The sequence below is a fragment of the Oncorhynchus gorbuscha genome, unplaced genomic scaffold (genome assembly GCF_021184085.1).
Source record: "Oncorhynchus gorbuscha isolate QuinsamMale2020 ecotype Even-year unplaced genomic scaffold, OgorEven_v1.0 Un_scaffold_2589, whole genome shotgun sequence".
NCBI lineage: Eukaryota > Metazoa > Chordata > Actinopteri > Salmoniformes > Salmonidae > Oncorhynchus > Oncorhynchus gorbuscha.
Window position 1 is genome coordinate 1 of NW_025747057.1, and position 60,000 is coordinate 60,000.

General features: G+C 44.9%; 1 protein-coding gene across 1 annotated transcript; it reads right to left on the bottom strand.

Moving 5' to 3' along the window:
• Nucleotides 1–7,182: 7,182 nt before the first annotated feature.
• On the bottom strand, nt 7,183–57,634 carry LOC124026095 (voltage-gated potassium channel subunit beta-1-like). Its single transcript, XM_046339266.1, has 12 exons — nt 57,316–57,634; nt 54,351–54,430; nt 53,145–53,189; nt 49,162–49,206; nt 41,366–41,409; nt 31,822–31,908; nt 13,797–13,882; nt 13,348–13,468; nt 12,954–13,048; nt 12,730–12,850; nt 11,517–11,605; nt 7,183–8,698 (listed from the first exon to the last, which is right to left on the bottom strand). Exons 1-12 carry the CDS (start codon nt 57,370–57,372, stop codon nt 8,603–8,605), a joined length of 966 nt encoding a protein of 321 aa, XP_046195222.1. The 5' UTR covers nt 57,373–57,634; the 3' UTR covers nt 7,183–8,602.
• Nucleotides 57,635–60,000: the final 2,366 nt, after the last annotated feature.

Here is a 60,000-nt window from a genome sequence, read left to right on the forward strand (position 1 = left end):
TGTCATGTTTGTCATTTATTATCATGTCTTGTCCCTGTGCTCCCCATTCTATTCGTTTCCCTCTGCTGGTCTTATTTGGTTCTTTCCCTCCTTCTATCCCTCTCTCTCCCCCTCCCTCTCTCACTCTCTCGCTCTCTCTTCTCTCTATCGTTCCGTTCCTGCTCCCAGCTGTTCCTATTCCCCTAATCATCATTTAGTCTTCCCACACCTGTTCCCGATCCTTTCCCCTGATTAGAGTCCCTATTTATTCCTTTGTGTTCCGTTCCTGTCCCGTCGGTTCCTTGTTTAGTATTCACCATGCTGTGATTGCGTTTCGCCCTGTCCTGTCGTGTTTTTGCTGTGATTGTGTATCGCCCTGTCCTGTCGTGTTTTTGCCTTCATCAGATGCTGCGTGTGAGCAGGTGTCTCTGTCAACTACGGCCTGCGCCTACCCGAAGCGACCTGCAGTCTGTGGCCGCTTCTCCAGTTATTCCCCTCTACAGACTAGAGGATTTCTGTTATTCCCTGTTTGGACTTAAATAAACTCTGTTTCTGTTAAGTCGCTTTTGGGTCCTCTTTCACCTGCATGACAGAAGGAACCGACCAAGGAATGGACCCAGCGACTTCAGACGCTCGTTACACTGCCGTCGAGATCCAAGGAGCCATGCTCGGCAGACACGAGCAGGAATTGTCTGCTGCTCGCCATGCCGTGGAGAACCTGGCCGCTCAGGTTTCCGACCTCTCTGGACAGTTCCAGAGTCTACGTCTCGTGCCACCTGTTACTTCCTGGCCTGCCGAGCCTCCAGAACCTAGGGTTAATAACCCACCTTGCTACTCCGGGCAGCCCACTGAGTGCCGCTCCTTTCTCACGCAGTGTGAGATTGTGTTCTCTCTCCAACCCAACACATACTCTAGAGAGAGAGCTCGGGTTGCTTACGTCATTTCACTCCTTACTGGCCGGGCTCGAGAATGGGGCACAGCTATCTGGGAGGCAAGGGCTGATTGCTCTAACAAGTTCCAGAACTTTAAAGAGGAGATGATTCGGGTTTTTGACCGTTCAGTTTTGCTCATGGAAGAGAGCTCGCATCAACGGTGTTTCCCTGCTCCGCATCGCAACCATCTCCCTCCTCTGGCTTTGAGACTGAGCCCATGCAGCTGGGAGGGATTCGCATCTCGACTAAGGAGAGGGAACGGAGGATCACCAACCGCCTGTGCCTCTATTGCGGAGTTGCTGGACATTTTGTTTATTCATGTCAAGTAAGAGGCCAGAGCCCATCAGTAAGCGGAGGGCTACTGGTGAGCGCTACTACTCAGGCCTCTTCATCTAGATCTTGTACTACTATGTCGGTCCATCTACGCTGGACCGGTTCGGGTGCTACATGCAGTGCCTTGATTGACTCTGGGGCTGAGGGTTGTTTCATGGACGAAGCATGGGTTCGGAAACATAACATTCCTTTCAGACCGTTAGACAAGCCTACGCCCATGTTTGCCTTAGATGGTAGTCATCTTCCCAGTATCAAATTTGAGACACTACCTTTAACTCTCACAGTATCTGGTAACCACAGTGAGACTATTTCTTTTTTGATTTTCCGTTCACCGTTTACACCTGTTGTTTTGGGTCATCCCTGGCTAGTATGTCATAATCCTTCTATTAATTGGTCTAGTAATTCTATCCTATCCTGGAACGTTTCTTGTCATGTGAAGTGTTTAATGTCTGCCATCCCTCCCGTTTCTTCTGTCCCTACTTCTCAGGAGGAACCTGGCGATTTGACAGGAGTGCCGGAGGAATATCATGATCTGCGCACGGTCTTCAGTCGGTCCCGAGCCAACTCCCTTCCTCCTCACCGGTCGTATGATTGTAGTATTGATCTCCTTCCGGGGACCACTCCTCCTCGAGGTAGACTATACTCTCTGTCGGCTCCCGAACGTAAGGCTCTCGAGGATTATTTGTCTGTGTCTCTTGACGCCGGTACCATAGTGCCTTCTTCCTCTCCGGACGGGCCGGGGTTCTTTTTTGTTAAGAAGAAGGACGGTACTCTGCGCCCCTGCGTGGATTATCGAGGGCTGAATGACATAACGGTTAAGAATCGTTATCCGCTTCCCCTTATGTCATCAGCCTTCGAGATTCTGCAGGGAGCCAGGTGCTTTACTAAGTTGGACCTTCATAACGCTTACCATCTCGTGCGCATCAGAGAGGGGGACGAGTGGAAAACGGCGTTTAACACTCCGTTAGGGCATTTTGAGTACCGGGTTCTGCCGTTCGGTCTCGCCAATGCGCCAGCTGTTTTTCAGGCATTAGTTAATGATGTTCTGAGAGACATGCTGAACATCTTTGTTTTTGTCTATCTTGACGATATCCTGATTTTTTCTCCGTCACTCGAGATTCATGTTCAGCACGTTCGACGTGTTCTACAGCGCCTTTTAGAGAATTGTCTCTACGTAAAGGCTGAGAAGTGCTCTTTTCATGTCTCCTCCGTTACTTTTCTCGGTTCCGTTATTTCCGCTGAAGGCATTCAGATGGATTCCGCTAAGGTCCAAGCTGTCAGTGATTGGCCCGTTCCAAGGTCACGTGCCGAGTTGCAGCGCTTTTTAGGTTTCGCTAATTTCTATCGGCGTTTCATTCGTAATTTCGGTCAAGTTGCTGCCCCTCTCACAGCTCTTACTTCTGTCAAGACGTGTTTTACGTGGTCCGGTTCCGCCCAGGGAGCTTTTGATCTTCTAAAAGAACGTTTTACGTCCGCTCCTATCCTCGTTACTCCTGACGTCACTAGACAATTCATTGTCGAGGTTGACGCTTCAGAGGTAGGCGTGGGAGCCATTCTATCCCAGCGCTTCCAGTCTGACGATAAGGTTCATCCTTGCGCTTATTTTCTCATCGCCTGTCGCCATCTGAGCGCAACTATGATGTGGGTAACCGTGAACTGCTCGCCATCCGCTTAGCCCTAGGCGAATGGCGACAGTGGTTGGAGGGCGACCGTTCCTTTGTCGTTTGGACAGACCATAAGAACCTTGAGTACATCCGTTCTGCCAAACGACTTAATGCCCGTCAAGCTCGTTGGGCGTTGTTTTTCGCTCGTTTCAAGTTTGTGATTTCTTACCGTCCGGGTAGCAAGAACACCAAGCCCGATGCCTTATCCCGTCTGTTTAGTTCTTCTGTGGCTTCTACTGATCCCGAGGGGATTCTTCCTTATGGGCGTGTTGTCGGGTTAACAGTCTGGGGAATTGAAGGACAGGTTAAGCAAGCACTCACGCACACTGCGTCGCCGCGCGCTTGTCCTAGTAACCTCCTTTTCGTTCCTGTTTCCACTCGTCTGGCTGTTCTTCAGTGGGCTCACTCTGCCAAGTTAGCTGGTCATCCCGGTGTTCGAGGCACTCTTGCGTCTATTCGCCAGCGCTTTTGGTGGCCGACTCAGGAGCGTGACACGCGCCGTTTCGTGGCTGCTTGTTCGGACTGCGCGCAGACTAAGTCGGGTAACTCTCCTCCTGCCGGTCGTCTCAGACCGCTCCCCATTCCTTCTCGACCATGGTCTCACATCGCCTTAGACTTCATTACCGGTCTGCCTTTGTCTGCGGGGAAGACTGTGAGAGCCGCCAATAAACGCAGGATTAAGAGTCCAAGGTATTGTTGCGGCCAGAGAGTGTGGCTTTCCACTCGCAACCTTCCTCTTACGACAGCTTCTCGTAAGTTGACTCCGCGGTTCATTGGTCCGTTCCGTGTCTCCCAGGTCGTCAATCCTGTCGCTGTGCGACTGCTTCTTCCGCGACATCTTCGTCGCGTCCATCCTGTCTTCCATGTCTCCTGTGTTAAGCCCTTTCTTCGCACCCCCGTTCGTCTTCCCTCCCCCCTCCCGTCCTTGTCGAGAGCGCACCTATTTACAAGGTACATAAGATCATGGACATGCGTTCTCGGGGACGGGGTCACCAATACTTAGTGGATTGGGAGGGTTACGGTCCTGAGGAGAGGAGTTGGGTTCCGTCTCGGGACGTGCTGGACCGTTCACTCATCGATGATTTCCTCCGTTGCCGCCAGGATTCCTCCTCGAGTGCGCCAGGAGGCGCTCGGTGAGTGGGGGGTACTGTCATGTTTGTCATTTATTATCATGTCTTGTCCCTGTGCTCCCCATTCTATTCGTTTCCCTCTGCTGGTCTTATTTGGTTCTTTCCCTCCTTCTATCCCTCTCTCTCCCCCTCCCTCTCTCACTCTCTCGCTCTCTCTTCTCTCTATCGTTCCGTTCCTGCTCCCAGCTGTTCCTATTCCCCTAATCATCATTTAGTCTTCCCACACCTGTTCCCGATCCTTTCCCCTGATTAGAGTCCCTATTTATTCCTTTGTGTTCCGTTCCTGTCCCGTCGGTTCCTTGTTTAGTATTCACCATGCTGTGATTGCGTTTCGCCCTGTCCTGTCGTGTTTTTGCTGTGATTGTGTATCGCCCTGTCCTGTCGTGTTTTTTGCCTTCATCAGATGCTGCGTGTGAGCAGGTGTCTCTGTCAACTACGGCCTGCGCCTACCCGAAGCGACCTGCAGTCTGTGGCCGCTTCTCCAGTTATTCCCCTCTACAGACTAGAGGATTTCTGTTATTCCCTGTTTGGACTTAAATAAACTCTGTTTCTGTTAAGTCGCTTTTGGGTCCTCTTTCACCTGCATGACAAACATGAAGGGTGTTCCTCTCTCACCACTTTAGCCCGGTCACGGACCAGTGCCCTGCGGCTCAGCATAATGGAATCCACCCAATGTTTTCTATTGACACAAGCGGAGGAGAGTGATGGGGTTTTGCCAGAGGTAACGGAGGGTGCATCCAAAGATGGGTCTACTTATACAGTGCCTTGCAAAAGTATTCATCACACTTGGCATTTTTCCTATTTTGTTGCATTACAACCTGTAATTTAAATGTATTTTTTATTTGGATTTCATGTAATGGACATACACAAAATAGTCAAATTGGTGAAGTGAAATGAAAAAAAATGACTTGCTTCAAAATGTTCTAAAAAGTTTTTTTTTAAATAAAAAAATGAGTGTGTGCATATGTATTCACCCCCCCCCCCCCCCCCCCGTTGTTATGAAGCCCCTAAATAAGATCTGGTGCAACCAATTAACTTCAGAAGTCACATAATTAGTTAAATAAAGTCCACCTGTGTGCAATCTAAGTGTCACATGATCTCAGTATGTATACACCTGTTCTGAAAGGCACCCGAGTGTGCAACACCACTAAGCAAGTGGCACCATGAAGACCAAGGAGCTCTCCAAACAGGTCGGGGACAAAGTTGTGGAGAAGTACAGATCAGGGTTGGGCTATAAAAAAATATCAGAAACTTTAAACATCCCACAGAGCACCATATAAATCCATTATTAAAAATGGAAAGAATATGGCACCACAACAAACCTGCCAAGAAAGGGCCTCCCACCAAAACCCACGGACCAGGCAAGGAGGGCATTAATCAGAGAGGCAACAAAGATACCAAAGATAACCCTGAAGGAACTGCAAAGCTCTACAGCAGAGATTGGAGTATCTGTCCATAGGACCACTTTAAGCCGTACACTCCACAGAGCTGGGCTTTACGGGGTGGCCAGAAAAAAGCTATTTCTTAAAGAAAAAAGTAAGCCAACACGTTTGGTGTTTGCCAAAAGGCATGTGGGAGACTCACCAAACATATGGTAGAAGGTACTCCGGTCAGAGTAGTTTTTTTGGGGGAATCAAGGAAAATGCTATGTCTGGCACAAACCCAACTCTGATCACCCCGAGAACATCATCCCCACAGTGAAGCATGGTGGTGGCAGTGTAACAGTATAACTTTAGACCGTCCCCTCGCCCATACCTGCACACATCAACAACAGTCACCCAAGAAGCATCATTACCCATTGCTCCACAAAAGCCGCGGGGGAACCACTACTTCAAGGTCTCAGAGCAAGTGACGTCACCGATTGAAGCGCGATTTAGCGCGCACCACCGCTAACTAGCTAGCTATTTACATCCGTTACACTCACCCCCCTTTTGACCTCCTCCTTTTCCGCAGCAACCAGTGATCCGGGTCAACAGCATCAATGTAACAGTATTATTTTATACCCATACCCGGGCGCGAACCATGGACCCTCTGCACACATCAACAACTGACACCCACGAAGCATCGTTACCCATCGCTCCACAAAAGCCGCGGCCCTTGCAGAGCAAGGGGAACCACTACTTCAAGCTCTCAGAGCAAGTGACGTCACCGATTGAAACGCTATTTAGCGCGCACCACCGCTAACTAGCTAGCTATTTCACATCTGTTACAGCAGCATCATGCTGTGGGGATGTTTTTCATTGGCAGCGACTGTGAAACTGGTCAGAATTGAAGGAATGATGGATAGTGCTAAATACAGGGAAATTCTTGAGGAAAAACTTTTTCAGTGTTCCAGAGATTTGAGACTGGGACAGAGGTTCACCTTCCAGCAGGAAAGTGACCCAAAGCATACTGCTAAAGCAACACTCTTGTGGTTTAAGGCGAAACATTTAAATGTCTTGGAATGGCTTAGTTAAAGCCCAGACCTCAATCCAATTGAGAATCTGTGGTATGACTTAAATATTGCTGTACACCAGCGGAACCCATCCAACTTGAAGGAGCTGGAGCAGTTTTGCCTTGAAGAGTGGGCAACAATCCCAGTGGCTAGATGTGCCAAGCTTATGGAGACATACCCCAAGAGACTTGCAACTTAAATTGCTGCGAAAGGTGGCTCTACAAAGTATTGACTTGGGGGAAGGGGGGGGGGTGTGAATAGTTTTGCACCCCCAAGTTCTGTTTTTTTTGTAATTTCTTGTTTGTTTCACAATAAAAATGATTTTGCACCTTCAAAGTGGTAGACATGTTGTGTAGATCAAATGATACAAACCCCCCCCAAAATCCATTTTAATTCCAGATTGTAAGGCAACAAAATAGGGAAAATGCCAATGGGGTTGAATACTTTTGCAAGCCACTGTACTTGGTTTTCAAATAGAGGAATCTAGAAATCTTTTTGTTGTCACGTTCTGCTGGTAAAAGCTACATAATGACATTGGTAGGCTACATCCACAACTTTAGAAGGACAGTTTTCCAATGACGTCATCAATTCTATTCTAACTTTTCGTTCACAAATGTTTGTTTCTTTGTATTGGAACCTTGTCTATGCCTTACCTTTTAAAAGGACATATTTTCAATACTTCTAGATATGAGGTGTTTCTGCACAGAGAATACAATCGTTCACACTGGATATTTATTTATACACAGTATGTACAAATTAACAACAACAACTACATCAATTAAGGAGTCTTTACTGAACTCTCAACCTCTGACATAATCTCATTATACCATTTTACATTTGAACAGACATTGTATTCAGTTTTAGCCCAGGTGCAATGACAAAGGGTAGAATATACATCATATACATCAGTTTAACTTGGATAAAACGAAAATATATCGGTATGTGCAATGAGGGCACTAGATAGCATCCAGTGGTACTGCTTACACCAACGGTAGACCTATGTACATGCCTGCAATATCTGTTTGCAGAAGAGTATGCATTGTTAGAGAGAAATGGGGAGATACTATGAAAGTACTATCATAATACTGTGTTCTTCTGCATTCATTGACAAAAATATATATAATCAGTTAACAGTCATTACACATGTCGTTTTGAAATATTCAATCCAACACAACCCTGTTGGTATTTTAACATCACAATGGGGGGAAAAAAGTTCAAAAACCACAAGATGTCAGCATGTATCGAAACAGTTAATTATCACGACAACAATTCAGGGTTAGGTAAGAACTTAGGTTGTAGGATAGGAGGGGCTCAGCCAGCACTGACCGTCATGGACAGATCATTAGTCCATGTCCATCACTTTGAGGACAGGAACACAGTCCTCTGTCTAAGAGTTTGTTCTCATGAATGTCCCGTTTAGCCTACAAAGGCTTCTACACAGAATGCGGGACAGCTGGCTGTGCCATAAGGGATTTGCACATCAGATTCAGTGGAGGTTGGTGAGGGGAGAACAGCTCATAATAACGGCTGGAATGGAGTAAATGGAATGGTATCAAAAACATGGTTTTCATGTGTTTGATACAATTCTATTCTATCCATTACAGTCTATTTCAGCCATTATTATGAGCCGTCCTTGCCTCAGCAGCCTCAACTGATTCAGGTGATCTTAGTCTGACTTAATTGCTATCTTGATAACGGCTAGTTAGTTCGGCAGGTTTGAGCTGCACTGAAGTGGAGTGGATGAGCTGTGTGGCATGCATGCTTTGTCAAGCAGAGCTCTCAGTTAACGACACTGACTACTGGTTGATCTTTATTCGGGTGTGGCAGGACGAGGAACTGCGTAGAACACACACACACACACACACACACACACACACACACACACACACACACACACACACACACACACACACACACACACACACACACACACACACACACACACACACACACACACACACACACACACACACACACACACACACACACACACACACACACACACACACACACACACACACACACACACAAACAGGGTTGGGCACACAATGACTGGAGGTGCCACTGACTGGAGGTGCCACTGATGAGAGCTGGTCCAGAATAGTCACAGTTCTGAAGAACGGCTCCATCCTAATGTGCTTGTTGGAAGTCCTTCTTCCTGTGGGGTTGGTTTCCCAAGACGTGGTCAATCTCTGTGGCAATGCCTGCTGTCATCTTTGGAATGACCTAGAATACATGAAGAAGAGAAACAATACCATTGATTCATTCAGTTGTTATGTTGGTAGTAGTAGTTAGTTGGTAACTACACCACAATAGGCATCCATAATTGTAAATAAACAGTGTAGGCATAGACTAGAGAAGGGGAGCTGTATGAGTGCTGAGAAATCGTTGTCAGTGTCCCAAATTGATGCCTAAACCGTGCACCTTTAGCCTCGCCAGCCAGCCGGATCTGTGAACAATCTATCATGGTCCAAACACGCCAAGACAGTTGTGAAGACCATCATTACATGTGAAGACTGTTCATTTATCAAATCAATTCTCTGTCATTTAATTACGTGATTAAACTAATCATGTAACTTTAATTAACTAGGAAGCCGGAGCACCACGGGAAAATGTTTAAAGAGTGTTTATTTCACGAATATAACTCTTCAGATATTTTCCCTCACTTATTAATGTATTATGATCTCATCAGGCATATTCTGAATGTCACAAACCCTTGGATATCTGCACGAACCTTAACATAGATCATGAATCAGCGATATACAAATTGGCTTAATTACTTATTTACTAAGTAACTAACTCACAGAATTACATAAACACACACACACACACACATTGGTTACTGACATGATAGAAAAGTCCCTAGTGGGCTAAACTGATATGACGGCTTGGTAGACAAAGGCAAGGGGGTGGGGACAGTTCGAGAGCGGGAAACAGTTGATAACTACACTTATGAAATGCTAATACTTTTAACATGAACAGCCCCTCATTCGAAAATAAATAGCAGTTTACATATTTACATCTGTATGCCTTTGTTGTCCCTCTCTGATCACCGGTCCGTCCGCTGGATAGTCAGACGACAGAAAGCCTCTGGTTTGTCCACCAGAGATCAAAGTCTGTTGTAGTTGTTATAATGGATACTTCAGAGTACCATTCAGAAATGTTCTTAAACGGATGCATTTACCAGACTAAAGTATTTAAACAGCTGCAGCCTGAATAATTGGTTTTTATTTTGTAGATTTTTTCACCATTTCAGCATGGGAATGACCTCCACGTTCTCTCGTCTTTTGCTTTGGTAGAGTTGTAGTTTGAACCACACACCAGCTTCACCTAGCATGTTTTTTCTATAGAGTGATAGCCATTCCAACGGGGGGACATCGGTCCCGGCCTTATCGACAATAGCAAGATGAGGGAGGCTCACAAGGCTACTGCATCTAAGATGATTTGATAGGTACAGTATAAGACATATGGTGTAACTTCCACTCAGCTTATCAGTGAGCAAGTGGAGCTACTACTATATTGCGTACACCTGTCAAATCCTCCCAGATCTCCACACGTAGTACATAGGGCACAGGCACAGGAGGCTGCTGAGGGGAGGACGGCTCATAATAATGTTTGCAATGGAAAAAAAATGGAATGGCATCAAACACCTGGAAACCACTAAGTTAAGGATCTTCAGACTAAACAGCTCCCTCTGAAACTGGATCCTGGACTTCCTGATGGCCGACCCCAGGTGGTAAGGGTAGGCAACAACACGTCTGCCACGCTGATCCTAAAAACTGTGGCCCCTCAGGGGTGTGTACTTAGTCCACACCTGTACTCCCCATTCACCCATGACTGCGTCAAATACGACTCCAACAACATCATTAAGTTTGCTGACAACACAACAATCACCGACAACGATGAGACAGCCTGTAGGGAGGAGGTCAGAGAACTGGAAGTGTGGTGCCAGGACAACAACCTCTCCCTCAATGTGAGTCAGACAAAGAAGCTGATCGTGGACTACAGGAAAAGGCGGGCTGAACAGGCCCCCATTAACATCAACGGGGCTGTAGTAGAGCGGGTCGAGAGTTTCAAGTTCCTTGGTGTCCACATCACCAACAATCTATCATGGTCCAAACACACCAAGACAGTTGTGAAGAGGGCATGACAAAACCTTTCCCCCCTCAGGAGACTGAAAAGATTTGGCATGGGTCCCCAGATCCTCAAAAGGTTCTACAGCTGCACCATCAAGAGCATCCTGACCGGTTGCATCACTGCCTGGTACGGCAACTGCTCGGCATCTGACCGTAAGGCGCTAAAGAGGGTTGTGCGTACGGCCCAGTACATCACTGGGGCCAAGCTTCCTGCCACCCATGACGTATATAATAGGCGGTGTCAGAGGAAAGCCCATAAAAAAAATTGTCGGACTCCTGTCACCGAAGTCATAGACTGTTTTCTCTGCTACCGCATAGCAAGCGGTACCAGAGCCCCAAGTCTAGGTCCAAAAGGCTCCTTAACAGCTTCTACCCCCAAGCCATGAGACTGCTGAACAATTAATCAAATGCCAGCCAGACTATTTACATTGACCCCCCCCCCCCCCCCACTGCTGTACACTGCTGTACACTCGCTGTTGTACACTGCTGCTACTCGCTGTGTATTATCTATACATAGTCACTTCACCCCTACCTACATGTACAAATTACCTCTAACATGTACCCCCGCACACTGACTCGGTACCGGTACCCCCTATATATAGCCTCGTTATTGTTATGCTATTGTGTTACTTTTTAGTATTTTTTTACTTTAGTTTATTTGGTAAATATTTTCTTAACTCTTCTTGAACTTTACTGTTGGTTAAGGCCTTGTAAAGTAAGCATTTCACTGTAAGGTCTACACTTGTTGTATTCGGCGCATGTGACAAATAAAGTTTGATTTGATTTGTTTGATGTTTTTGTGATCATTCCACCTACTCCGCTCCAGCCATTAACGTGAGCCCGTTCTCCCCAACAACCTCCTGTGGGCATCGAGTCTCAGGGTAAACTATATTAGAGAAGCTCCTTACCTCCATGGCCCTCAGATTCTCTGCAAGCTGGATGGGGTTGGATGTTCCCAGCAGCACTGAGCTCACTCCTTCATTTCTCAGACACCAGGCTGCAGACAGAGAGAAGGGGAGGTAACAGGGTTGAGTTCATCAGGGCATGCAATGGAAAACATTTTGCAATGGAAAAAGAAAATATACGTTTGTTATTGGACAAGTCCCTTATGGAGGTAGCCCCTCCATTACTCGTAAAGGGTTGTCTTCCACATCCAGCATGGTTATTTGTCTATTTTTTGGGGTACCTTTGTTTTACCAGGTTAGTCTCATTGAGATGAACAATCTCTTAAAATACCTGGCCAAAATAGCAGCACACAAAGTTGCAGACACATTTATAACATAAAACACAAAGCACTACAGTTTTAAAAATAGACATTTACACATTGAACAGCAGGATGGTTTGGGAAAGTGTGGTGCAACTAGGGTTCAAAACATTGACAGCCCCACCATTTCATTTGGCATCATAGTGTGTAACCCTTCTTTAAAACAAATTATAGGGACGAGCGCCTGTAATTTCAGCACCCTTTGAAGCTCGTTCCATGCGTGTGATTGGGCTCCCGAGTGGCGCAGTGGTCTAAGGCACTGCATCTCAGTGCTAGAGGTATTGCTACAGACCCTGGTTTGATTCCAGGCTGTATCACAACTGGCCATGATTGGGAGTCACATTGGGCGGTGCACAATTGGTCCAGCATTGTTTGGCTGGGATAGGCCGTCATTTTAAATAAGAATTTGATCCTAACTCCCTTGCTCAGTTAAATAGAATTAAAAAATGAAGTAAGGGGCAGAGAACTTGAAAGCTTTTTTTCTCTACAGGCCATAAGGCACAATCAAGTGAACGCAGGCGATAGTTTTAATTTGTCTGCTGGACAATGTAGTTACACAAGTTAAATGGGAGCCGTCTCAATATGGCCTTCTGAATAAAACCTACCAATGATTGAATCTCCGAAGAGCTAAGGAAGACGAGCCCACTCTCATGTCAAGGTTACAGTGATGTGTGAGGGCTTTGGTACACAATATATCACCAAAATCAATTACAGGCTTGAAAGTAGTGGAAACAAGCCACTTTCTCGCTTGGAAAAAAACCCAGGACTTGTTACTAAAATAAAAATGCTATTTGAGCCTAAGCTTTGTGAAAACCATCCACTTTGTCTTTTCAGCATTTGTGTTACTGATATCTTACCGATAGCTAATTGTGGCAGAGTGCAGCCCAGCTTTTCAGAGATGGTAGTGAGCTCCTTCAGCTTGGCCTGTTGTTTCCTCCCTTCTTCGCTCACTATCTTATCCTTTAACCAGGCGTATGGCTGGAAGAGAGGAAGAAGACCCGTCTTAGACACCACCTGAGGAACAAGCTGACATTCATAAATCCCCTCAGATGTTGTTGGGACAAGCCGATATGAGCAGTACCTTCATGGAGGCCCTGGAGCATTCTGGGATGCCATTCTCATACTTTCCAGTGATGATTCCACAGGCTAGAGGTGACCAGGAGACCACACCCACACCTGCAATGGCACATGGGAGTTAGGTCGGTCACATGACAGGCAGGGTAATTATCACATTATCATGGTACTGAAGGACAAAAGTATCAAGAGTTTACCTTTTGCAGTTTGGAATATTGATTCAGCTCGACATCAGACCACTTTTGACAAACTTTGAATTTTGGGGTGAACTACTACTGCACAGTCTGTTACCAATCTGATCCTGGTTGTGCATTTCAAGGGTGTTTATAGGACACTTGAATGCAGTCCCAAAGTGTGACAAATCTAAAAAGTTTGTGAGATGGTGTTACTATTACACCTGCCTATCTTATGGTAGAGCTCAGGTAGCTGTGTCTCCACCTTGTCCCTCTGGAAGAAGTGGTACTCAGCCTGCTCACACACCGGAGGGATCAGGTTAAACTGCCGTGCAACCGAGTACGCTTCCTGAAAAAAAATTGAGAGGAGAAGGGAAGAGGGGCAGAACCAAGGTGAGAACAATGCTGACTCTGTTCACCTTTTCATGTTAATGTCAGACCAAACTTCCATAACTTCAAAAGTATTGATATTCCCAGACAGCACCTGAACTTTTCAGACTTCATTCTCATTTTCAACCACCATAATGTCTGTTTACTCTCTAATGTCAGACTTCAAAAGCATTTATATCCTAAGCATGTTACAGGGAATTATGTGGACAGATCGTGCAGGTCTACACACTGCTGAAGAGAATATGATGTTGACGTATTGGGAGTTGAGAGAGAATTTGCCTACTTACCATAATCTCCATGGCAGACCATCGTGATGTCCCCCAGTACATGGACATGCCATTGTTGATCAAATGGGTCATCGCCCTCACAATCTCTGCAGAGACAAAAACATTAAAAACCTGCTAGCTACGGGAGGGTTACGGGAGGGATACAGGAGGGATATGGGAGGGACAGTAGGTGTAGGTTGCTGTTTCCCACATTCTGTAAGAAGGGAGTCAAGAGAGTTTAGCAAAAATAAGGGGAAATAATGTTCTAAAGAAACGTTCAACAACCTTATATGACTGGTCCATTCATCTGTACATGGAAGGTTGTGTTTTGAGTGGAACGTCCCTTCTCACAGATGAAACCTGATAGGATGAAGATACTCTAACTTGTAGGAGTAGTTCTGAGACATTAGAGGGCGCCTCAGCTCCTTCTTCTACAACCTCAGAAAGATCACTTCTCATTAGCTAGAATCCTTCATTGGTGAAACTGAAACTGACATGTCAGTTTGGGATATTAGAACAACAAAGAAGTTACCGCAAACAACAAACCCATTTATATTTCATTATTATTATATATTTTTTTATTAAACTTGGAAAGTCAGTTAATAACAAATTCTTATTTAAAATGACAGCCCACCCCCCAGGCCAAACCCTAACTGGGACGACACTGGACCAATTGTGCGCCACCCTATGGGACTCCCAATCACGGCCGGTTGTGATACAACCTGGAATCAAACCAGAGTCTGTAGTGATGCCTCTAGGATTGAGATGCTGCGCCACTTTAGTCATCTTTTCTTTTTTTTCACAGACATTTTGAATGAAGGGACCATTTCAATTCCATCTGCATGTCTGTATTGCCGCCGAGCTCCAATACCACAGCTGAGTGCATCAATTAATCCATTCAGTTCAGTCTCATTGAATAATAATCGCCAAACAACCTCTCAAAAGGCTCGAGTCAGAAGCCATTTGAAAGCAAGCCTGCAGCTAAAGGGGCGAGTTTAAAAAAACTATACAAACAAAAGGGAAACCGGTGAAAGGATTCGTACCACGAAACCCAGAATATATCCTCCATCCTTCTATGGCCAGTGCAGAGGAAGATTTCATATGAGATAATGTTTGCTGAGGTAATATTAATCCAAACGCCAAATGCCGCAGTGCCAGACTGAAAAGACCCAGTCAGCTGAGAGAGAGAGAGAGAGAGAGAGACAGAGAGAGAGAGAGAGACGGAGAGAGAGAGAGAGAGAGGGAGACACAGAGAGAGAGAGACGGAGAGAGAGAGAGAGAGAGAGAGAGAGAGAGAGAGAGAGAGAGAGAGAGAGAGAGAGAGAGAGAGAGAGAGAGAGAGAGAGAGAGAGAGACGGAGAGAGGGAGAGAGAGAGAGAGAGAGAGAGAGAGAGAGAGAGAGAGAGAGAGAGAGAGAGAGAGAGAGAGAGAGAGAGAGAGAGAGAGAGAGAGAGAGAGAGAGAGAGAGAGAGAGACGGAGAGAGGGAGAGAGAGAGAGAGAGAGACGGAGAGAGAGAGAGACGGAGAGAGAGGGAGAGAGACAGAGAGAGAGAGAGAGAGACAGAGAGACAGAGAGAGAGAGAGACAGAGAGAGACAGAGAGAGAGAGAGAGACAGAGAGAGAGAGAGAGACAGAGAGAGAGACGGAGAGAGAGAGAGAGAGAGAGAGAGAGAGAGAGAGAGAGAGAGAGAGACAGAGAGAGAGAGAGAGAGAGAGAGAGACAGAGAGAGACAGAGAGAGAGAGAGAGAGAGGAGAGACAGAGACAGAGACAGAGACAGAGACAGAGACAGAGACAGAGAGAGAGAGACAGAGACAGAGAGAGAGAGAGAGAGAGAGAGAGGAGAGAGAGAGAGAGCGAGACGGAGAGAGAGAGAGAGAGAGAGAGAGAGAGAGAGAGAGAGAGACGGAGAGAGAGACAGAGAGAGAGACAGAGAGAGAGAGAGAGAGAGAGAGAGAGAGAGAGAGAGAGAGAGAGAGAGAGAGAGAGAGAGAGAGAGAGAGAGAGAGAGAGAGAGAGAGAGAGAGACGGAGAGAGAGAGAGACAGAGAGAGAGAGAGAGAGAGAGACGGAGGGAGAGAGAGACGGAGAGAGAGTGAGAGAGACAGAGAGAGAGAGAGAGAGAGAGAGAGACAGAGAGAGAGAGAGACAGAGAGAGAGAGAGAGAGACAGAGAGAGAGAGAGACAGAGAGAGACAGAGAGAGACAGAGAGAGAGACTGAGAGAGACAGAGACAGAGAGAGAGAGAGAGATGACAGATGATGGAGCAGAAGTCTCTCGTAGTGGACCTTTGTCGGTTCTGTTTGGCCTCAGGGTATAGAGTGGTACTGCAGGGTCATGGTGGTGTGGAGATGCACCAGAAAGCTGATATTTATTAATGGGAGTAAGTAATGCAAGGATACAAGGTGTCTAACCAAGAGAGACCGGAATCTCTGGAACATGTGATTCAATACCATGTACTTAATATGTCCCGCAAGGGGCAATTATGCTTGGCAAGCAGTGCAATTTGGTAGCTATACAATAATGTACATCTCTCTCTTTCTTTCTCTTTTAATCCACCCTCTGCCCTTCTCTACCTCTCTCCTTTTATCTGTCTTTCTTTCTTTCTCTAAACAAAACAAGAATACATTGGCGTGACGATAACACAGTACAACTCAACAGGCCTATATTGAAGAAAAGGAAATCACACAGAGAGTTTAGATGATAAAATGATACCCTTACAGACCTGTGGTCTAATCAACAAATTCAATTGCAACAGGATGCTGAAGGATAAAATGTAAAACAGGGAGATTAATGAAGTTGAAAGCGAACCTAGATCAGAGTGGGATAAAAAAATAAAAAAAGAGTGATTCCCTTTCATGAGCAGCTCATTCTGCGAGCCTACATACAGCAGAGAGAGTCAGAGTGTGTGGGTGAAACAGGTGGGAGGTGGAGAGGAGAACATGTCAGGCGTGAACAACAATACATTTGTTCTGAGAGGGAAAGAGAGAGGGGGGGGAGAAAAACAGAGAAAGATAAAGACTGAAAGAGATGGAGAGATTGCTGGGGGCGTGTGTTGGTCATCAAATTCTATGAATTCTTAGCCAATGGTTCACCTGAGCTTCCAAGGTAATGGTAGATTACCAATGCCTATACCCATAGCAACAGAGTAGCCTGATGTACACTCACAAAACAACACTTCATATGCCCTCTTTCACAACAATGCCCTTTTCAGTGGCCTGCCCTAAGGCTCAAAAGTTCCAGCAAGTCATTACTTTCCAACCCCAGGCCTGGCTGGGGGGTATATCTCATGTTAACGGATTGCTTGCTGTGTACACTGTGGGCAGAGGTCAGACAAATATTGGTATTTAGCAAAAGCAGAAGGATGAGTGGGTTTGAGGTGTGTGTATTTAATTTGTTTGTTTGTCTCTGTGTGTGAATCTATGTGTGTTTGAGCATGTGTGTGTGTTTGCGTGTGTGTGTTTGCCTTTATGTGTGAGTTTGTCTGCTTGTTTGCTGTCTAACACCCCACTGATAAACACTGTGCTGTGTTTATGTCACGTTGTATAATGATTGGAAACAGGCGCAAGAATACGAAAATAGTTTTTTTTATGACACTACCCAAAATAGCGTACGCCATGAACATGACGGGGCCGAAGCTCCAAAACAAACACACAAAGAGCAATAAATACACGAGACCCATTACAACAATACACGGGACGAGACCCTTAATAACAATACACGGGACGAGACCCGTAACAACAATACACGGGACGAGACCCGTAACAACAATACACAGGACGAAACCCATAACAACATTACACGGGACGGGACCCGTATTAACAATACACAGGACGAAACCCATAACAACAATACACAGGACGAAACCCATAACAACAATACACGGGACGAGACCCGTATTAACAATACACAGGACGAAACCCATAACAACAATACACGGGACGAGACCCGTATTAACAATACACGGGACGAGACCCGTATTAACAATACACGGGACGAGACCCGTAATAACAATACACGGGACGAGACCCGTTACAACAATACACGGGACGAGACCCGTTTCAACAATACACGGGACGAGACCCGTAACAACAATACACGGGACGAGACCCGTTACAACAATACACGGGACGAGACCCGTAATAACAATACACGGGACGAGACCAATAATAACAATACACGGGACGAAACCCATAACAACAATACACGGGACGAGACCAATAATAACAATACACGGGACGAGACCAATAATAACAATACACGGGACGAAACCCATAACAACAATACACGGGACGAGACCCATATTAACAATACACGGGACGAGACCCATAACAACAATACACGGGACGAGACCCGTAATAACAATACACGGGACGAAACCCGTAACAACAATACACGGGACGAGACCCGTATTAACAATACACAGGACGAAACCCATAACAACAATACACAGGACGAAACCCATAACAACAATACACGGGACGAGACCCGTATTAACAATACACAGGACGAAACCCATAACAACAATACACGGGACGAGACCCGTAATAACAATACACGGGACGAGACCCTTAATAACAATACACGGGACGAGACCCGTAACAACAATACACGGGACGAGACCCGTAACAACAATACACAGGACGAAACCCATAACAACAATACACGGGACGGGACCCGTATTAACAATACACAGGACGAAACCCATAACAACAATACACAGGACGAAACCCATAACAACAATACACGGGACGAGACCCGTATTAACAATACACAGGACGAAACCCATAACAACAATACACGGGACGAGACCCGTATTAACAATACACGGGACGAGACCCGTAATAACAATACACGGGACGAGACCCGTAATAACAATACACGGGACGAGACCCGTAATAACAATACACGGGACGAGACCCGTAATAACAATACACGGGACGAGACCCGTTACAACAATACACGGGACGAGACCCGTTTCAACAATACACGGGACGAGACCCGTAACAACAATACACGGGACGAGACCCGTTACAACAATACACGGGACGAGACCCGTAATAACAATACACGGGACGAGACCAATAATAACAATACACGGGACGAAACCCATAACAACAATACACGGGACGAGACCAATAATAACAATACACGGGACGAGACCAATAATAACAATACACGGGACTAAAACCCATAACAACAATACACGGGACGAGACCCATATTAACAATACACGGGACGAGACCCATAACAACAATACACGGGACGAGACCCGTAATAACAATACACGGGACGAGACCCGTATTAACAATACACAGGACGAAACCCATAACAACAATACACAGGACGAAACCCATAACAACAATACACGGGACGAGACCCGTATTAACAATACACAGGACGAAACCCATAACAACAATACACGGGACGAGACCCGTATTAACAATACACGGAACGAGACCCGTAATAACAATACACGGGACGAGACCCGTAATAACAATACACGGGACGAGACCCGTAATAACAATACACGGGACGAGACCCGTAATAACAAGTACACACTAACACGGTAACACACAAGGCGATAGAACAGAGCACAGGTACTCACAAGACCAATGGACATGGAACAAAAATCAACAAGGACCAAGGAGAACAGAGGGCACATATCTACACATACTAATCAGGGGGAATGGGAACCAGGTGTGCGTAATGAGAGAAGACAGTCCGGGGTCGGTGGTAATGATCCAGTTCAGTGACGCCTAGAAGGGAATGAGCAGCAGTACCGGGGGAATCTGTGACAGTTTAAGCCTTATCCTTCCACGCAGGTGTTTGTGAACAGAGCGAGACGCCTGTCCTTGAGATTCCTACTGCAGTAAGCCATCACAATAAAGCTGGGGTGAGACAGGGACTGAGGCATCTATCCTGCCTGGCAGCTTCTGTGGCTTATAGGAGGACAAACCAAGGACAGACACCTCACTCCAGGCACTTGTGGACACATTTGTCTCTCTTTCTTTCTCTTGGAACCCACCCTCTACCCTTCTTTCTACCTCTTTCTATCTATCTCAACCTCTCTCCCTCTCATCTCTCTCTCTGAATGACTCCACCCTTCTTTCTATCTCAACCTCTCTCCCCCTCATCTCTCTCTCTGAATGACTCCACCCTCTACCCTTCTATCTATCTCAACCTCTCTCCCCCTCATCTCTCTCTCTGAATGACTCCACCCTCTACCCTTCTATCTATCTCAACCTCTCTCCCCCTCATCTCTCTCTCTGAATGACTCCACCCTCTACCCTTCTATCTATCTCAACCTCTCTCCCCCTCATCTCTCTCTCTGAATGACTCCACCCTCTACCCTTCTATCTCAACCTCTCTCCCCTCATCTCTCTCTCTGAATGACTCCACCCTCTACCCTTCTATCTATCTCAACCTCTCTCCCCCTCATCTCTCTCTCTGAATGACTCCACCCTCTACCCTTATATCTATCTCAACCTCTCTCCCCCTCATCTCTCTCTCTGAATGACTAAGCCAGGGCAGACAGATACAGGAATATAGATACAGAGGCTCCATACACAGTGTTGTGAATTAATTGGATATGTTTAGAGGACTGAAAATATGGTTTTATTTGTGCTGCTGAGGGAGGGAGGGATGGAGGGATGGAGGGTGGGTGGGTGGGTGGGTGGAAAAAGAGGGATAGATGGATGGATAAAAACCTTGTTTATGCTTCTTTTGATGAGTCAACCTGTCCGCCTGTAAACCTGTCTGCCTGTCAACCTGTTAACCTGTCTGCCTGTCAACCTGTCTGCCTGTCATCCTATCTGCCTGTCAGCCTGTCTGACAGTCAGCCTGTCTGCCTGTCAACTTGTTAACCTATCTGCCTGTCTGACAGTCAGCCTGTCAACCTGTCTGCCTGTCAACCTGTCTGACAGTCATCCTGTCTGCCTGTCAACTTGTTAACCTATCTGCCTGTCTGACAGTCAGCCTGTCAACCTGTCAACCTGTCTGCCTGTCAACCTGTCTGACAGTCAGCCTGTCTGCCTGTCAACTTGTCAACCTGTCAGCCTGTCTGACAGTCAGCCTGTCTGCCTGTCAACTTGTCAACCTGTCAGCCTGTCTGCCTGTCAACTTGTCAACTTGTCAACCTGTCAGCCTGTCTGCCTGTCAACTTGTCAACTTGTCAACCTGTCAGCCTGTCTGACTGTCTTTTCATCTTTATCTGTTTGTGTTTCCATTTGTGGCCCTGTTAATATTGTGTTAATACTGTCTTAAACTCATAGGTGCACGAGAAGAGAATTCTCTTCGATTATAATCACAGCCGTATATATTCCCCCCCAAGCAGACACATCGATGGCTCTGAACGAACTTTATTTGACTCTTTGCAAACTGGAAACCATACATCCTGAGGCTGCATTCATTGTAGCTGGGGATTTTAACAAGGCTAATCTGAAAACAAGACTCCCTAAATTGTATCAGCATATCGATTGCGCAACCAGGGCTGGAAAAACCTTGGATCATTGTTACTTTAACTTCCGCGACGCATATAAGGCCCTGCCCCGCCCTCCTTTCAGGAAAAGCTGACCACGACTCCATTTTGTTGATCCCTGCCTACAGACAGAAACTAAAACAAGTAGCTCCCACGCTGATGTCTGTCCAACGCTGGTCCGACCAAGCTGATTCCACACTCCAAGACTGCTTCCATCACGTGGACTGGGATATGTTTCGTATTGCGTCAGATAACAACATTGACGAATACGCTGATTCGGTGTGCGAGTTCATTAGAACGTGCGTTGAAGATGTCGTTCCCATAGCAATGATTAAAACATTCCCTAACCAGAAACCGTGGATTGATGGCAGCATTCACGTGAAACTGAAAGCGCGAACCACTGCTTTTAATCAGGGCAAGGTGTCTGGCAACATGACCGAATACAAACAGTGCAGCTATTCCTCCGCAAGGCTATCAAACAAGCTAAGCGTCAGTACAGAGACAAAGTAGAATCTCAATTCAACGGCTCAGACACAAGAGGCATGTGGCAGGGTCTACAGTCAATCATGGACTACAAGATGAAATCCAGCCCAGTCACGGACCAGGATGTCTTGCTCCCAGGCAGACTAAATCACTTTTTTGCCCGCTTTGAGGACAATACAGTGCCACTGACACGGCCTGCAACGAAAACATGCGGTCTCTCCTTCACTGCAGCCGAGGTGAGTAAGACATTTAAACGTGTTAACCCTCGCAAGGCTGCAGGCCCAGACGGCATCCCCAGCCGCGCCCTCAGAGCATGCGCAGACCAGCTGGCCGGTGTGTTTACGGACATATTCAATCAATCCCTATACCAGTCTGCTGTTCCCACATGCTTCGAGAGGGCCACCATTGATCCTTTTCCCAAGAAAGCTAAGGTAACTGAGCTAAACGACTACCGCCCCGTAGCACTCACTTCCGTCATCATGAAGTGCTTTGAGAGACTAGTCAAGGACCATATCACCTCCACCCTACCTGACACCCTAGACCCACTCCAATTTGCTTACCGCCCAAATAGGTCCACAGACGATGCAATCTCAACCACACTGCACACTGCCCTAACCCATCTGGACAAGAGGAATACCTATGTGAGAATGCTGTACATCGACTACAGCTCGGCATTCAACACCATAGTACCTGGGTCTCGACCCCGCCCTGTGCAACTGGGTACTGGACTTCCTGACGGGCCGCCCCCAGGTGGTGAGGGTAGGCAACAACATCTCCACCCCGCTGATCCTCAACACTGGGGCCCCACAAGGGTGCGTTCTGAGCCCTCTCCTGTACTCCCTGTTCACCCACGACTGCGTGGCCACGCACGCCTCCAACTCAATCATCAAGTTTGCGGACAACACAACAGTGGTAGGCTTGATTACCAACAACGACGAGACGGCCTACAGGGAGGAGGTGAGGGCCCTCGGAGTGTGGTGTCAGGAAAATAACCTCACACTCAACGTCAACAAAACTAAGGAGATGATTGTGGACTTCAGGAAACAGCAGAGGGAACACCCCCCTATCCACATCGATGGAACAGTAGTGGAGAGGGTAGTAAGTTTTAAGTTCCTCGGCATACACATCACAGACAAACTGAATTGGTCCACTCACACAGACAGCATCGTGAAGAAGGCTCAGGAGGCTGAAGAAATTTGGTTTGTCACCAAAGGCATTCACAAATTTCTGCAGATGCACAATCGAGAGCATCCTGGCGGGCTGTATCACCGCCTGGTATGGCAACTGCTCTCCAGAGGGTAGTGAGGTCTGCACAATGCATCACCGGGGGCAAACTACCTGCCCTCCAGGACACCTACACCACCCAATGTTACAGGAAGGCCATAAAGATCATCAAGGACAACAACCACCCTCCCACTGCCTGTTCACCCTGCTATCATCCAGAAGGCGAGGTCAGTACAGGTGCATCAAAGCTGGGACCGAGAGACTGAAAAACAGCTTCTATCTCAAGGCCATCAGACTGTTAAACAGCCACCACTAACATTGAGTGGCTGCTGCCAACACACTGACACTGACTCAACTCCAGCCACTTTAATAATGGGAATTGATGGGAAATGATGTAAAATATATCACTAGCCACTTTAAACAATGCTACCTAATATAATGTTACATACCCTACATTATTCATCTCATATGCATACGTATATACTGTACTCTATATCATCTACTGCATCCTTATGTAATACATGTATCACTAGCCACTTTAACTATGCCACTTTGTTTACATACTCATCTCATATGTATATACTGTACTCGATACCATCTACTGTATCTTGCCTATGCTGCTCTGTACCATCACTCATTCATATATCTTTATGTACATATTCTTTATCCCCTTACACTGTGTATAAGACAGTAGTTTTGGAATTGTTAGTTAGATTACTTGTTGGTTATTACTGCATTGTCGGAACTAGAAGCACAAGCATTTCGCTACACTCGCATTAACATCTGCTAACCATGTGTATGTGACAAATAAACTTTGATTTGATTTGAAGAGCGATCCGTGTAAACACATATAGTTGATCTCTTACTAGACTACCAGTTCCATAGTGATACATACTACAGGAGTAGCGTACTGTGCAGGAGGCTGTTGGTATCCTCATGATGAAGGCTGTGATGCTGAAACACACGGGTTTTAAATAACAACAAAGCATTTTCTATTGGTCTTCCAACAGTAGCTGAAAATGTCTCCCACGTCTGATCTATCACTGCAGAATTCTTTGTCCAGTCCAGTTCTTCATCATTCACAATGTATCACTCGGACCATGCTATTGGCAGTATATGACGTGTGTTGCCCTTTGACTCCGCTCTGCCTACTGTAGATGGAAATATCTATATATATGTAGATGTACAGTGGGCCAAAAAGTATTTAGTCAGCCACCAATTGCGCAAGTTCTCCCACTTAAAAAGATGAGAGAGGCCTGTAATTTTCATCATAGGTACACTTCAACTAATGACAGACAATATGAGAAAAAAAATTGTAGGATTTTTTATGAATGTATTTGCAAATTGTGGTGGAAAATAAATATTTGGTCAATAACAAAAGTTTATCTCAATACTTTGTTATACACCCTTTGTTGGCAATGACAGAGGTCAAACGTTTTCACAAGTCTTCACAAGGTTTTCACACACTGTTGCTGGTATTTTGGCCCATTTCTCCATGCAGATCTCCTCTAGAGCAGTGCATTTTTGGGGCTGTTGCTAGGCAACACTGACTTTCAACTCCCTCCAAAGATTTTCTATGGGGTTGAGATCTGGAGACTGGCTAGGCCACTCCAGGACCTTGAAATGCTTCTTACGAAGCCACTCCTTCATTGCCCGGGCGGAGTGTTTGGGATCATTGTCATGCTGAAAGACCCAGCCACGTTTCATCTTCAATGCCCTTGCTGATAGAAGGAGGTTTTCACTCAAAATCTCACGATACATGGCCCCATTCATTCTTTCCTTTACACGGATCGTCCTGGTCGTCCTGGTCCCTTTGCAGAAAAACAGCCCCAAAGCATGATGTTTCCACTCCCATGCTTCACAGTAGGTATGGTGTTCTTTGGATGCAACTCAACATTCTTTGTCCTCCAAACACGACGAGACGAGTTGACATTCTCCCAATCTTCTTCTGGATCTTCCAAATGCTCTCTAGCAAACTTCAGACGGGCATGGACATGTACTGGCTTAAGCAGGGGGACACGTCTGGCACTGCAGGATTTGAGTCCCTGGCGGCGTAGTATGTTACTGATGGTAGGCTTTGTTACTTTGGTCCCAGCTCTCTGCAGATCATTCACTAGGTCCCCTCGTGTGGTTCTGGGATTTCTGCTCACCGTTCTTGTGATCATTTTGACCCCACGGGGTGAGATCTTGCGTGGAGCCCCAGATCGAGGGAGATTATCAGTGGTCTTGTATGTCTTCCATTTCCTAATAATTGCTCCCCACAGTTGATTTCTTCAAACCAAGCTGCTTACCTATTGCAGATTCATACTTCCCAGCCTAGTGCAGGTCTATAATTTTGTTTCTGGTGTCCTTTGACAGCTCTTTGGTCTTGGCCATACTGGAGTTTGGAGTGTGACTGTTTGAGGTTGTGGACAGGTGTCTTTTATACTGATAACAAGTTCAAACAGGTGCCATTAAATCAGGGAACGAGTGGAGGACAGAGGAGCCTCTTAAAGAAGAAGTTACAGGTCTGTGAGAGCCAGAAATCTTTCTTGTTTGTAGGTGACCAAATACTTATTTTCCACCATAATTTGCAAATAAATTCATTGGAAATCCTACAATGTGATTTTCTGGATTTTATTTTCTCATTTTGTCTGTCATAGTTGAAGTGTACCTATGATGAAAATTACTCTCATCTTTTTAAGTGGGAGAACTTGCACAATTGGTGGCTGACTAAATACTTTTTTGCCCCACTGTATATCTGTATATATATGTATATATATGTATATATGTATGTGTATATATGTATATATATGTGGATGTATATCTATATATATATGTAGATGTATATCTATATATATATGTAGATGTATATCTATATATATATGTAGATGTATATATATATATATATATGTAGATGTATATCTATATATATATGTTGATGTATATCTATATATATATGTAGATGTATATCTATATATATATGTAGATGTATATATATATATATATGTAGATGTATATCTATATATATATGTAGATGTATATCTATATATATATATATATGTAGATGTATATCTATATATATATGTAGATGTATATGTAGATGTATATCTGTATGTATATGTAGATGTATATCTGTATGTATATGTAGATGTATATCTGTATGTATATGTAGATGTATATCTGTATGTATATGTAGATGTATATCTGTATGTATATGTAGATGTATATGTAGATGTATATCTGTATGTATATGTAGATGTATATGTAGATGTATATCTGTATGTATATGTAGATGTATATCTGTATGTATATGTAGATGTATATGTAGATGTATATGTAGATGTATATCTGTATGTATATGTAGATGTATATCTGTATGTATATGTAGATGTATATCTGTATGTATATGTAGATGTATATCTGTATGTATATGTAGATGTATATCTGTATGTATATGTAGATGTATATGTAGATGTATATCTGTATGTATATGTAGATGTATATCTGTATGTATATGTAGATGTATATCTGTATGTATATGTAGATGTATATGTAGATGTATATGTAGATGTATATCTGTATGTATATGTAGATGTATATGTAGATGTATATGTAGATGTATATCTGTATGTATATGTAGATGTATATGTAGATGTATATGTAGATGTATATCTGTATGTATATGTAGATGTATATCTGTATGATGTATATCTGTATGTATATGTAGATGTATATCTGTATGTATATGTAGATGTATGTATGTATGTAGATGTATATGTAGAGATGTATATCTGTATGTATATGTAGATGTATATCTGTATGTATATGTAGATGTATATCTGTATGTATATGTAGATGTATATGTAGATGTATATCTGTATGTATGTATATGTAGATGTATATCTGTATGTATATGTAGATGTATATCTGTATGTATATGTAGATGTATATGTAGATGTATATCTGTATGTATATGTAGATGTATATGTAGATGTATATGTAGATGTATATCTGTAGTATGTATATGTAGATGTATATCTGTATGTATATGTAGATGTATATGTAGATGTATATCTGTATGTATATGTAGATGTATATGTAGATGTATATGTAGATGTATATCTGTATGTATATGTAGATGTATGTAGATGTATGTAGATGTATATCTGTATGTATATGTAGATGTATATCTGTATGTATATGTAGATGTATATCTGTATGTATATGTAGATGTATATCTGTATGTATATGTAGATGTATATCTGTATGTATATGTAGATGTATATGTAGATGTATATCTGTATGTATATGTAGATGTATATCTTTATTTAAGTCATTTAGCAGACGCTCTTATCCAGAGCGACTAGGTGCATTCACCTTATACATCCAGTGGAACAGCCACTGTATCTAAATGTAGAAGGATGTATATCTGTATGTATATGTAGAGTGTATATTTTGACTGGGCTGAGATGTATATGGTAGATGTAGGGCCTGATATGTAGATGTATATCTGTATGTATATGTAGATGTGATATCTGTATGTATATAGCCCAGCCAGCAGCGATGTAGATGTATATGTGTGTGATGTATATGTAGATGTATATCTGATGTATATGTAGATGTATATCTGTAGGATGTATATGTAGATGTATATGTATGTCTGCCATGCAGAGATGCGATTCGCCACCTGTATATTAATTGTGTGTCTGTATGATAGGAGAGACCATGTATATGTATAGCGAGAATAGAGAGGCCTAGAACAGAGCCTCTCTGTATGTATATGTAGATGTATATCTGTATGTATATGTAGATGTATATCTGTATGTATATCTGTATGTATATGTATGTATATGTAGATGTATATCTGTATGTATATGTAGATGTATATCTGTATGTATATGTAGATGTATATGTAGATGTATATGTAGATGTATATCTGTATGTATATGTAGATGTATATGTAGATGTATATGTAGATGTATATGTAGATGTATATGTAGATGTATATCTGTATGATGATGTATATGTAGTATGTATATGTAGATGTATATCTGTATGTATATGTAGATGTATATCTGTATGTATATGTAGATGTATATCTGTATGTATGTAGATGTATATCTGTATGTATATGTAGATGTATATCTGTATGTAGAGATGTATATCTGTATGTATATGTAGATGTATATGTAGATGTATATGTAGATGTATATGTAGATGTATATCTGTATGTATATGTAGATGTATATCTGTATGTATATGTATGTATATCTGTATGTATATGTAGATGTATATCTGTATATGTATATGTATGGTTATATGGAAGAGAAGAATAGAAGAATGAAAGAAAGGAGGAGAGAATGATAGTAACAAAAATATACTTTTTACGAATGACCTCAGTTAGCCAACCCCCAGGGGGACGTGAGTAGTCACACACACACACACACACACACACACACACACACACACACACACACACACACACACACACACACACACACACACACACACACACACACACACACACACACACACACACACACACACACACACACACACACACACACACACACACGCACAGACGTATAAATACAATAACAATTAGAACATGAATAGATTCACTCAAAAGAAATCAGCACATTCCCCCCCCCTGAATAATATCATCCATGGGGATTTCATTAGGCACACAGAAATCTCTCACAATCTCATGTAATTATTCGCTGCTAACAACAACTCGAGCTTCCTGTACCATATATAGAACGAAGCTCTTGACGTTTAAAGCTCAGAAGAACCCCCACTAATATTGACCAATCTACAGAAAACCTGAGGGTTATCTCCTAAAATGAATTAAGAGGCATGTTAACCTGTTTCATGTGTTGGGAGGGGAGGCCAGTGTGTAGATAGTGGGTTAACCTGTTTCATGTGTTGGGAGGGGAGGCCAGTGTGTAGATAGTGGGTTAACCTGTTTCATGTGTTGGGAGGGGAGGCCAGTGTGGTAGATAGTGGGTTAACCTGTTTCATGTGTTGGGAGGGGAGGCCAGTGTGTAGATAGTGGGTTAACCTGTTTCATGTATTGGGAGGGTAGGCCAGTGTGTAGATAGTGGGTTAACCTGTTTCATGTGTTGGGAGGGGGCCAGTGTGTAGATAGTGGGTTAACCTGTTTCATGTGTTGGGAGGGGAGGCCAGTGTGTAGATAGTGGGTTAACCTGTTTCATGTGTTGGGAGGGGAGGCCAGTGTGTAGATAGTGGGTTAACCTGTTTCATGTGTTGGGAGGGGAGGCCAGTGTGTAGATAGTGGGTTAACCTGTTTCATGTGTTGGGAGGGAGGCCAGTGTATAAATAGTGGGTTAACCTGTTTCATGTGTTGGGAGGGGAGGCCAGTGTGTAGATAGTGGGTTAACCTGTTTCATGTGTTGGGAGGGGAGACCAGTGTATAAATAGTGGGTTAACCTGTTTCATGTGTTGGGAGGGGAGGCCAGTGTATAAATAGTGGGTTAACCTGTTTCATGTGTTGGGAGGGTAGGTCAGTGTGTAGATAGTGGGTTAACCTGTTTCATGTATTGGGAGGGTAGGTCAGTGTGTAGATAGTGGGTTAACCTGTTTCATGTATTGGGAGGGTAGGCCAGTGTGTAGATAGTGGGTTAACCTGTTTCATGTATTGGGAGGGTAGGCCAGTGTGTAGATAGTGGGTTAACCTGTTTCATGTGTTGGGAGGGGAGGCCAGTGTGTAGATAGTGGGTTAACCTGTTTCATGTGTTGGGAGGGGAGGCCAGTGTGTAGATAGTGGGTTAACCTGTTTCATGTGTTGGGAGGAGGCCAGTGTGTAGATAGTGGGTTAACCTGTTTCATGTGTTGGGAGGGGAGGCCAGTGTGTAGATAGTGGGTTAACCTGTTTCATGTGTTGGGAGGGGGAGGCCAGTGTATAAATAGTGGGTTAACCTGTTTCATGTGTTGGGAGGGGAGGCCAGTGTGTAGATAGTGGGTTAACCTGTTTCATGTGTTGGGAGGGGAGACCAGTGTATAAATAGTGGGTTAACCTGTTTCATGTGTTGGGAGGGGAGGCCAGTGTGTAGATAGTGGGTTAACCTGTTTCATGTGTTGGGAGGGGAGGCCAGTGTATAAATAGTGGGTTAACCTGTTTCATGTGTTGGGAGGGGAGGCCAGTGTGTAGATAGTGGGTTAACCTGTTTCATGTGTTGGGAGGGGAGGCCAGTGTGGTAGATAGTGGGTTAACCTGTTTCATGTGTTGGGAGGGTAGGCCAGTGTGTAGATAGTGGGTTAACCTGTTTCATGTGTTGGGAGGGGAGGCCAGTGTGTGGGTTAACCTGTTTCATGTGTTGGGAGGGTAGGCCAGTGTGTAGATAGTGGGTTAACCTGTTTCATGTGTTGGGATGGGTGGCCAGTGTGTAGATAGTGGGTTAACCTGTTTCATGTGTTGGGATGGGTGGCCAGTGTATAAATAGTGGGTTAACCTGTTTCATGTGTTGGGAGGGGAGGCTAGTGTGTAGATAGTGGGTTAACCTGTTTCATGTGTTGGTAGGGGAGGCCAGTGTGTAGATAGTGGGTTAACCTGTTTCATGTGATTTACAGTAATCTTGTGGATTTTATGGGTGAATCACCTTGTTTTGCTTCAACAGCTGATTAAGGAGACAGACCTTCTATATGATGATTGATGACAGCAATTTACTTTAATGTAGTGATGAATATCACATGATGTACAACCATGATACATGTAGTGAATCAGTCAATGTGTTAGTATTGAAAGGCAGTGATAATCTAGTGATTCAGTCAATGTGTTAGTTTTGAAAGGCAGTGATAATCTAGTGATTCAGTCAATGTGTTAGTATTGAAAGGCAGTGATAATCTAGTGATTCAGTCACTGTGTTAGTATTGAAAGGCAGTGATAATCTAGTGATTCAGTCACTGTGTTAGTATTGAAAGGCAGTGATAATCTAGTGATTCAGTCAATATGTTAGTATTGAAAGGCAGTGATAATCTAGTGATTCAGTCACTGTGTTAGTATTGAAAGGCAGTGATAATCTAGTGATTCAGTCAATGTGTTAGTATTGAAAAGCAGTGATAATATGGCCTATGGTATCACAGCTGGGGGTGTGTGCGAGAGAAAGTATGTGTGGGCGTCTGTCTGTCTTTCCGTCTGTCCTCTCACTGCCCTGCTCACCTATCCTTCCATGTCTGTCTCTCAATCAGCCAATCTATGAGTATTGTATCTGGTATGGTGTGGGTACATCTGATGAGACAGCATTGTCTGGTGTTGGCTGTAGGACAAAGACAGTCTAGCGATATTTTTAGAACATTTTTGCCGTAGGGCCCGTCTCACAATCATCAGCGACTCTGGGTGACAGGCTCATGCTGTGTACTGTAAGTATGACGGATTGGTCTGGCCCCTGGTGGCTTGTTTGGGGCGGAGGGAGAGAAGGATCAGAGCATAGACAGAACAGTAGTTTCACTCCAAGAAAGAGAAGGGGGTTATAGAGAGATGTAGTCAATGCGGAATCCCTAGCTAGTTAACTGTGTGATGCACTCGGAAAGACAGACATGGAGTGTGTGTACATGCCTGTGTTTGTTTGCTTGTGCATGTGAATGTCTGTGTGTGCAAGCAAAACAAAATGAGTGCCAAAGTAAACCAACCACAATACCATCCATCACTCCATCCCTGCCAGTCTCAGACCCCACTCCCATCCCTGCCAGTGTCAGACCCCACTCCATCCCTGCCAGTCTCAGACCCCACTCCATCCCTGCCAGTCTCAGACCCCACTCCATCCCTGCCAGTCTCAGACCCCACTCCATCCCTGCCAGTCTCAGACCCCACTCCATCCCTGCCAGTCTCAGACCCCACTCCATCTCTGCCAGGTCACTTACCCTCCATGGGAGTGTTGCTGTCGGGCCGGTTTGCAAACACAACATCCACGTACTCCAGCTGCATCCTCTGTAGGGAGCTCCTCAGTCCTGGGGACAGAGAGAGGGAGAGGGAGGGGAGTAGGTGGAAAGAGAGAGAGGGAATGGGTGGGTGGAAAGAGAGAGTGGGAGGGGGGTGGTTGGAAGGAGGGAGAGGGAGGGAGGAGGGTGGGTGGGTGGAAGGAGGGAGAGGGAGAAGGGTGGGTGGAAGGAGAGAGAGGGAGGAGGGTGGGTGGAAGGAGAGAGAGGGAGGAGGAGGGTGGGTGGAAAGAGGGAGAGGGAGGAGGGTGGGTGGAAAGAGGGAAAGGGAGGAGGGTGGGTGGAAAGAAGGAGAGGGAGAGGGGTGGGTGGAAGGAGGGAGAGGAGGGTGGGTGGAAAGATAGAGAGGGGAGTGTGGTGGAAAGAGAGAGAGGGGGATTGAGGTGGGGAGGTAGAGAGGGGGAGTGAGGTGGGGAGAGAGAGAGGGGGCGTGAGGTGGGGAGAGAGAGGGGGAGTGAGGTGGGGAGAGAGAGAGGGGGAGTGTGGTGGGGAGAGAGAGAGGGGGAGTGTGGTGGGGAGAGAGAGGGGGAGTGAGAGAAAGAAAGAAGTGGACACATGTTAGAAACCTGCGGTTACAGAAAACCACAAGCCTCGGATAAAGTGAGAGAAGGGTCGGAGACCTTTCCCCCCTCAGTCGCAATCATCCAGTCAGATAAAGTGAGAGAAGGGTCGTAGAGACCTTTCCCCCTCTGTCTCTATCATCCAGTCAGATAAAGTGAGAGAAGTGAGAGACCTTTCCCCCTCTGTCTCTATCATCCAGTCAGATAAAGTGAGAGAAGTGAGAGACCTTTCCCCCTCTGTCAGATAAAGTGAGAGAAGTGAGAGACTATCATCCAGTCAGATAAAGTGAGAGAAGAAGACCTTTCCCCTCTGTCTCTATCATCCAGTCAGATAAAGACCTTTCCCCTCTGTCTCTATCATCCAGTCAGATAAAGTGAGAGAAGGGTCGTAGAGACCTTTCCCCTCTGTCTCTATCATCCAGTCAGATAAAGTGAGAGAAGGGTCGTAGAGACCTTTCCCCTCTGTCTCTATCATCCAGTCAGATAAAGTGAGAGAAGGGTCATTTCCCCTCTGTCTCTATCATCCAGTCAGATAAAGTGAGAGAAGGGTCGTAGAGACCTTTCCCTCTGTCTCTATCATCCAGTCAGATAAAGTGAGAGAAGGGTCTATCACCTTTCCCCCTCTGTCTCTATCATCCAGTCAGATAAAGTGAGAGAAGGGTCGTAGAGACCTTTCCCCTCTGTCTCTATCATCCAGTCAGATAAAGTGAGAGAAGGGTCGGAGAGACCTTTCCCCCTCTGTCTCTATCATCCAGTCAGATAAAGTGAGAGTGAGAGACCTTTCCCCCTCTGTCTCTATCATCCAGTCAGATAAAGTGAGACCTTTCCCCTCTGTCTCTATCATCCAGTCAGATAAAGTGAGAGAAGGGTCGTAGAGACCTTTCCCCCTCTGTCTCTATCATCCAGTCAGATAAAGTGAGAGAAGGGTCGAGAGACCTTTCCCCTCTGTCTCTATCATCCAGTCAGATAAAGTGAGAGAAGGGTCGGAGAGACCTTTCCCCCTCTGTCTCTATCATCCAGTCAGATAAAGTGAGAGAAGTGAGAGACCTTTCCCCTCTGTCTCTATCATCCAGTCAGATAAAGTGAGAGAAGGGTCGGAGAGATCATCCAGTTTCCCCCTCTGTCTCTATCATCCAGTCAGATAAAGTGAGAGAAGGGTCGAGAGACCTTTCCCCTCTGTCTCTATCATCCAGTCAGATAAAGTCTCTATCATCCAGTCAGATAAAGTGAGAGAAGGGTCGAGAGACCTTTCCCCTCTGTCTCTATCATCCAGTCAGATAAAGTGAGAGAAGGGTGAGAGACCTTTCCCCCTCTGTCTCTATCATCCAGTCAGATAAAGTGAGAAAGTGAGAGACCTTTCCCCCTCTGTCTCTATCATCCAGTCAGATAAAGTGAGAGAAGGGTCCCTTTCCCCTCTGTCTCTATCATCCAGTCAGATAAAGTGAGAGAAGGGTGAGAGACCTTTCCCCCTCTGTCTCTATCATCCAGTCAGATAAAGTGAGAGAAGTGAGAGACCTTTCCCCTCTGTCTCTATCATCCAGTCAGATAAAGTGAGAGAAGGGTCGAGAGACCATTTAAAGTGAGAGAAGGGTCCCCTCTGTCTCTATCATCCAGTCAGATAAAGTGAGAGAAGTGAGAGACCTTTCCCCTCTGTCTCTATCATCCAGTCAGATAAAGTGAGAGAAGTGAGAGACCTTTCCCCTCTGTCTCTATCATCCAGTCAGATAAAGTGAGAGAAGTGAGAGACCTTTCCCCTCTGTCTCTATCATCCAGTCAGATAAAGTGAGAGAAGTGAGAGACCTTTCCCCTCTGTCTCTATCATCCAGTCAGATAAAGTGAGAGAAGGGTCGTAGAGACCTTTCCCCTCTGTCTCTATCATCCAGTCAGATAAAGTGAGAGAAGGGTCGTAGAGACCTTTCCCCCTCTGTCTCTATCATCCAGTCAGATAAAGTGAGAGAAGGGTCGTAGAGACCTTTCCCCCCTCTGTCTCTATCATCCAGTCAGATAAAGTGAGAGAAGGGTCGTAGAGACCTTTCCCCTCTGTCTCTATCATCCAGTCAGATAAAGTGAGAGAAGGGTCGGAGACCTTTCCCCTCTGTCTCTATCATCCAGTCAGATAAAGTGAGAGAAGTGAGAGACCTTTCCCCTCTGTCTCTATCATCCAGTCAGATAAAGTGAGAGAAGTGAGAGACCTTTCCCCTCTGTCTCTATCATCCAGTCAGATAAAGTGAGAGAAGGGTCGGAGACCTTTCCCCTCTGTCTCTATCATCCAGTCAGATAAAGTGAGAGAAGTGAGAGACCTTTCCCCTCTGTCTCTATCATCCAGTCAGATAAAGTGAGAGAAGGGTCGGAGACCTTTCCCCTCTGTCTCTATCATCCAGTCAGATAAAGTGAGAGAAGTGAGAGACCTTTCCCCCTCTGTCTCTATCATCCAGTCAGATAAAAGCGGCAATCAGCAGTTGAAACAATAACAAAACGTCTCCCCGCAGAAACAGCTGAGGGATGTGGGGCTGAAGAAATGTAACCACTCTCAAATTCATAAACAATGCTATGGATTCAATGACCATCCATGATATAAAAATGTTTTGAGGCTATATAGTGTTTGTTTACTTTGCCTTTGTTTACAAACATTGTATTTAAACAAGCTTGAGGTACGACAGTTAAACCAAGCTCATGAGGCATTTATAAGTTATATCTTCAAGAATCAGTATCGTTACTTTATAAATCCAAAATGTATGTAGCAACTGCAGATTGTCCTTTTAAAGTTTTTCTGTTTGAATACTGAGAGGAGAAAGGGATGAGGGGGTAGAGGAATGAGGGGTAGAGGGATGAGGGGGTAGAGGGATGAGGGGGAGATATGAATGAGGTATTGTGAAACAGTATGTCAGCTCAGCTCCATTCATAAACACTGACAGAGGAGAGGAGACAGGGATGAAAGGATGGAGAGGAGGAGAGGAAGAGAGGAGACCGAGATGAAAGGATGGAGAGGAGGAGAGGAAGAGAGGAGACCGAGATGAAAGGATGGAGAGGAGAGGAAGAGAGGAGAATGAGATGAAAGGATGGAGAGGAGGAGAGGAAGAGAGGAGAACGAGATGAAAGGATGGAGAGGAGGAGAGGAAGAGAGGAGACCGAGATGAAAGGATGGAGAGGAGAGGAAGAGAGGAGACCGAGATGAAAGGATGGAGAGGAGAGGAAGAGAGGAGAACGAGATGAAAGGATGGAGAGGAGAGGAAGAGAGGAGACCGAGATGAAAGGATGGAGAGGAGAGGAAGAGAGGAGACCGAGATGAAAGGATGGAGAGGAGAGGAAGAGAGGAGACCAAGATGAAAGGATGGAGAGGAGGAGAGGAAGAGAGGAGACCGAGATGAAAGGATGGAGAGGAGAGGAAGAGAGGAGACCAAGATGAAAGGATGGAGAGGAGGAGAGGAAGAGAGGAGAACGAGATGAAAGGATGGAGAGGAGAGGAAGAGAGGAGACCGAGATGAAAGGATGGAGAGGAGGAGAGGAAGAGAGGAGACCGAGATGAAAGGATGGAGAGGAGAGGAAGAGAGGAGACCGAGATGAAAGGATGGAGAGGAGGAGAGGAAGAGAGGAGACCGAGATGAAAGGATGGAGAGGAGGAGAGGAAGACAGGAAAGACAAAGGGAGGATGGAAAGGTGCCCCTAAGTGTGTACATCTGTGTGTTCTTAAGAGTGTATTTATGTGTATATATGTGTGTGTGTGTGTACACCCAAGTGTGTGTGAGATTAGTTAAAGTCTTCAGAGTTAATCCCAGGGAGTCGTTCTCTCCCCTGTTACCATCCACACATCTTAATCCTTGTCCTGTCATCTCCAGCCTGGTAATACCAAGAACACCTATTATTATACACACACACACACACACACAGACACACACACACAGGCACGCCTAATCTGAGCCAGCTCTGCGTTGCAATGACTTGCACATTTCTCTGTCTCCTTTGTCTCAGCGATCAGCCACATTTAAGGCTCTGAAGTGACACACACACACACACACACACACACACACACACACACACACACACACACACACACACACACACACACACACACACACACACACACACACACACACACACACACACACACACACACACACACACACACACACACACACACACACACATGACTTGCACTTTTCTCCGTCTCACTGATCAGGCGAGGAAGTGGGTGGTTGGAGAGGGATAGAAGGAGAATAAATAAAAAGCATCCTATTGGTGGATAAAGGAGGAAAACAAGTATGTCCTGTTTAAAAACTTGACAATGATACTGTCTCACTCTCAGAGCCTGTCAATCACTCTACTCTTGTCAAGAACTCCATCAGTTAGTAAACAAAAATGTAAAATTACTTTTTAAAATTAGGATTCAATCCTCTGTCAATCAATCAATACATACAGTAAAACCACCAACAAACAACCACATCAACCAATGCTGTTCTAAAATGCCCCTCCCTCCCTCCCTCCCTCCCTCCCTCCCTCCCTCCCCCTCCCTCCCTCCCTCCCTCCCTCCCTCCCTCCCTCCCTCCCTCCCTCCCTCCCTCCCTCCCTCCTCCCTCCCTCCCTCTCTCTCTCTCTCTCTCTCTCTCCCTCTCTCTCCCTCTCTCTCTCCTCTCTCTCTCTCCCTCTCCCTCTCTCCCTCTCTCTCCCTCTCCCTCCCTCCCTCCCTCCCTCCCTCCCCTCCCTCCCTCCCTCCCTCCCTCCCTCCCTCCCTCCCTCCTCAGTAAACATATTATTCGGTTCTTCCTTGGGGGGAAAGTTAGAAGCTGACATGAATGTTAATACTATATGAGAGTGCTGAGTCACTGCAGGAGAGGTGCAGGCACTGTGCCGTGGACAGGACGCTGTTGTGCTGGATCAGGGAATTGAATAGGGGTAGTGTGTGTATAAACACAGTGTCTGGGTGTCAGGGTGAGTTTGTTTAATCCCAGAAAAATACTAAAATAGGAGACTGGAGGAACTGAGAGGGTAAATAGGAGAGGTAAGGAGAGGACAGGAGAGGAGAGGATAAGACAGAGGGGAGGAGAGAGAAGGAGAAGAGAGGAGACCAAAGGAGAGGAGAGGAGAGGAGAGGAGAGGAGAGGAGAGGAGAGGAGAGAACAGGAGAGAACAGGAGAGAACAGGAGAGAACAGGAGAGAACAGGAGAGAACAGGAGAGAACAGGAGAGAACAGGAGAGAACAGGAGAGAACATGACACAAAGGTATGGATACAGGGGGACTTCCAGATTTTGCTCGCCTGAAGTAGAGTATCTCATGATGAGCTGTAGACCACACTATTTGGCAAGAGAGTTTTCATATATTTTTTTGTGGCTGTTTATTTACCACCACAGAAGGACTCTGGCACTAAGACCGCACTGAGTCAGCTATATAAGGAAATAAGCACAAGGGAAACCGCCACACCCAGAGGCGGCGCTCCTAGTGGCCGGGGACTTTAATGCAGGGAAACTTAATTTTAAATCAGTTTTACCTCATTGCTATCGGCATGTTAAATGTGCAACCAGAGGGAAAGAAATTATAGATCACCTTTACTCCACACACAGAGACGCGTACAAAGCTCTCCTCGCCCTCCATTTAGCAAATCTGACCATAATTCTATTCTCCTGATTCCTGCTTACAGGCAAAAATTAAAGCAGGAAGCACCAGAGACTCGGTCTATAAAAAAGTGGGCAGATGAAGCAGATGCTAAACTACAGGACTGTTTTGCTATCACAGACTGGAATATGTTCCAGCATTCTTCCGATGGCATTGAGGAGTACACCACATCAGTCACTGGCTTTATCAATAAGTGCATCGAGGACGTCGTTCCCACAGTGACTGTTCGTACATTCCCCAACCAGAAGCCATGGATTACAGGCAACATTTGCACTGAGCTAAAGGGTAGAACTGACACTTTCAAGGAGTGGGACTCTAACCCGGAAGCTTATAAGAAATCCTGCTATGCCCACAGATGAACTATCAAACAGGCAAAGCGCCAATACAGGACTAAGATTGAATCATACTACACCGGCTCCAATGCTCATCTTATATGGCAGAGCCTGCAAACTATTACAGACTACAAAGGGAAGCACAGCCTCGAGCTGCCCAGTGACACGAGCCTATCAGATGAGCTAAATCACTTCTATGCTCGCTTCGAGGCAAGCAACACTGAGGCATGCATGAGAGCGTCAGCTGTTCTGTACGACTTTGTGATCACGCTCTCCATTTCCGACATGAGGAAGACCTTTAAACAAGTCAACATTCACAAGGCCACAGGGCCAGACGCATTACCAGGACGTGTGCTCCCGGCATGTGCTGACCAACTGGCAGGTGTCTTCACTGACATTTTCAACATGTCCCTGATTGAGTCTGTAATACCAACATGCTTCAAGCAGACCACCATAGTCCCTGTGCCCAAGAGCACTAAGGTAACCTGCCTAAATGACTACAGACCCGTAGCACTCACTTCCATAACCATGAAGTGCTTTGAAAGGCTGGTAATGGCTCACATTAACACCATTATCCCAGAAACCCTAGACCCGCTCCAATTTGCATACAGCTCAAACAGACCTACAGATGATGCGGTCCTTCTGTGGTCCTTCTGTAGCTCAGTTGGTAGAGCATGGCGCTTGTAACGCCAGGGTAGTGGGTTTGATCCCCGGGACCACCCATACGTAGAATGTATGCACACATGACTGTAAGTCGCTTTGGATAAAAGCGTCTGCTAAATGGCATATATTATTATTATTATTATTGATGCAATCTCTATCGTACTCCACACAGCTCTTTCCCACATGGACAAAAGAAACACCTATGTGAGAATGCTATTCATTGACTACAGCTCAGCGTTCAACACCATAGTGCCCTCAAAGCTCATCAATAAGCTAAGGATCCTGGGACTAAACACTTCCCTCTGAAACAGGATCCTGGACTTCCTGGCGGGCTGCCCACAGGTGGTGAGCGTAGGTAGCAACACATCTGCCACGCTGATCCTAAATACTGGAGCCCCTCAGTGGTGCATGCTCAGTCCCCTCCTGTACTCCTTGTTCACCCACGACTGCATGGCCAGGCACGACTCCAAACCATCATTAAGTTTGCAGACGACACAACAGTGGTAGGCCTGATCACTGACAACGATGAGACCGCCTATAGGGAGGAGGTCAGAGACCTGGCCGGGTGGTGCCAGAATAACAACCTATCCTCAACGTAATCAAGACTAAGGAGATGATTGTGGACTACAGGAAAAGGAGGACCGAGCACGTCCCCATTCTCATCACATTGGCTACCCAGACAATTTGCATTGTGCCTCCACATTGACTCTGTACCAGTACCACCTGCACATAGCCTCCATATTGACTCTATACCGGTACCACCTGTATATAGCCTCCACATTGACTCTGTACCGGTACCACCTGTATATAGCCTCCACATTGACTCTGTACCGGTACAACCTGTATATAGCCTCCACATTGACTCTGTACCAGTACCACCTGTATATAGCCTCCACATTGACTCTGTACCAGTACCACCTGTATATAGCCTCCATATTGACTCTATACCGGTACCTCCTGTATATAGCCTCCACATTGACTCTGTACCGGTACCACCTGTATATAGCCTCCACATTGACTCTGTACCGGTACCTCCTGTATATAGCCTCAACATTGACTCTGTACCGGTACCACCTGTATATAGCCTCCACATTGACTCTGTACCAGTACCCCCTGTATATAGCCTCCACATTGACTCTATACCGGTACCTCCTGTATATAGCCTCCACATTGACTCTGTACCGGTACCACCTGTATATAGCCTCCATATTGACTCTATACCGGTACCTCCTGTATATAGCCTCCACATTGACTCTGTACCGGTACCACCTGTATATAGCCTCCACATTGACTCTGTACCGGTACCACCTGTATATAGCCTCCATATTGACTCTATACCGGTACCTCCTGTATATAGCCTCCACATTGACTGGTACCTCCTGTATATAGCCTCCACATTGACTCTGATACCGGTACCTCCTGTATATAGCCTCCATATTGACTCTATACCGGTACCTCCTGTAGCCTCCATATTGACCTCCTGTATATAGCCTCCACATTGACTCCATATTGACTCTATACCGGTACCTCCTGTATATAGCCTCCACATTGACTCGATACCGGTACCTCCTGTATATAGCCTCCACATTGACTCTATACCGGTACCTCCTGTATATAGCCTCCACATTGACTCTATACCGGTACCTCCTGTATATAGCCTCCACATTGACTCTATACCGGTACCTCCTGTATATAGCCTCCACATTGACTCTATACCGGTACCTCCTGTATATAGCCTCCACATTGACTCTGTACCGGTACCACCTGTATATAGCCTCCACATTGACTCTATACCGGTACCTCCTGTATATAGCCTCACTACTGTTATTTTTACTGTCATTTTACAGTTTTTTTTATTTATTTGTATTTCTTTACTTATCTATTGTTCACCTAATACCTAGTTTGTACTTAAAAATTGCACTGTTGGTTAGGGCTTGTAAGTAAACAGTTCACTGTAAGGTCTACACCTGTTGTGTTCGGCGCACGTGACAAAGAAACTTTGATTTGACCTTGAGTGCTAATGTCCATGGTCTATCATATTAGAGACTGCTTCCACAAACAAACAAACAAACAAAGGCTTTACAAATGAACCAACTCAATCTCCCAGAGACATCCGACCCTGAGCGACATACAGGTACTTCAAAAGAGGAGGTCAAGATCAACGGAGCGCACTGGAGGAAATTAATCACAAGGGAACTGTGGTAGAAAGAGAGGGGAGAACAGGAGGAGGGGGGATATAGAGGTGAACTGAGGCATGGGGTTATGTGAAGGATGAGACAGATGGGAGAGGAAATCAGACAGTCTACCTTCAATGATGTGCTTCCTGTTGAGTCCTCTCTCGGTTTCGGCTCTGGAAAATAACATAGAAGTGAATATACAGATCATTGGAGGCTGCTGAGGGGAGGACGGACAATAATAATGTCCAGAACAGAGCAAATGGAATGGCATCAAACACCTGGAAACCATGGAAACCATGGAAACCATGTGATGTATTTGATACCATTCCACCTATTCCGCTCCAGCTATTACCACGAGCATGTCCTCCCCAATGAATGTGCCACCAGCCTCCTGTGATAAACACACAGAAAAGTATACACACAAGGAGAAACTCATTAGATCCATGAACTGGTCCCACCAGCCAACAAGATGCCTACAAATTGCTGAAAAGACAAGAGACACAAATCCAGGAAAATAATCCTGCAGAAACCGGTCATGTGGATTATAATGAATGGATTTTTATTTGCGGTTGATACAATAATTAAGTATAACATTTGAAAGTGTAAATTACTAACTTTAGAAGCTTTTTAAAACTCAAATGCGCAAGTTCTCCTGCAACAGGGTGATCAAATTAAGATCCTACTGTACAATTTGCTCTGGGAAGCATCAGCAATGACAAAACACATGTTTGCTTCTGTCTGTCAGTGTTGCAAATACAATGCTGTGTAATCTATTGTGGATGTCTGATTCAATGACAAACTGTCAGTGCCATTATCACATCATCTACCCATCCCTTTCCCCATAACCATCTCTTCCCCCTGTCCATCATCTACCAATTTCTTTCCCAATAACCATCTCCCCCCTGTCCATCATCTACCCATCTCTTTCCCCATAACCATCTCTTCCCCCTGTCCATCATCGACCCATCTCTTTCCCCATAACCATCTTCCCCCTGTCCATCATCTACCCATCTCTTTCCCCATAACCATCTTCCCCCTGTCCATCATCTACCCATCTCTTTCCCCATAACCATCTTCCCCCTGTCCATCATCTACCCATCTCTTTCCCCATAACCATCTTCCCCCTGTCCATCATCTACCCATCTCTTTCCCCATAACCATCTTCCCCTGTCCATCATCTACCCATCTCTTTCCCCATAACCATCATCTACCCATCTCTTTCCCCATAACCATCTCTTCCCCTGTCCATCATCTACCCATCTCTTTCTCCATAATCATCTTCCCCTGTCCATCATCTACCCATCTCTTTCCCCATAACCATCTCCCCCTGTCCATCATCTACACATCTCTTTCCCCATAACCATCATCTACCAATCTCTTTCCCCATAACCATCTTCCCCTGTACATCATCTACACATCTCTTTCCCCATAACCATCATCTACCCATCTCTTTCCCCATAACCATCTTCCCCTGTCCATCATCTACCCATCTCTTTCCCCATAACCATCTTCCCCCTGTCCATCATCTACCCATCTCTCCCCCTGTCCATCATCTACCCATCTCTTTCCCCATAACCATCTTCCCCCTGTCCATCATCTACCCATCTCTTTCCCCATAACCATCTTCCCCTGTCTATCATCTACCCATACGTAGAATGTATGCACACATGACTGTAAGTCGCTTTGGATAAAAGCGTCTGCTAAATGGCATATATTATTATTATTATTACCCATCTCTTTCCCCATAACCATCTCCCCCTGTCCATCATCTACCCATCTCTTTCCCCATAACCATCTACCCATCTCTTTCCCCATAACCATCTTCCCCCTGTCCATCATCTACCCATCTCTTTCCCCATAACTATCATCTCTTTCCCCATAACCATCTCCCCCTTCCATCTATCAACCCATCTCTTTCCCCATAACCATCTTCCCCTGTCCATCATCTACCCATCTCTTTCCCCATAACCATCTCCCCCTGTCCATCATCTACCCATCTCTTTCCCCATAACCATCTACCCATCTCTTTCCCCATAACCATCTCCCCCTGTCCATCATCTACCCATCTCTTTCCCCATAACCATCTCCCCCTGTCCATCATCTACCCATCTCTTTCCCCATAACCATCTCCCCTGTCTATCATCTACCCATCTCTTTCCCATAACCATCTACCCATCTCTTTCCCCATAACCATCCTCCCCCTGTCCATCATCTACAAATCTCTTTCCCCAAAACCATCTTCTCCCTGTCCATCATCTACCCATCTCTTTCCCCATAACCATCTTCCCCCTGTCCATCATCTACCCATCTCTTTCCCCATAACCATCTTCCCCTGTCCATCATCTACCCATCCCTTTCCCCTCTTTCCCCATAACCATCTTCCCCCATCTGTCCATCATCTACCCATCTCTTTCCCCATAACCATCTCCCCCCATAACCATCCTCCCCTGTCCATCATCTACCCATCTCTTTCCCCATAACCATCTTCTCCCTGTCCATCATCTACCCATCTCTTTCCCCATAACCATCTACCCATCTCTTTCCCCATAACCATCTACCCATCTCTTTCCCCATAACCATCTTCCCCCTGTCCATCATCTACCCATCTCTTTCCCCATAACCATCTCCCCCTGTCCATCATCTACCCATCTCTTTCCCCATAACCATCTTCCCCTGTCCATCATCTACCCATCTCTTTCCCCATAACTATCATCTACCCATCTCTTTCCCCATAACCATCTCCCCCCTGTCCATCATCTACCCATCTCTTTCTCCATAACCATCTTCCCCTGTCCATCATCTACCCATCTCTTTCCCTACCCATAACCATCTCCCCCTGTCCATCATCTACACATCTCTTTCCCCATAACCATCATCTACCCATCTCTTTCCCCATAACCATCTTCCCCTGTCCATCATCTACACATCTCTTTCCCCATAACCATCATCTACCCATCTCTTTCCCCATAACCATCTTCCCCTGTCCATCATCTACCCATCTCTTTCCCCATAACCATCTTCCCCCTGTCCATCATCTACCCATCTCTCCCCCTGTCCATCATCTACCCATCTCTTTCCCCATAACCATCTTCCCCCTGTCCATCATCTACCCATCTCTTTCCCCATAACCATCTTCCCCTGTCTATCATCTACCCATACGTAGAATGTATGCACACATGACTGTAAGTCGCTTTGGATAAAAGCGTCTGCTAAATGGCATATATTATTATTATTATTACCCATCTCTTTCCCCATAACCATCTCCCCTGTCCATCATCTACCCATCTCTTTCCCCATAACCATCTTCCCCCTGTCCATCATCTACCCATCTCTTTCCCCATAACCATCTTCCCCCTGTCCATCATCTACCCATCTCTTTCCCCATAACCATCTACCCATCTCTTTCCCCATAACCATCTTCCCCCTGTCCATCATCTACCCATCTCTTTCCCCATAACTATCATCTACCCATCTCTTTCCCCATAACCATCTCCCCCTGTCCATCATCTACCCATCTCTTTCCCCATAACCATCTCCCCCTGTCCATCATCTACCCATCTCTTTCCCCATAACCATCTTCCCCCTGTCCATCATCGACCTATCTCTTTCCCCATAACCATCTTCCCCCTCTCCATCATCTACCCATCTCTTTCACCATAACCATCTACCCATCTCTTTCCCCATAACCATCTCCCCCTGTCTATCATCTACCCATCTCTTTCACCATAACCATCTACCCATCTCTTTCCCCATAATCCATCCTCCCCCTGTCCATCATCTACAAATCTCTTTCCCCAAAACCATCTTCCCCCTGTCCATCATCTACCCATCTCTTTCCCCATAACCATCATCTACCCATCTCTTTCCCCATAACCATCTTCCCCTGTCCATCATCTACCCATCCCTTTCCCCATAACCATCTTCCCCCTGTCCATCATCTACCCATCTCTCCCCCTGTCCATCATCTACCCATCTCTTTCCCCATAACCATCTTCCCCCTGTCCATCATCTACCCATCTCTTTCCCCATAACCATCTCCCCCCTGTCCATCATCTACCCATCTCTTTCCCCATAACCATCTTCTCCCTGTCCATCATCTACCCATCTCTTTCCCCATAACCATCTACCCATCTCTTTCCCCATAACCATCTACAAATCTCTTTCCCCAAAACCATCTTCCCCCTGTCCATCATCTACCCATCTCTTTCCCCATAACCATCCTCCCCCTGTCCATCATCTACAAATCTCTTTCCCCAAAACCATCTTCCCCCTGTCCATCATCTACCCATCTCTTTCCCCATAACCATCTCCCCCCTGTCCATCATCTACCCATCTCTTTCCCCATAACCATCTTCCCCCTGTCCATCATCTACCCATCTCTTTCCCCATAACCATCTTCCCCCTGTCTATCATCTACCCATCTCTTTCCCCTGTCCATCATCTACCCATCTCTTTCCCCATAACCATCTTCCCCCTGTCCATCATCTACCCATCTCTTTCCCCATAACCATCTCCCCCCTGTCCATCATCTACCCATTTCTTCCCCCATAACCATTGTCATGTCTTTACTATCAATAAATGAAGAATGTTAGTTTTTATCAAAGATTCTCTGTAGTATTATGCAATTAAACGCGATTAAACTGATTAATCATGTAACTGTAATTAACTTGGAAGTCAGGGCACCAAGGTAAATATTCAGATTATAAAGTTAGAATTTTCCTAATATAACTCTTCAGATATTTCATATCTAGTGTGAACCATATTTTATATCTGAACAATTAGTCTTCGAATTAATTAATTATTTACTTTACTTTAGTCTCATTCAAACGTCGTAAATTGTTGGTTATCTGCATGAACCCAGTCTTCACTATGAGTCATCCATACATCAATTGTCTTAAATAATTGATTTACTAACTAAGTAATTCACAGAAATGCATAAACAAACTGTTTATAGTTACAAGGAAATGATAACGGAGTTTCCCTAGTGGGCTAAACCGGCATGGCAGCTTGGTGTACAAAAGGGAGGTGGGGGTCGACTGAGATGACAACACACAGTTGATAATTATAACAATTGAAATGGTAATCCTTTGTACATGAACGCTCACTCATTCGGGAATAATTGCTCACAATATATATATTTACGCTCAGTGTGTCATCGGGATCTCTGTTGGAAAGTTAGTTTCTATTGGAGAGTTTGTCCTCTCTCTTTGACGTGGTTAGAATGGGTGGTTCAGAGTGACATTCATTCATGTAGTTATAGAATGGATGTTTCGGCAGTTGTCATTCTTCGCGTTCAATGATACCGAATTCCTAGCTCTGGACTAGTAATTAATATCAAAGACTTGTTCTTATTCTGTCGGTATCGATAGTCTAAGAACACGTGGGATGGTTAAAAGATTCAGCCATCTACTCAAACCTTGGCCCTCTCATTATCGAGGTAAGCTGGGCTGCAACCTTTGTCCTCTCGTGATTGAGAGAAACATGGTCTGTTGAGAACTTCTCAAAGTTGGGGTTTAATTCGGGAGTTGCAGAAAGGGCCTGTCCCAGGATGCCCGACCCTAACTGGGCTCATAGGCGGGCCTCTGATTTTTTTTTATTTTTTATTTATTTCACCTTTATTTAACCAGGTAGACTAGTTGAGAACAAGTTCTCATTTGCAACTGCGACCTGGCCAAGATAAAAGCATAGCAGTGTGAACAGACAACACAGAGTTACACATGGAATAAACAATTAACAAGTCAATAACACAGTAGAAAAAAAGAAAAAAAAAAAAAAAAAAAAAATGGGCAGTCTATATACAATGTGTGCAAAAGGCATGAGGAGGTAGGCGAATAATACAGTTTTGCAGATTAACACTGGAGTGATAAATGATCAGGTCATGTACAGGTAGAGAGATTGGTGTGCAAAAGAGCAGAAAAATAAATAAATAAAAACAGTATAAAAAACAGTATGGGAATGAGGTAGGTGAAAATGGGTGGGCTATTTTCCTATAGACTATGTACAGCTGCAGCGATCGGTTAGCTGCTCGGATAGCTGATGTTTGAAGTTGGTGAGGAGATAAAAGTCTCCAACTTCAGCGATTTTTGCAATTGTTCCAGTCACAGGCAGCAGAGTACTGGAACGAAAGGCGGCCAAATGATGTGTTGGCTTTAGGGATGATCAGTGAGATACACCTGCTGGAGCGCGTGCTACGGATGGGTGTTGCTATCGTGACCAGTGAACTGAGATAAGGCGGAGCTTTACCTAGCATGGACTTGTAGATGACCTGGAGCCAGTGGGTCTGGCGACGAATATGTAGTGAGGGCCAGCCGACTAGAGCATACAAGTCGCAGTGGTGGGTGGTATAAGGTGCTTTAGTGACAAAACGGATGGCACTGTGATAGACTGCATCCAGTTTGCTGAGTAGAGTGTTGGAAGCCATTTTGTAGATGACATCGCCGAAGTCGAGGATCGGTAGGATAGTCAGTTTAACTAGGGTAAGCTTGGCAGCGTGAGTGAAGGAGGCTTTGTTGCGGAATAGAAAGCCGACTCTTGATTTGATTTTTGATTGGAGATGTTTGATGTGGGTCTGGAAGGAGAGTTTGCAGTCTAGCCAGACACCTAGGTACTTATAGATGTCCACATATTCAAGGTCGGAACCATCCAGGGTGGTGATGCTAGTCGGGCATGCGGGTGCAGGCAGCGATCGGTTGAAAAGCATGCATTTGGTTTTACTCGCATTTAAGAGCAGTTGGAGGCCACGGAAGGAGTGCTGTATGGCATTGAAGCTCGTTTGGAGGTTAGATAGCACAGTGTCCAATGACGGGCCGAAAGTATATAGAATGGAATTATATATAGAATTTAGTTAAACTCAAAAGGGAATTTGTGTGGCGAGGGGGCCAGTCAGCCTGGTTCACTCAGAGAGAGAGAGAGAGAGAGAGAGAGAGAGAGAGTAGCGTGGGGGCCAGTCAGCCTGGTTCACTCAGAGAGAGAGAGAGTAGTGTAGCGTGGGGGCCAGTCAGCCTGGTTCACTCAGAGAGAGAGAGTAGTGTAACGTGGGGGCCAGTCAGCCTGGTTCACTCAGAGAGAGAGTGTAGTGTAACGTGGGGGCCAGTCAGCCTGGTTCACTCAGAGAGAGAGAGTAGTGTAGCGTGGGGGCCAGTCAGCCTGGTTCACTCAGAGAGAGAGAGAGAGAGTAGTGTAACGTGGGGACCAGTCAGCCTGGTTCACTCTCTCCATCTCTCTCTCTCTGTCTCTCCCTTTAATCTGGTCCATAGTGGAGAGGGCTGTCACCACAGAACCACTATAATACTTCAAAGATATAGCTGGCTGGGTTTCAAATTATATGCACTACTTTTGACCTGAGTATGTGTGCAAATCTCAGATAACAACCTAATTCATTGTACATATGCCGTATCCTAATTCCGATCACCCTGTTGTTGCTGCAATTTTCCAGACAAAATCCAGAAAGAACTCGGACAGAACTCGGAAAACCCTGAGACAGAACCCAGACAGAACTCAGACTGAGCACAGACAGAACTCAGACTGAGCACAGACAGAACTCGGACAGAATTCAGACAGAACTCAGGCAGAATTCAGACAGAACTCAGACAGTACAGTGTCCATATGACGACAGCTTCAGTACAGATATGTCAATGAGGAGGAAGAGACTAACTCAGATCAACAGTACTCACCTCTGAAACCATAACCATTTTTGTAAAACAATGGTAGAGATTAGTCAACACTTTTTCATTGGTATGATGCTCTGAATGGGAGAATCTCAAATGTATTTCCTTGATGATTTATAGCATAATTTCTCCTCGCCTCCTCTCAAAACCCATTGGTTGAGAAGGTCAGAGGCAAGTGAAGGAGGCAAGTGTAAAGATGCTAGGAGTCAAGGGAATACTATTGAGATTTTCCAATCGTCTGAGGAGGCAGATACTTACTTTCCACCCCAGTAGAGCTTGGTGGTGATCACCAGACTGGATCTCCTACAGGAAGACAGGCAGACATATTGATGTATAGACAGACAGATGGAGAGACGGACAGAGAAATGAGAGAGAGAAAGACAAAGATTCACTTAGATTCGAAAGACATATGGACATCCTTATCCCACTTAGGCATATAATATCACTTAGGGTATATAATATCACTTAGGATATAATGTCACTTAGGTATATAATATCACTTAGGGTATATAATGTCACTTAGGGTATATAATATCATATATATAATATCACTTAGGGTATATAATATCACTTAGGTATATAATATCACTTATATAATATCACTTAGGCATATAATATCACTTAGGGGTATATAATATCACTTAGGCATATAATATCACTTAGGGTATATAATATCACTTAGGCATATAATATCACTTAGGGTATATAATATCACTTAGGGTATATAATATCACTTAGGCATATAATATCACTTAGGGCATATAATATCACTTAGGGTATATAATATCACTTAGGGTATATAATATCACTTAGGGTATATAATATCACTTAGGCATATAATATCACTTAGGGTATATAATATCACTTAGGGTATATAATATCACTTAGGGTATATAATATCACTTAGGGTATATAATATGATTTAGGTATATAATATCAATAGCCTTCTGGTAGTCTGTCTTTACACTGTAGAAGAAACAGTATGGATCCTTTAGCTTTTTACACGTGCTGTTCAAGTATGAAAAAACATATTCTGGGATACTTTCTCAGAACTTTGATAGGATCCAGTGCATCAACTCAACTGAAAGTCAAATCCTCATCACTTGACTGTTTAATGTTAAGTATTTAACACCCGGAGTTGCAGTGGGAGACACTGAACCGGCGTGAACTGAAGAACTGGAGAGTGAAGCGTTTATGAAGTGTACAGTGGAGAAATGTAGCAGCATAAATGTATGAGATCAATAGTGCTGAGGCCGCCGCCGAGCCTACAAGCCTACCAGCCTTCACATAGCCGAGAACACTCAACCAACTCTCCTCTGATTGCCATGGTTACTGCTGCAGACCTAGTTAGCTGATTGGTGGAGGAGTTATATTGGTGATGGATCTGATATAAAGCTGTGTGCTTTGATTTACAGTAGATTAGCATTTGTTAGCTGTCTCCCAGGCAAAACCCCCGCACGCATGTAAGCGCGCAACACATACAGGGTGTACACACACCCACACACAAATCAAATCACATTTTATTGGTCACATTCACATGGTTAGCAGATGTTGATGCGAGTGTAGCGAAATGCTTGTGCTTCCAGTTCCAACAGTGCAGTAATATCTAACAATTCCCCAACAACTACCTAATACACACAAATCTAAAGGGGTGAATGAGAATATGTACATATAAATATATGGATGAATGATGGCCGAGCGACATAGGCAAGATGCAATAGATGATATAGAATACAGTATATACATATGACATGAGTAATGTAAGATATGTAAACATTATTAAAGTGGCATTGTTGAAAGTGACTAGTGAACCACACACACGTTATGTTCTTCTATACTTGTGGGGACCTAAAATTAATTTCTATTCAAAATCCCACTTCACCTAACCCCTAACCTAATCCTAACCATAACCTTAACCCATAACCAAAACCTAAACCTGAACTTACACCTAATTCTTAAACCTAAACCTAACCACTAAACCCTTATGCATACTCTAATTCTAACCCTAATCATAACCCTAAAACTAAACCTAACCACTGACCCCTTATGCTTACCCTAATTCTAACCCTAATCTTAACCCCTAACCCTAAACCTAAGCCCAAGACTTAAAAAAGCCTTTGTCCTCATGGGGTTGTGGGAAATGTCCCCACGTGGGAGAATTTCAGAGGTGGGATCAAGTCACTATAAATCAAGTCACAAGGTACGAGTCTCAAGTCGAGTTCCAAAGTAGAACAGGTCAAGACTCGAGTCAATTCCAAGTCGAGTCACAAGTTTTCAAGTCAAGTCTCAAGTGTAGTAAAAAAATGATCTATACATGGAACGATTTGTACAACCACAAATCTTTGTCTATTTATTAAGGCTACCAGACAGTCATTTTCATTATTTTGTCTACAACACATTTTGATCAGCCAATGTAATTGTAAAAGAGGGACCTTGTAGCAGTCATAAGGGCATGAAATCAGCAGGAGGCCAGACAGGTTGACGTGCTCAGTGTAGATGTATATACATGTCTTGGTGATCCAATGGTGAAAGTGCCATATCATACAAAATATACAAGTAGATTTACCAAATATACACAGACAACAGCCTCAGTATCAGGCTTGACCTGTCCTACCTGAACGGACACAGGTAGAGGGCAAGACTGTACAGCCTCCCTTGAGAAACCTAATGGACTCTGTCTGACAGGAGCTCCAACAGGTAGGCCTGCATAATATAAGCACTTGGAACACAGAACCATACAATTACCCAATTAGCAAATACAACCAATAAACTGGTTCTACAATATAAATGGCAATTTCCACATCCATTGTTACATTCGTCTTAAAACAGACTTAATGATTATTAATGATATTTCATCACCCTGCATTCATGGAACAATCATTTTCTCGGTATTCAATGTTCTGACTCCAAACCACACAGCGCAGGCCGCGTAGCGTAGGCGCCTGCGCAGGCCACGCAGCCGCAGGCCACGCAGCGCAGGCCACGTAGAGTATTTCTATGCGCACAGAGGCGCGAAACACGGAACTCCACATAACCAGGAAAATAGGAACGAAAGGAATCATACATTGAATTAAATAAGCAGAACGTTTACCTCATGGGTCTTGTCAAAGTTCATGTGCACTATAAACATTGCGCTCACTCAGAGCAGGGTAAGGAATAGTTGGGTAAGTTCAAATGTATCATAGGGCTATCAAACATGAAACCGAAACTGTCCACGTGTTGCAATAAACGGTACGGGGATGGAACGATGAAACGCTAGCAATTATTGTAGTATTAGATGGAATATAGATTTACTACAAAATCCTATGTATTTAAATGTGTGAAAGCAACAGCAAAAATAGAAAAAAATACTCTCCACTGGCGGGAGTTTGGAGAGCACAATAGAAGACCCTCGCCTATAGTGCGTCTTTGTCTTTGCCAAATTCCAAATGCAAGCTTCATAACTAAATGTTCAATTTCAAGCAATTGTTACACACCAAAAGACCAGTAAGCCTATGCTAGTAATTGTTGCCCCAATGCTGGTGAGCTTGCAAAGTAAACAGTTAATATTGTTCATCATCAAACATGTTTGGAGCTGCATATTTATTTATTATGTCAATTCTCTCGTTTGTGCTGCACCCGATCCTATAGCTGTACACTACAGCAAATCAGCAATCTGTTCATTAGCTCGCCGACCTACGTAGATTGACAGTCAGTTTGAGTGCCGCTATGCATTTCACTAGCCAATCTGTTGCAGATTTATTTTTATTTTTTGCAACGGCGATGCTGCGGATACTGTGTCTGCTGAGTGTAGAGTAATCCACGGAGACTGTGTCTGCTGAGTGTAGAGTAATCCACGGAGACTGTGCCACAAAACGAGTGACAAAACATGACATAACCTGGCCAGATAATTTCAAGTCATCAGTCTCAAGTCAAAGTTGAGTCCCGATTCTTGAGACTCCAAGTCAAGTCTCAAGTCATTTTTATTTTCTATCAAGTCGAGACTGAAGTCATTAAATTTGTGATTCGAGTCAGAATCGAGTCCAAGCCATGTGACTCCAGTCCACAACTCTTTTGAATTTTCCTTGATTTACTATCCTTGTGGGGACCAACCTCCCCACACACACACACACACACACACACACACACACACACACACACACACACACACACACACACACACACACACACACACACACACACACACACACACACACACACACACACACACACACACACACAGTTTAAAGATGATACATTACCTCCAGCACTTTTTCTTGATGATGTTCCCCAGGATTATCTCAGCTCTGTAATAAAACCGGGAGATTAACTGTGTGTGTGTGTGTGTGTGTGTGTGTGTGTGTGTGTGTGTGTGTGTGTGTGTGTGTGTGTGTGTGTGTGTGTGTGTGTGTGTGTGTGTGTGTGTGTGTGTGTGTGTGTGTGTGTGTGTGTGTGTGTGTGTGTGTGTGTGTGTGTGTGTGTGCGTGTGCGTGCGTGTGTGTGTGCCATAGATCTGCAGCATATAGCTCTGAGTAATTGTTGAGTCACCCAGAGGTCTATACTGTTGTAGGTGGTTGCTCCACACTGGTAGGTGATGAGCTGAGATTCCCTCACAGTTCTTACATGCTAAAGGTTCTGTTGCTAAATCCAATCCACTATTGTGGAAATCAGTTGAGGATGAATGTCCATGTAGGTAAAAACCAAAAGCCACAGTTTACTGTGTTAAAAGTCATTCAGGGAGACAGCACGTGTTTCTACTGTATAAAATAAACTGCTCTACATATATACTGTATATATATATATCCTGTACTACGTGCTGTCATGTGTGCATGGAAGCGCAAATGTACTGCCGTGGGTTGCCAGCTTGTTTTTGCCTCTCGTTGTCTTGGCAAGGCAACCACGCTGAATGCACAATCAGCATGTACCCACACTGTGAACTTACGTGCTTTAGAACTAATCCCATTCCAAATGGTTGATTCAAGATACTGTACAGTTGTAGGATTTTAATTTAATTCAAGATCATGTACAGATGTAGGATCTTAATTTAATTCAAGTTACTGTACAGATGTAGGATCTTGATTTAATTCAAGATACTGTACAGATGTAGAAATAATCTGATTCAAGATACTGTACAGATGTAGGATCTTAATTTAATTCAAGATACTGTACAGATGTAGGATCTTAATTTAATTCAAGATACTGTACAGATGTAGGAAATAATCTGATTCAAGATACTGTACAGATGTAGGAGATGTATTTGATTCAGGCTACTGTACAGATGTAGGATCTTAATTTGAACCTAACTACTGTATGTGGTCTTGGCTGACATTTTGTGGGTGTTAGTGGTGGACTGGAACAAAAACCTGCACATTGTGTGTGTGTGTCAGCCCTCCAGGACCAGATTTAGCAAGCCATCTCTGCTCTGTGGGTTCAGGTAGGTAGGTAATAGGTATTCAGATCACACTCACTTCCCCCCGGCATAAACTTCGGCTGTGTCGAAGAGATTGACCCCATTCTCATATGCTATGGTCATCAGCTGCTCAGCCACCTGAGAAACACATAACAGGATTCATCACCTCAGTGGAGAACAGGGAGCTGGCAGCTGGGCAGTGTTCATTTAGTAGGAATAAAGAAGAGGAAAACATTTTGAAGCAAAAATTATATTGAACAGTCCTCTATTGAACAGTCCTCTATTGAACAGTCCTCTATTGAGCAGTCCTCTGTTGAGCAGTCCTCTGTTGAGCAGTCCTCTGTTGAGCAGTCCTCTATTGAACAGTCCTCTATTGAACAGTCCTCTATTGAACAGTCCTCTGTTGAGCAGTCCTCTGTTGAACAGTCCTCTATTGAACAGTCCTCTATTGAGCAGTCCTCTGTTGAGCAGTCCTCTATTGAACAGTCCTCTATTGAACAGTCCTCTATTGAGCAGTCCTCTGTTGAGCAGTCCTCTATTGAACAGTCCTCTATTGAACAGTCCTCTATTGAGCAGTCCTCTATTGAACAGTCCTCTATTGAACAGTCCTCTATTGAACAGTCCTCTATTGAACAGTCCTCTGTTGAGCAGTCCTCTGTTGAGCAGTCCTCTATTGAACAGTCCTCTATTGAACAGTCCTCTATTGAACAGTCCTCTATTGAGCAGTCCTCTATTGAACAGTCCTCTATTGAACAGTCCTCTATTGAACAGTCCTCTATTGAACAGTCCTCTATTGAGCAGTCCTCTATTGAGCAGTCCTCTTTGAGCAGTCCTCTATTGAGCAGTCCTCTATTGAGCAGTCCTCTGTTGAACAGTCCTCTATTGAGCAGACCTCTATTGAGCAGTCCTCTATTGAGCAGTCCTCTATTGAGCAGTCCTCTATTGAGCAGTCCTCTATTGAACAGTCCTCTGTTGAGCAGTCCTCTGTTGAGCAGTCCTCTGTTGAGCAGTCCTCTGTTGAACAGTCCTCTATTGAACAGTCCTCTGTTGAGCAGTCCTCTGTTGAACAGTCCTCTATTGAACAGTCCTCTGTTGAGCAGTCCTCTGTAGCTCAGTTGGTAGAGCAAGGGCTTGTAACGCCTGGATAGTGGGTTTGATTCCAGGACCAGACGTGTGCACGCATGATTGTAAGTCGCTTCGGATAAAAGCATTTGCTTAGTAGCATATATTTTGAGACAAACACTCTGGAATGAGATATTAAAATCCAGAAAGTACCACCTCTTGTTTTCAAAATGGTATCTCCTGTTGAGTTCCCGCTGAACATACCCAGTGGTAGTAGACCGAGGCCAATTCCAAACATAGGAGTAACTCAGGCTATTGAAGCTCCAGTACTTGTCTCCTGTCGTCATGGTACAGCTCCAACAGACCAATGTTTCTGTGTCACCAATCTTAAGAGTCTCATTTTGTACTAATTCAATGTATTTGTTCCTGAATGTTTGTTGTCTAGTCTATGGGATCCCCTGTTAGTATACTGTAAAATAAATATAATGTATATAATAATAATTTGACTATATATATATATAAAATAATGATAAAATACACAAACAGCCAGACAATAACAACACCATAATACTTGTTACTTGTTATGCCCTAACACTGTGTCAACCATCATTCCAGTTGTTGTACCAGCAGGTCACTTTAACAAGTCTACCCGTTTCAGCATCTCCAGTAGAGAGGTGTCAGAGTTCAATGCCCTCACTGCATCATTGTGTGTGTGTGTGTGCCTGCGCATGGCATGCACATGCATTTGTGTGTGTGTGTTCAACTGTGTGTGTCCTCTCTTCATGCTGCTGTCTATGTGTGAGGTTGTGGGTTCCATGTCTATGAATGAGGTTGTGCGTTCCCTGTCTATGAATGAGGTTGTGGGTTCCCTGTCTATGAATGAGGTTGTGGGTTCCCTGTCTATGAATGAGGTTGTGGGTTCCCTGTTTATGAATGAGGTTGTGGGTTCCCTGTCTATGAATGAGGTTGTGGGTTCCCTGTTTATGAATGAGGTTGTGGGTTCCATGTCTATGTGTGAGGTTGTGGGTTCCCTGTTTATGAATGAGGTTGTGGGTTCCATGTCTATGTGTGAGATTGTGGGTTCCATGTCTATGAATGAGGTTGTGGGTTCCCTGTCTATGTGTGAGGTTGTGGGTTCCCTGTCTATGTGTGAGGTTGTGGGTTCCATGTCTATGTGTGAGGTTGTGGGTTCCCTGTCTATGTGTGAGGTTGTGGGTTCCCTGTTTATGAATGAGGTTGTGGGTTCCCTGTCTATGTGTGAGGTTGTGGGTTCCCTGTTTATGAATGAGGTTGTGGGTTCCTGTCTATGAATGAGGTTGTGGGTTCCCTGTTTATGAATGAGGTTGTGGGTTCCATGTCTATGTGTGAGGTTGTGGGTTCCCTGTTTATGAATGAGGTTGTGGGTTCCCTGTCTATGTGTGAGGTTGTGGGTTCCCTGTCTATGTGTGAGGTTGTGGGTTCCCTGTCTATGTGTGAGGTTGTGGGTTCCATGTCTATGTGTGAGGTTGTGGGTTCCCTGTCTATGTGTGAGGTTGTGGGTTCCCTGTTTATGAATGAGGTTGTGGGTTCCATGTCTATGAATGAGGTTGTGGGTTCCCTGTCTATGTGTGAGGTTGTGGGTTCCCTGTCTATGTGTGAGGTTGTGGGTTCCCTGTCTATGTGTGAGGTTGTGGGTTCCCTGTCTAGGTGTGAGGTTCTGGGTTCCCTATCTATGTGTGAGCCAGAAAACCTAGAGGGTTTTGGCCCCTGTCTCTGAGAGGCAGCAGGGAGAGGGAGTGACAAGACAGGAGCTAACAGGGAAGGAGACCTGAGCTGGTAGGACCACTTAGCCTGGATCAACCACACCAACCAGGGGTCCAGATAGCTCCATTGGTTGGAGCGTGGTGCTGGCACCTCTGAGGTTGTGGGTTCAGTTCCCTTATCAATCATAGTTATTAGTTATAGTTTGAATCTTAACTTACCTCATCTGAAATCTGACCTCCAAACGTTACCCAAGTACCTGGGAGAATAAGGGACATAAGTCAGTGAACACTCTAAATGTCCGTCTAAACACCTATATATCAATAGTGAAAGAACAGTTAACACCTATTAAATGGTTGCTAACTTTTTAAAATAAAACATTCCATGAGTTACGCTCGCAAATCCTACATCTAACAAAACATGTGAAAGGTCAGAGGTGAGAGGGCACAGTAGGAGGTGTGGCTGACCACCAGGTTCAGTACTCATCATGTTGTACTGTTTAGTTTTGGGGTTTTATGCTGAGGCTAATGGCCCAGTCACAACGCTCTGTCTCATGATTTAGATGGCTGTCAGACTCCACTTACCCATGATTCACCACTGCTAGACCAGCCTTGGATGGAGCTCTCTGTCTTTCGTGTGTGTGTGTGTGTGCGTGTGTGTGCGTGTGTGTGCGTGTGTGTGTGTGTGTGTGTGTGTGTGTGTGTGTGTGTGTGTGTGTGTGTGTGTGTGTGTGTGTGTGTGTGTGTGTGTGTGTGTGTGTGTGTGTGTGTGTGTGTGTGTGTGTGTGTGTGTGTGTGTGTGTGTGTGTGTGTGTGTGTGTGTGCGTGCGCGCATATGTGTGTGTGTGCATCTCTGTGTGTATGTGCGCTTCTGTCTGTCTTTCCATTCATGTGTGTGTGTGTTATGATGCCAACTTTGCTCCTGGTCTTTGCAGTGTAAAGCTACATTTCCTCTGTCCTTGTCACAATCTCCTAGCATCACCCTGAAATAATGATGGAAACAAACAGAGATGTCTCTCTCCCGTGTCTCTCCCAGCACCCCTTCAGTTATTAATATAGTGTATTCACTGTTTGTTGACTTCTCCCTTTACCCTCAATTACACCCCGGTGTTACAACAATTACACCCCCAGTGTTACAACAGGGTCAATTACACCCCCAGTGTTACAACAGGGTCAATTACACCCCCAGTGTTACAACTGGGTCAATTACACCCCCGGTGTTACAACTGGGTCAATTACACCCCCAGTGTTACAACAGGGTCAATTACACCCACAGTGTTACAACTGGGTCAATTACACCCCCGGTGTTACAACTGGGTCAATTACACCCCCGGTGTTACAACTGGGTCAATTACACCCCCAGTGTTACAACAGGGTCAATTACACCCACAGTGTTACAACTGGGTCAATTACACCCCCGGTGTTACAACTGGGTCAATTACACCCCCAGTGTTACAACAGGGTCAATTATACCCCGGTGTTACAACTGGGTCAATTACACCCCCGGTGTTACAACAGGGACAATTACACCCCCGGTGTTTCAACAGGGTCAATTACACCCCTGGTGTTACAACTGGGGCAATTACACCCCCAGTGTTACAACTTGGTCATTGGAGTTGACGCAGGGTGTGTGTGTGTGTGTGTGTGTGTGTGTGTGTGTGTGTGTGTGTGTGTGTGTGTGTGTGTGTGTGTGTGTGTGTGTGTGTGTGTGTGTGTGTGTGTGTGTGTGTGTGTGCGCGACAGAGATAAACACAAAGAGAGTGATTATAATGATCTCCCCATGGTATAATTGTTAATATATTTATGAGGCAGATTAATTAAATCAATCCTATCAAAGAGAATTAGACCGGTTACCCCCCCCCCCCCCGGTGTGTGTGTGTGTGTGTGAACTGGATATGTGTGATAATTGAGCAGCTTGTTTTCTGAAAGCAGGATTAACACACTGTAAATAGCGGCCCTGTCCCTCAAGACGGAGCCTATAGAAGAGGTATAAGATGCAGAACTTCATCTCTCTGTGTCTCTCTCACACACACACACACACACACACGCACGCACGCACGCACACACACACACACACGCGCACACACACACACACACTTGCAGCCATGTCACCCGTGATACAACTCAGTATTTGATGTCCATTCACGTATGAGGTAGGGGCAACAGTGAGCACTGGACGGGGATGGCGGATGGGCGTAAGAATCTGCCTCTGGTACCAAAGGTTGCATGTTCAACTTAATCCTAACCTTAAACATTTGGAGTTAATGCCTGATGTTAACATTAAACACTTCGACATGTTAGGTTTAGAGCAGCTTTGGCGTTTGTCAAACATGGATGTCCCGCCTGCTCCGTCTCTTCCCTCCCGGCACTCGAGTGCGCCAGGCTCCCAGCATTGCAGACTCCTGCCATCATTTATGCACACCCTGCCTTCCCCCTCACGCGCATCAGCGATTATTGGACGCACCTGGACTCAATCATCTCTGTCATTACCTCCCCTATATCTGTCTGGTTCCCCGCTCTGTTCCCTGCTTCTGCATTGATTTTCATGTGTCTGTCACGCCTTGGTCTTAGTATTTTGTGTTTTCTTTAATTATTTGTTCAGGCCAGGGTGTGACATAGGTTTATTGTATTTTCGTATTGGGGTTTGTAGTATTTGGGATTATGGCTGAGTAGGGGTGTTGTATAGGCTTGGCTGCCTGAGGCGGTTCTCAATCAGAGTCAGGTGATTCTCGTTGTCTCTGATTGGGAACCGTATTTAGGTAGCCTGGGTTTCGCTGTGTATTTCGTGGGTGATTGTTCCTGTCTCTGTGTAGTTTCACCAGATAGGCTGTAATAGGTTTTCACGTTCCGTTTGTTGTTTTGTATTTTGTATAGTTATTTCATGTGTCACTTTTCTATTAAAGTCAT

What these genes read in the sequence shown, in the direction of transcription:
- LOC124026095 (XM_046339266.1), bottom strand. Translation starts at nt 57,372, where the DNA reads ATGTCCCTTATTCTCCCAGGTACTTGGGTAACGTTTGGAGGTCAGATT. An exon ending in CAGGAAGCACATCATTGAAG is followed by an intron (nt 31,909 to 41,365) that starts GTAGACTGTCTG and finishes CTCTGTCCCCAG; the next exon opens with GACTGAGGAGCTCCCTACAG. An exon ending in TCTGCCACAATTAGCTATCG is followed by an intron (nt 11,606 to 12,729) that starts GTAAGATATCAG and finishes CTCTGTCTGCAG; the next exon opens with CCTGGTGTCTGAGAAATGAA.